Here is a 72,089-nt window from a genome sequence, read left to right on the forward strand (position 1 = left end):
TCAAAGATAATTGAGGCTTTGAACGCTTTGAGACCTCCTTTGTAGTCTCTCTCTCTCTCTCTCTCTCTCTCTCTCTCTCTCTCTCTCTCTCTCTCTCAAGTGCAAAATACATCGTAAATAATCCCTCATAAATCTCTGAAAATCTTCATTATTCTAAGCGGGATAAATTCACCTTCAAAAAGACATGAGTCTTTATCCATCGTTTGTTTCCATTTAACATCGTTCAATATAGAAGCTATTTATTATATAATATAGGCGAATTAAAATGGAAAAAAAACGGTTAATTTAGAATCACCTCGTTGCTCGAGTGACGGTTAATCAGGCGCTGTCTCGTCTCTTTAGACATCGTTCATTTCCTTTTGGAATCGATCAGAAGACGAGTAAATAAAGCCATTCTCAGCTTCAATTAAGCTTTTGTGTATTGAAATAAGTCGATGAATTATGGAATGCTTCAACTCTTGTCTCCACATTGGTCGTTGGTGTTTCAGTTGGATCGTTCAAGAAACAACGTCTCTTGAGGCCGAGTTGGACGATACATTTAGACACAACGAAGAGTCCTTTGGAGTCCTCAAAATCCTTTGGGGATTAAGTCAAAGGATTTAATGGTGGCCACCGAGAGTAGAAGGACGTTTCATTAAAGGATTTTAATACCCCTGACGTGCACCAGGTGGTCAATTAGGATGGGGTCAGTTAGGGGTCAAGTCTTGGTATCAGTTTGTCCTAGGCATTTAGAGAGTGAGGTCACGCTGGTGGAAAAACTCATTTTTCTGGTGGAAAAAACTCATTTTTCTGGTGAAAAAACTCATTTTTCTGGCGGAAAAAACTCATTTTTCTGGTGGAAAAACTCATTTTTCTGGTGGAAAAACTCATTTTTCTGGTGGAAAAACTCATTTTTCTGGTGGAAAAACTCATTTTTCTGGTGGAAAAAACTCATTTTTCTGGTGAAAAAACTCATTTTTCTGGTGGAAAAAACTCATTTTTCTGGTGGAAAAAACTCATTTTTCTGGTGGAAAAACTCATTTTTCTGGTGGAAAAACTAATTTTTCTGGTGGAAAAACTCATTTTTTGGGTGGAAAAACTCATTTTTCTGGTGGAAAAACTCATTTTTCTGGTGGAAAAACTCATTTTTCTAGTGGAAAAACTCATTTTTCTGGTGGAAAAACTCATTTTTCTGGTGGAAAAACTCATTTTTCTGGTGGAAAAAACTCATTTTTCTAGTGGAAAAAACTCATTTTTCTGGTGGAAAAACTCATTTTTCTGGTGGAAAAACTCATTTTTCCTCTTTTATAAAAACATATAGATAAAAGAAGTGAATTTCAAGTGAGCATTTGAGAATGTGCTGATGAAATTTGTGGAAAAATTGGAAAAAAGAATTAAAGGATAATATTAAAACGATAAACATTATCGGTGTGAGGAAGTATTTAACCGGAAATGCTTTCCCGCTTCTAAACAATACGCCGATTCTGTCGTGTTTTCCCCAAATGTTTTTCCCAAAATGTTTTCCCAAATGTTGGGGAAATTATGACAAAGGGACCTGAAGGACAGATCTTCAAATTTCCTTTAAACGAAGGAAGAAGACAAATCTGGAATTCAGGAGATATAGAGAGAGAAGATTTTCAACCCACCGAAAATAATCGGGTATGTTATCTCTCTCTCTCTCTCTCTCTCTCTCTCTCTCTCTCTCTCTCTCTCTCTCTCTCTCTCTCTCTCTCTCTCTCTCTCTCTCTCTCTCTCTCTCTCTCTGGCTTCAGTTTACACCAGGGGAAATATCCAACACAATTTCTCTCGTCCAAATTATTATATATATTTTTTGTATATATATAAAATCTTCTTTTTCTTTCGACTGAGTTTATCCATTAGACTATTGATTACAGTTGTCCCTTTAATCACAAGTGTTGACCAGAAATAAAAAGGGAAAACATTAATTGCTATTAATGAAGTAAATTATAAATTGATTGTGAAGGAGTTTCAAATACCTGCCCCAGGTGACATTAGGAAGTTTTGTCAACGTGTTTGTGTGTGTTTGTGTGTTTGTGTGTTTGTTTAGGTGTGTGTGGGGGGGGGGGGGGGAGGGGGGTGTGTCACAAACATTCACACTTGTACGAAACACAAAAAAAAGGGAAATGATAATTTGTACAGAATTCAAAAAGAAAGAAAATGTTTTACTTCAAATAGTTCAGAAATCCAAAGGACTGATCATCACAGAAGAATAAAAGTTCTGGGAACTCATTGGATGAAGACGTCTCATACAGACACTCATAAAAGATTATACTATATATATACACCTTTGTTGTTTTCAGTGTTGTGTATATATATATATATTCTATATATATATATGTTTTATATGTATGTTATGTTATATATACATATATGATATATATATATATATATATATATATATATATATATATATATATATATATATGTATGTTATAAATATGTTATATGTATGTATATATGTATGTATATGTAGGCTATATGTATGTATATATATATATATATATATATATATATATATATATATATATATATAAATATATATATATATATATATATATATATATATATATATATATATATATATATATATATATATATATATATATATATATATACATACATATATACATACATATAACATATTTATAACATATATATATATATATATATATATATATATATATATATATATATATATATATATATATAATATATATATATATATATATATATTTCAGCTGAATAGGCAGGGGTCCGAATCTCTGCCCGGCCATAAGCTATTACCATGAAATGAATTCCAGGGGATATATATTCTCAGGATAAAATTTGGCATTAAATGGCATATTGGTTGATATTTACATATATATATATATATATATATATATATATATATATATATATATATATATATATATATATATATTTACATATATATATATACATATATATATATATATAAATATATATATATATATATATATATATATATATATATATATATGTGTGTGTGTGTGTTTGTTTGTATATTATATATGTGTGTGTACACACACACACACACACACACACACACACATATATATATATATATATATATATATATATATATATATATATATATATATATATATATATATATATATATAGGCCTATACAACACTGAAAACAACAACAGTAGAAACATCACCAAAAACACTGAAAACAACAACAGTCGAAACACCAAAAACACTGAAATCAACAACAGCAGCAACAAAATAAAATAGAATAACATTTGAAGCCACAATAACATCATCAAGAACAACTAAGCTACCCCAAAAACTTTAGTAGCAACACACACACACACACACACACACAGAGAGAGAGAGAGAGAGAGAGAGAGAGATAGGAGTAAATGGTTAATAAAATTGGAGAGATTAGGACAAAGTTATATAGAAGGAAAGAGAAATTAATATAGAATTCTATATTTCATATTATATTTAATGCTCTCTCTCTCTCTCTCCTCTCTCTCTCTCTCTCTCTCTCTCTCTCTCTCTCTCTCTCTCTCTCTCTCTCATTATTATTGAGAGAGAGAGAGAGAGAGAGAGAGAGAGAGAGAGAGAGAGAGAGAGAGAGAGAGGTTGGGGGTGTCGGGTAGGTGGGAGGGGTGGGGTTTTGGGTTAGGGGGGGGGGGGTGTTAGGGGTTGAGTCCCTTTTATACTAATAAAAAAAAGACTGAAATACCAATAGATGGCGCTGATGTCACACTTGATAGTCCTTGGCTCACTCCTCCTTTAGATTCCTTGTCCAGTGACGTCATCATCCAAAACATATTGTCTGAGTGAACGTTCTTAAACTACTTCCTCAGACGTTTCAAAAGTTTTATTTATATTAAGTGTGCGATTATTTTAATCGGTTTAGTGAAGTGAATTTATCAATGAGACTTCATTCATTCATTGGTGAGTAGTTTTGGGATATATTTGACTTGGTAAAATGTGTTTAAACAATATAATGAATGTATATGTGATGTGGGCTTTCTTAGGATAGCCTTCGAAGTTACTGAAAATGATTTTAGACTATAGAATAATTACACTTATAACCTCTTAATTTAATTGGTTTTGTTCCTCTGTCTTTCAGTTTAACTTTGTATTCTGACCTTCGTGAGTTTTGAAATAAGAAAAAGGTTTTATTAATGTTAGCCCACCTGTCCTTAAGGGCAAACACATGATGCTCTTGGTTAGGTTAGGTTAGGGAGAAAAGTTTTTTTTTTTCCATGTTTAGTGTTGTTAGGACAGTGGCTGAAGAAGTAGTTTCAGTAGTTTCAGTAATTATGTCCTTTAAAAAGGATTCCTTGAAAATTTATCCCTTTTTTTATTGTTTTGGTAATCTGGTAAACGCTTTCAAGTTTTGTTTGGAATATTTGGAGCGTTTGTAGGGTGATGGCCAGATCCGTTTTCATTCATAGAAAATGGGAATATTATAAAGTGGGGTGGACTGTGGCCGTCATTCTAAAATAGAGTTTGTAGAAAACTGGAATAATCTGAACTGTGGCCGTCGTTCTAAAAACTGTTTTGGCGGGAGAAGCTAACTTAAAAAACCCACCTAACCTATGCTAAAAGCTGTATCCTTACCCAGGGGGCCTTCGCCTACTACGGGAGCGAGAAGATTCGTGGCCGGAGTAAGAACTCGAGCCACAAATTTTCAGGTAATTTAGGGTTTTCGGCAAAAAACATAAAAGTGTGCGTTTAAGCACATATTTAAGATCCGGAGACCATTTCCAAACGTTTTTATTCTATACAAGAAAACAGTCGGAGCGATAATAAGCAAATTAGGACGCTTGGCCGTAGCGCTACAAACTACCCGAATATTTAATTGTAGGGCAAATGACTAAATAATAATAATATTAATAATAATAGTACTTTAATAGTAACAATACTGTAATAGTAATAATAATGATAATGATAATCATAATACTAAATAATAAAAGTAATACAGTACTAATTATAATAGGATAATCATAATCATAATAATTATCATAATGATCATTATAATACTAAATAAAAAAATACTTATGATAATAATAGTGATAATAATCATAAATTATAATAAATAACAATGAAAATAATAAAAATAAAGGTTAATTAATAATTTGCAATTAATAATGATAAATAATTAGTAATTACAAATAATTTAATAACTACAGTCAATTTTTTTTAGTGAGGCATATTTGCACCGACTCGCGGCGGTGCCCTTTTAGCTCTGAAACTTATCCTGATCGCTGATTGGTTAGAATTATCTTGTCCAACCAATCAGCGATCAGGAAACTTTTCAGAGCTAAAAGGGCACCGCTGCGAGTCGGTACAAATATGCCTCACTAAAAAAAATTCACCATAGTAAATAATAATAATTAACAATTAATAATTATAATTGGTAGTTAATGATAATTATAATGATAATTAGTAACGTTAATTAGTAATCAATGTAATAATTAATAACGATAATTAGTAAATAATAATAATAATAAATTAGTAATTAATATTAATTATTATTATTTAATTGATAAAGATAATAAATTATAATAAATAATAATGAAAATATTAATAAAAATAGTTAATAACAATAATTAGTAATTGATAATAATTAGTTTTTAGAAATCATTTAATAATAACTAGAAATTATTAATAATTAGTAGTTAATAGTAATATCAATTAGTAATTGATGATAATAATTAATGAAGATTAGTAAATAATGATAATAATAATTAGTAATTGATAATAATAATAATAATAATTGGTAATTAATAATAAGTAAACAATAGATAATAATAATTAATAGTAATTAGAAATTAATAATAATTAGTAATTAATAATAATAATAATAATAATAATAATAATAATTGGTAATTAATAATAATAATTATTATTAATGATTAGTAATTAATAATAATTTAATAACAATTGGTAATTGAAAAATAATTAATAATTAGTAATCAATAGTAATGATAAGTAATCAATAATAATAATTAGTAATTGATAATAATAATTGATAATGAGAATTAATCATTAATAGGCTACTGTAATTAATATCAATAATAGTCTTTCTACGTAACGATAGCCTAGGTTGATATATTGGACTAAATAGGGTAAATAGTCTCTAAACCTAATCTTTCTTGGCTCTGCTGGGAAAAAGGGAGGTACAGTAGGTGCAGCACAATAGTCTCTCTGGCTTTTGTCATGATGATGCGACTTAGTTTCTAAATGTTATTTCCTTATTAAGGAAGTCTGATGCCTAAACCTCATTGTTCGTACATAAACACAAATCCTCGTCCTTTGATGTGAGCATAGTTTTTTAGTTAGGTTTGAACTCGGCTGTTGGAATTTATAGAGATATGTTGGTAGTTACTGACCGATGATGGGGAAGCAACAGAGTAGCCATTTTGTTTTCAGCCACCAGAGAGTACAGACTTATTCCTGGCATTTTCATTTAGCTCTTATGATTTTTTGTTTTCATTTATATGATGGTTTTGTCGAGATCAATGTATGTAAAACGTTTTTTTTTTTTTTTTTGAAAATGCAGGATACGCAGATTCTCTCTCAATTATGATAGCTGTGTGATAGTTATTCGCTCAATCTGCTAATAATCTGCTTCTGTCCTATTGGACGGCTTTACTTTGGCGATCTCTTTCCTCGCTATGGTGATGACTGTCACTTTAACTGAGGAAAATTAATTTTCCTTAGGCACTGTGTTGGAGGAAGGAATTCCTATATCAATTTTCCTGTGCCAGGACGGCACTTTGAACGGGAAATTCAAATTTGTCCTTTTTCCTTGTGACTTCTTAACTGCTGAATGATAGAAAGGGTATTGCATCACTTACGGTTTCTCTCCCTGTACCATAATCTCGAGTTGGTTTTTGTGGATGGTACTCCACTCACTGCCCTTCCTTTCCTCTTCCTGAGTCTGCTAATACTTCAAGCATTAGAATAGAGAGATGTGGTTAATCCTAAGAGTACAGTTTATTTGTTCCTGGTCCTTTGATTGGAGAGATTGATTCAGCCTGAGCTGGAGTCAGTCATTGAAGTTGGATAGCCGTAAAGCCTTCGCTTTTGATTTTGCTGCTATTGTGTACACAAGAACAGACAGCGCTTGTCAAATGTATTGATTTTTTTTTCTCTTTTCATGGAATGGAAGCAAGAAGTTAAACCAGCTGTAGATCCACACTCCCTCTGTGCTTCTTGTAGGAGGCATGACTGTTTGCAGGCATCCCCATGTGCTGAATGTAGGTCAATGGCCGCCTGTGCAGTGGCAGGCGTACCGTATTTTCTGAAAGGGAAGATGTGAGCGAAGCGTTTGACGGGGTCGGACTGGGCAACGCCTGAGAAGACTCCTGGGAATTCTATAGCTGCTGTTCTCTCCTTGAGGGGAGCGACCTCTGCTGCGGCCCGTTTTCTTCCACCCCTGGATCAATCCCATAGGAATATGTTATAGGAGCTTTGAGTCCTCAGAGTTATGTCAGTGAGCTTTTTCTGGTTTCACTGGTGCGTGGGGAATCCATAGTGTTTGCCGCACTCCTTCTTGAAAGCTCTTTGCCCTTGATGACGAGTTTAACCTAAGGAAATCTTTGGCCTCCACAAGTCTTTCAGGTTAGCCCTCCTTGATTTTGTTGAGGGAGTTGGTAGCTAAGGCTACTGCTCCCCTGGTACCCCCCTGGGCAATTGCAAGTGTGTCAAATATCCCCCAACAATGCCAGTGGTGAAGGGCATGGTGGTTCCCCTACTTTAAGCCTAAGAAGGTGGGTAAGTTGAGTAAGGTAGCTCCCTTTCAAGCAGGTAAACTGCCAGCGTCTAGAGCCATGGTCCCCGTAAGTTGCTGAAAAAGGGAAAAAGACCTGTCCCTAGAGTAGGGAGATGCCTGTCTCCCCACTTGGAGCATCCAACGCCAACGAATGCCCTGGCCTTCTGGGCAGAAGTGGAAGGTATGTTGAAGAAATAGCTTAAAGTCCTTGAAGAGGAGTTTCCAGGCTTTTACGCATAGGCTTTTCCTGGTGGAGAAGGGGACTGGACCTCTCTCCCTTGAACAAGTTTGTTCCCCAAACAAAATTCAGGAAGGAAACAGTACAGTCTGTGTTGTCCTTCTCCAGAAAGGTAGACATTATGCTTTCAGTAGACATGAAGAACTCATACTTTCTAGTGCCTGTCCATCAGCCCTCCTGAAAATATCTCCACTTCTACCTCTATGTTACGGTGTACCAGTTCAAGATTTTGTGCTTCGGACTGTGTATGGGTCCCCAGCTGTTCATTTGGGTGTCCTCTTTGGTAGTCGCTTGGGACCATTTGCGATAGATATGCTTGCTGAGGTATCTCGATGATTGGTTGATCCTGGACTTCTTGGAGAGGTAGTTGCTTTAGGATCATGATCAGATCCTCGCATTTTGCCACGATATGGAGATTGATTAAAACTGGAAGAAGTAGAATCTTATACCCAAGTAGAAAATGGAGTGCGGGGGCATGCTGATAGATACGGCAGCAGTGAGTCTTTTTAACGGTTCAGGGAGGTTTTGCAACCATTCCTGTCCAAGACAGAAGTACCAGCTCGGCGCTGGGAATGTCTTCTTGTTCACCTATCCTTGTTGGAGAAGCTCATTCCTAATGGTGTCTGAAGGATCATTGGTTAGACAACAGTGATTCGCTGTTCCATCCTGTTCCATTGGGGCAGGAGGTTCATCCTGAACCTCCTGCCCCACTGCTGGCTCGACCAGAAGAACCTAAACGGAATTCCCACTTGACTCTCTACCTCCGGACATGTAACTCTACCTGGCTGCGTTAAAGGAGGAGTTTGGAGCACACCTAGATATCCTGATCATCTCAGGGGTGTGGACTGAAGAAGAAATGCATCTGCACACCAACGTCCTTGAGATACAAGCAGTGTTCATGGGGTTGCAAGCATTCCAAGAAGGTTTGAGGAACACCACCACCATAGTGGCCTTCGTCAACAAGCAATGGGAGATGGACTCCTGCCTTCTTTATGGGCAAGAGGAATATACTAGAAGACACACTCAGCCATCAGAGACAGGTTGTAGAAACAGCATGGTCTCCACATCCTCTGGTAGCAGAAATCTTGCCTTGTGGCATTCTCTGGGGTCGGCCTGTTTGCTCATGTACCAACCGTGTCACACAATCGTACATAGTAACGACATTTCATTATGTGTATATATTATGCTTGTATCTTCGCTCTTTCCTCGCACTGAAAAGAACCTGAATAAACATGCCTGTTTTTCTCACCGTTAATGGTGTCGGTTTTGAACAGGAAATTGACTAATGCGCGCTGAAACCAAGCAAACGCCTGTCTGCTGGCGAATGATGAAAGTTTCAATGGGGGAGCCGCAGCATTAACTTTTGTAGAGTCTGCCATAGTACCAACGACGGAGGGGCGAGGGGGGGTGGAAGGCGAGAGGAGCGAGTCGACTTCCGGGGTCACCAATGTGACGGGCCGAGAGAAGGTTGCGACTCAAAGACAGGATGAAAGCAACTGAGTGAGTTTATTACAGAACATACTCTTTTATATACAAAAGCTACATGCAACAGGAAATTTCCTGTTCAGAACCGACACCGTTAATGGTGAGAAAAACAGGCATGTTTATTCAGGTTCTTTTTAGTGCGAGGAAAGAGCGAAGATACAAGCATAATATATACACAAAATGAAATATCGTTACCATGTACGATCGTGTGACACACGGTTGGTATACTCCCTATCTGAAGAGAAAGCTCCCCCTGTTTTGTTCCCCGTTCTTGACCCATGGGTGAACTTTTTAGATGCCCTCCATTACCAATGGGATCACTTGGACATTTACTCATTTCACCTGATCCTGCCAGTAATCAACAGTGTGTTGTTTGCACCAGGACTCTGGGTTACCCTGGTGTCTTCAAGATGGCCTCATACTGAGTGGTATCCCGCTCTGCTTTCTTTTTTGGTCGAGGTCCTGAGAGGACTACCCCTGTGACTTTCACTTCTCTGTCAGCCACACTTGCAGAGGTACTACCAAGTCGTGGAGTCCTTGGCTCTTCAAGGGTGGAGACTATCCAGCTTCTCCTCCGAGCAAAAGGATTTATGTGAAGCATTTCACAGGAGATGACTGGTTATCTCCAGATGTCCATCTTCTGTGATAGATGTTGTAGAAGTCATTAGTTTCTTAAGTGGATACAAACCCAGTCCTTTATTTGGGTTATTTGTGGGCGAATCCAGTTACGGCCAGTTGAAGAATTATTGATGGTCTGGCAACAGCCTGGCTTGGCTGCCTCACACCCGCTTGTATCATATAGGTTGGTATGATTTTGTTCCACGCTGATCACACTCGCTCATCTTCTGGCAGCTGATGCGACAGGACGTCAAGTTACTGGGCTCCAATATTTCTTGCTTGTTTAATCTATTTCTCGTTTCTGTTAAAAAATGAGGGTGAAACGAGCGAGTGTTGTGTGTACGTGTCTCTGTACCGAGGGACAACCTAGTGTAACTTTCATGAGCCACCTTGAAGTAGATCGTCATCTTTTATGCCCTACCACTCATGGATATAGTTGCTCAATGGAGTCCCCTTGTGTTGCGTATAGGGATTGGTCACCCTCCCACTGGAAGTAGTTCCATGGCCTACGGAAAAAAAAAGGCTTAATGTTATTGCTGTCCTTCAGTTGCTTCAGCTTCGAAGCAGAGTAAGAAGTTTAGATGCCTTTAAAGTCCAGATCTTCCCCTGCCCGGTCCTTCATTATCGGGTCTTACCCAAGATACAGCAACATAGGATGGTGAACCCGTTTTTTTATCGGGAGGCTGAGTATTCTACTCTCTTTTATGATCCTTTGCTTGCCATCTATAGCAAAGATATATATTCTCATTCGCCATGATCACTTACAAGCATTCTTAGTTTGTATGAGTAGCTCTTAATTCCCTACATAGATCCTTCGTGCTATTTTTCAGAATACATCCCAGAAATCTCTTCTCTGCATGCAATGCACACTCGGTTTGAATTTTAAATAATAAACTTATCCGCTGGTTATGTAAGAATGGCTACGTCCCTGACGCCTCTGTAGGAAATTCAAAATCCTGCGCGCCTATCGCAGATATGCCAGGTGTACACTAGTGCCCTCACGGTACAACAGGTAGAAGTATACCCAACCTCTTAAGATTTTCCCTGCTGCTATGGCGGTCGGTTCTATTGGAAATTGTCTCTCGCTTTTTACTCTTGGACGTTATTTGGTGATGTATTAACGTTTTTTGAGTTTAGGCTTTCTCTTTTTTGTTTTATTTGAACTGTGATCACATATTTATAACTTAAAAGGTAAGATTAAATGGATTTTGAGCGAAGCAAAAAATCTATTTTTGGGTGAGATAGCCATGACGTCCTGATGGAAGGTTCCTTCAGTAGCTTCCTAAGGGTATATTTGACTACAGTAGATATTCCCAGAGAATTAAACTAAAGGTTTCACAGATTTCTAACTTCTGGCGCGAGTACCCATAAGGTTTCCCTTTAGGATATCGTATAATAACGGGACGTATGCATTGACACGCCACATGGCTATCTGCACCCCACATAGCGTTTACGCTCTGAGGGGGTAGAGTGGCAATTATGGGAGGAGCCGTTCTAAAACTCTCCTCCTACGCTACTGTTATGGTACCTAGCGATGTAAACAAACGGCCGCCATATTGGCCGACGTCAGATCCGCCCGCGCCAACTCCATTCCACTCGGCGTATCCGCCAACCTCCAAGATACAATAAGGAAGGGAGGGGCTTGATAGGTCAGAATAGAGAGTTTGGGGGGGGGGGTACATCAGGACGTCATGGCTATCTCACCCAAAAATAGATTTTTCCCTTCGCTTAAAATCCGTTTTTTGGGCTCAAGCCATGACGTGCTGATGGAAGTGTACCAGAGAATTAGTGTATTGTGGGTGTTTTCCCCAAATAAGTGCCTTTGACTTCCAAACAACATTCCTTTGGTTTGATGACCATATAGACCGTGACATCTCTGTTGCATGTCACTTCCAGTGGCATAAACTATGACATGGCTTCCTACCCCCCTGGCAGGGAAGTCCTAATTGGACGTAGGAAGATCTTGAAGTCACCTGTGGGAGAGGACTCTGCCTTGGACGAGGGACTTGTCGGTCTCATAGACATGTCCTGAGAGATAAGTACTTTTTGTTGGAACAAAAATATCACATTTCTTAGGTGAGAATCTCCACCAGGAGCAGTATAATGAGATGAATTATAATGCTGATAAAATTAAAACACTGAAAAGTTGTATATTTGGATATAGTAGGGCGAAATGAGATGCATTCGATAGCGAAATATCAATTTATTTGGGAGAATTTCGCAATAAAAATAAAAATAAGATGACAACTTATTTAACATAAAAATTATTTGGATACAGACATAGGCTGGAGATTGTCGAAGACGAAGATGTGAGATCTGAAAAGAAAATCTTGCCACAGCACACGTAAGTTCCGGTGGAACTGGAAAGTCTTTGACATCTGAAACACACTTCATGTCCGATAAACATGTGGCACACGTGTACCAGTCTATATCACTTCACCATAAGGAGGAACAGTCTCTAGTGACACTGAGTGGCACTTAAAACACTATGTATCCCTAATAACTCACTGTCCTTCGCAGCGTTAAGCAGCAGGTTTTAGTACATTACCTGCGGCTACAACAAACCTTTTGAGTTCTTGCACCTACTTCGCATTGTGTTTGAAGAACACTTTAGAAGATTTCCAGCCTGTGAAGGACCGGAGGCTCTCGAAATCCATGCTCTGGAAAAAATTAGGGAAAGAGGCAACTTTTCTAGGATCATGACCAGCGGGTGTACTGTCAGGATCTGCTCTGGGAATAAAATAGGTGATCTTCGCCCGTAATTGTTTGAGTAACAAATCACTTCCCGACGTTTCGCCTTTAAAGAGTTGTCCTCCGCCAAAGTCTGAAGTTCTACAAAGATAGACCTTAAGGCTCTCTTCAGGGCATAGAGAGACATCTTCCTTCAGGGGGCAGATTCTCCAAGGGCCCCACCTCTTTGTTGGGAGCTCATTCTTTGCCAGAAACGTTGGGTTAGGGAAGAGGGTAAGTTCCCCTGTGTCGGCGAACTGTATCTGGCCCTCCTCTCTAGAAAGGGCCACTATTTCACTGACCCGCGCTCCCGAAGCGAGAGCGAAAAGGAAAATCACTTTTTGGGTCAGGTCTTTCAGAGGGCAAGATTCATTGCCCAGGCTAGAGGCGAATTGAAGCACCTTGTCGAGAGACCAGGAGATAGGCCTCGGTGTGGGTGCGGGACGGAGTCTAGCACATGCTTTCGGAATTTTGTTAAAGATTTCGTTGGACAGATCAGCCTGGAAGGAATAGAGTAATGGTCTTGTCAAGGCCAATTTACAAGTGGAAATTGTATTGGCTGCTAGGCCTTGTCCATGAAGGTGAATGAAGAAGGACATACAAAAATCCATAGAGATTTCCGAAGGATTCTTCGCCTTGACAAAGGACACCCACTTCTTACAGGAAGACTGTATTGCCTTCTGGTAGACTTTGTTTTATATTCCTCTAGGAAGTCTAAGCATTTCTTCGATATTCCAAATCTTTTCTTAACAGCTAGTGAGAGAAAATCATGCGATGAAGGTCTCGGGTTTTCCTTGATGAAGCGAAGACAGTCGACTTCTGGACCTGCTGGGAGAGAACTGGGACCGGCAGGGGGATTAGCTTGGGCTTCAGTTCCAGGATGAGAGGGAACCAATTGCTCTTCGGCCATTTGGGAGCCACTAGGGCTGCCGTTCCCTTGAAGGTTCTCAGTTTGGTGAGGACTTTCAGCAGAAGGTTGGTTGGAGGGAACAGGTAAATCTTGGTCCACCTGTTCCAGTCCAGGGACATGGCGTCCACCGCTTCCGCTTTGGGGTCCTCATATGGGGTCACATAAAAAGGAAGTTGTTTGTTGTCGCTCGTCGTGAAGAGGTCGATTTGCAGTTCCGGGACTTGATGGGAGATGAAGGAGAATGATCCTGCGTGTAGGGACCATTCCGACTCTATTGGGCTGGTCCGTGATAGAGCGTCCGCCGTCACGTTGCGGAATCCTTGTAAGTGAACTGCCGAGAGGTGCCATTTCTTCCTGTCCGCAAGGCGGAAGATGGGTAATAGCACCCGGTTGAGATGGGGCGATCGTGAGCCCTGACGGTTGAGACATCTGACCACCATGGCGCTGTCCAGGGTGAGGCGGATGTGGATCGAGGGACGAGGGGACAGTTTCTTCAAGGTGAGAAGCACCGTCATGGCCTCCAAGATGTTGATGTGGAACTTCTTGAACAGGGGAGACCATGTTCATTGAACCTGACGTTGGTGGGAGTGACCCCCCCACTCTTCCAGTGAGGCATCTGTGTGGATGGTGATTGACGGAGGCGGTGGTTGGAGAGGAACGGATCTTCTTAGGTTCTTTGTCTCTGACCAGGGTTTTAGGAGTGAACGAAGCCTGGTTGGTAGGGGTCTCTCGAGATCTCTTCGAGCGATGGATGCGTTTCGTCTCCAGACTCCCGATGCATCCTTTAACTGTGCTTTTAGCACTGGGTCTGTCACTGAGGCGAACTGTAGGGAGCCGAGTACTCGTTCTTGTTGTCTTCTTGAGATCCATTTGGATTTTAGAAGTCTCTTGACAGAACCCGCTATTTCCTTCCTTTTCTTCAGAGGGAGGGAGAGGCGGTGTGACTGAAGATCTCAGTGGATTTCCAACCACTGAAACTTGTGAGCTGGAGACAGTTGAGACTTTTTGGTGTTGATTTTGAAACCCAGATGTTCCAGAAACTGGGTCACCTTTTTGCAGGCACGCAAGCATTCTTCTGGCGATGTCGCCCAGATCAGCCAATCGTCCAGGTAGGCCATCACCTGGATGTCTTGAAGACGTAGCTGTTGGACGACCGTGTCTGCGAACTTTGTGAAGATTCTTGGGGCCACGTTGAGGCCGAAGGGCATGGCCCTGAAGGCGTATTGTCGTCTTTGAAGCCTGAATCCTAGGTAGGAGGAAACTTGATGATTCATTGGAACGTGCTAGTAGGCATCCGCTAGGTCTATGGAGACCGTGTAAGCCTTGTGAGGCAATAGGGCCCTTATCTGTTGGAGGGTCAGCATCTTGAACTTGTTGTTCACAATGAACTTGTTGAGAGGGGATAAGTCCAGAATGACTCTTGAGTTTGTCCGAGTCCTTCTTGGGAATCCAAAATAGCCTTCCCTGGAACCTGATGGACTTTACTCTCTTTATCACCTTCTTGTTCAAGAGTTCTTGGACATATTCTTCCAGAATGGGGATTGAACGTTGGAAGAAATGATGAGAGACTGGTGGAGGTGATATCCAGCTCCAGCCCAGTCCTTTCTTGACGATGCTGTGGGCCCAAGGATCGAAGGTCCAGCGATCCTGAAAGTGGCGGAGTCTTCCTCCCAGCGGAAGCACTTTATTGCTTCTGGTTTCCAGAGGGCTTACCACCTTGACCACCTGCTCCTCTTCCTCCTCTCCCTCCTCTCCCTCTGGAAGGACGTCGAGAGGAGTCTCTGCCGGAGCCTCTTCCCTTGGGACGAAAGGTAGTGCTCTGCCTTTCGTAGGCTGGGGTGAACACTGGTGATTGGGACACCGTCGGCTGAGGGACCAAATGGAAGGTCTGTTGTGGTTGGGCCACTAATTGAGGAGTAGCGGGAGCCGAAAATTGGCGTTTAGCTTGACGCTGTTGGGGGCATGGCTTGTTGGATTTCTTCTTAGGCTGGGGGCCCTCATCCTGAGAAGACTTCCTTTTGCGCGACAAGCCCCACCTTTTGCGCGACAAGCCCCACTTATTGAGAAGGTTCCTATTCTCAGTGGAGGCTCTGTCCACAATCTCCTTCACCAGCTCCACAGGAAAGAGATACTTGCCCCAGATGTTCGAGGAGATCAGTTTCCGGGGTTCGTGTCTGATTTTTGCGCCCGCAAACACAAACTCTCTACATGCCCTCCGAGCCTTGATGAAACTATACAGGTCCTTCAGCAAGGTGGCGAGGTGGGCTTTTGCGAGACCATGTAGACTGTAGGGACCCGAGTATCGAAGGACATTGTCTCGAGGACCACCTGAAGAGACAGAGAGGCAGCCAGTCTCTCTTTTGTGTCCAATTCCCGACGGAGGAGGTAATCCGTGAGTTTGGGCAGGTCTTCGTTGAACTGACGTCCGGCGACGTCAGGTTCCAGCTTCCCTACCGAGAAAGTTAGCAGGATATCCTTCCAGCTCTTGTCGTCCGGGGGTAGGGCGATGGAGGAAGGCCTACATTCCTCCAATGTAGGGCAAGGTTTGTTCTCCTCCACTGCCTTTAACACAGCTGCCAAGGCTTTTTCAGCAAAAGGGAAGACCCTGGTGGGGGAAGCAAGAAATGACAGGTGTTTTTTGCTTAGGGCTGGGACCTTGGAATTGGTGTAGCCCCTGCTCTTGAGGCTGGTGGCCAACAGAGCCTGAGCCTTGGAGTGCTCCAGCACGATTACCTCCTTCGGTTCGGTCTCCTCCTTGGAGGATGGCTCAGACTTCAGACGGACGAAGCAGTCCGGGTAGGCCTCAAAGCTAGGGAAGAATTCCACCTCTTCAAGGGGAATGGCACCTAACTTGGCATTAATCACAATGCGTCCGGTAGTGATTGGCATAAACTTTGCATGCCACCAAGGGTTCGTCACTGAGCATTCGGGGAGATCCTTGACGGAGATCTCCTTGGGCGCCTTTTTCATGCCCAGTATCTGTTTCTTGAGGTTTTCTTCCACCTGGAGGAGTCTTTCGTCCAGGAATACCATCAAGGCCTGGAGGGTATCCTGGCAACCCGCTGGGGCGGGTACTGGGGTGGACGACGTAGAGGGGGTCTGCTCCAGGATCGTAACGGAAGCCGCAGAGGGTGTACGGGCGATCTCGCCCTCAGAATCCGAGGGCTCCAGAAGGTCCTCTTCTTCCTCCTGACCTCCTTCCATGAGGGTCCTCTCGGTATCGTCGGAGACCTCCGACATCATCTCTACCTCGTCAAGGTGGCATTTATCAAGGGCGGCCGAGACATCCGGTTCAGCCGGTAGTTGAACTAATGGGATCTCGTCCTTGGAGATGACGGCATCCGCAGATGCTTTGGGGAAGAGCATGGCTCTCATCCTCTCGCTTGGGAGATAGGGCCCCGTGGCGTTCTTTTGAAACCCACGCACCCACTTGCGGAGGGTCTCTCGGGCCTTGTCCCTAACCTTCGTAGACGGACTGTTGTTGAACGCCTCGTCCAGCAGTTTCTTGCACATGGTGCAGACCTGCGGGTCCCAATAGCGAAGGTCCCCTTTCAAGGCTGAACAGCCGGCGTGGGGTCGGCATGCCTGGTGACCATAAAAGTCCGGGCGACGAACGCTGCAGAAGGCACTCTCACATTTCACAAACTCCTCCTGTAAAAGAAAGAGGCTCTGCGTACATGAAGTCAATACACAACTGACTTAATCTAATCTTAGATTAGAACTAAGTTTAATTATTTATAATATAAGATTCCATGTATAAGGTTAGGATAGATAAGCTAGAAAGGAAGGTATGGAAGACACATACTCGTGCATCCCGCCCAGTCCATTGCCGTGACCTCTCATCCTAACTAATTCCCGAGGGCTGAGTATATCCCGGGAGAAAGGAGAACATCCGTGGAGGATGAGCTAAGCTTAGTCTCCCTACAGAGAACCAGGGACGATGGGAGGGGAAAAACAGAGTTCATTCAGTTAATGAGAAGGAGGGGTATGCGAACCCCCCATCGAAAGGATAGGCCCCGGCAAAGGACCGCACATGGATGCACAGAATATGCTGGAAAATTAATTGCTGTACAACTATACATAATAGTTTTTTAGTTAAGGGTATCTCAATACCATAAGAGTACTGGCTATTATCCACAGCTGCACAATAATCCCTGCCGGCACCGGGCCGGCACGGGTAAGGAGTGACTGTCCACTATAATGTACCTGAGTGTTACCGGCAGCCCGGCAGCATGGCGGGGGCCCGACCGGTGCCGGCGGATCTCCATCAGAAAGGAACCCTTCTAAGCCAGCAGTCTAAGTGGCAAGGAGAGAGGGTGACGTTATAGGGTGATGGCAGATCACCGGCGTGCCGGCGGCTCTGACACCCGGCAGGCAACCGGCAGCGGTATAGAATACTGACGAGACAATGGTACTGGTAGTGGGTGGGCGCTGGCGAGCCGGCGGCCTTCCCTCCACCCCCGGCGGCAAGTCGGCATTCATATACCCACTGTCCACATTCAATGAGACAGGTAGGAAGTCGGGGTTACTGCCGGCAGGCGCCGGGAGAGGGGGCGGCAGTGGAACGGCACTGACAGAGAGAGAGAAAGATAGGAGATGGAAGGGGGAAGAAAGGGATAACTCGGTACCCAAATCCTTCCACCTCCGGAAGGAGTGTTCAAATGAAAGGAGGGGATGAGGTCTTTCTTCCGGCGGCAAGGAGTCCGCTGGCGGCACGTTGCCGGCGGTGGCTAGGTTACCTGGGGCGGCCCAAGGGACGGCCGAGGAACACTCAAGAGGGGGAGGTCCTCCTCCGGCAGACCGACCAGCAATGGCAACCCCATAGATTGACTATAGTGGGAAGCGCAGCAGAACGGACAGGCCGAAGAGGGGACCGGGCCGGGCCTACATGTCGCCGGCACACAGCGGGGATGTAGGCCGGCGGAAACAGGGGTGTAAGGGCAAGCCAACACAAAGGGATAGAAGAGGGGGGGGGGGGTTGTTGAGAGAGTCCAGAGGAAGGGGGAGTGCAGAAGGGGCCGAAGTCCCCTATTGCGTACCCCAAGGAGGGGGATTCTGATTAGGGCTAGCCTGTCTAGGCTGGAAGAGTACATTCCCCAGCCTAGGGTTGGATAGCCCTGAGTAGGTACAGCATTGGTGTCCTGTCCTGAACTATAATGAAGCAGAATCCCCAATGTCTGCCTAACCTAGGCTAGGAGAACCTGTCTCCCAGGCCAGGAAAGGCAGGGTAAGGGCAAGTCGTTAGTCCACAGGGAGGAGGGGTCGTAACCCAGCCAAGTGTGGACTAGGGGCAGGGCTAAGCCCTCCACCTTCGTTCTCCAAGGGACCAGAAGAGGAGTACATTCCCCTAAAGGAGGGATGGAGGCTGAAACTCTGAGGGTCTGTCCCCAACTCATCTATGGCACATCTGTGGTCTCCCCATAAACAGGGGGACATACAGGAGCTAGAGTCAGTTCAGATGAGTTTCACAAGATCAATTAAAGGAATGAGGGAGCTCAACTATTGGCAGCGCCTGCAAAAGCTGGGACTCCACTCTCAACAGAGAAGAAGAGAGAGGTATAGAATATTATACACCTGGAAAATCTTGGAGAGGCAGGTGCCTGACCCTACCCCTGACCTACTGAGGGCACGTGAAAGTGAACGTTCTGGGCGCTCATGTGCAAGACAAAGCCTCTCCTCCAGGACACCAGAGAGGATAAAAACCCTCCTTGCCTCCAGCCTCACCCACAACGGCCCCAGACTGTTCAATACACTGCCGAGAAATGTCAGAGACACCACAGGCTGCTCGGTCGCCAAATTCAAGAAAGCACTTGACACCTTCCTGCAGACTCTGCCAGATGAGCCTCCTTTGCCAGGCTACACAGCGTGCTGCAGGGCAGCCACAAACTCTGTGCCAGACCAGATCACCCTCACGAAGAAGGACTCACGGACTGGCGTCAGCGGTGGACCACCACAGCTGTGAGGAAGACCCTCTAAATTCGACCAAGTATACCAAGTAAGTAAGTAAGTATACAGAGGTGAGATGGCTATCAAAGGGAAATTGCTTTCAGCGTTGCATTGCACTTTGGGATTCTATCGTTTCCTCTCTTGCTAATACACAACTTGGAGAACAGCTGCTTGCAGATTAATGTGATGTGTTTTTCTCATCAGATATATTTGAAAAATTGAATTCTCTTGATAAACAGCACCAAGGAAAAGATTCCTATCTAATAGAAGTGCTATTGTTGCTTTTCTGAGGAAACTACAGTTGTATAAAAATAGTATCAAGCATCTTGCATTTGAACAGTTTCCTTGTTTGGTCTCTGTTAGCAGCGATACGCAAGATGAAGATCTTGCGTTATATGGTGAATATATGGAAAATATGCATAAAGATATGCAAATTCGGTTTAGTGACCTACTCATGATGGTTATTCGGACTTGGGTTTCAATTCCTTTCGAAGTTAATGTTGCTGATATAGACATATCTTTGAGAGAGCCTCTTGTCGAATGACAAAGGGATGAAATTATGCGTGCAAAATTCAAAGATGGAAAGTACAATGTATGGAAGACATAATGATGTTGCTACAAAGTACCCTTTGCTCTGGGATAGAGCACAGATCTATGTTATCGCTCTTTTCCAACATCTTATCTTGTTGAATCGGGATTTAGTCGTGTTTCTCAACTTTTCTCAAAAGCTCGCAATAGACTTGACATTGTGAAAAGAGGTGATCTTCGACTATCATTAACATCGGTGGAACCAGACGTGAAGAAACTCGCAGAGCAGCATCAACCTCAGAGATCTCATTGAATAAATATGCCTCTCTCTCTTTATTATCATACATTTCATTTTAACCGTTTATAGAAAATTACAACCAGTGTACATAAATGCTACAGTGAATTCAAATGCCTGATCTCTATTTTCCAACGGCTTGACCATGGAAGAAACATTATAATATTGTAATACAAGATACTGGTAAAGAATTATTATTATTATTATTATTGTAGAATACTTTATTTGCATTAAATTAGCATTGTCTTATGACCAATTGTTATGAAGGGGTCCACCAGGAAAAAAAAGAACAAGGGAAAAGGGGTCCATGGATAAAAAAAAAGGTTGAAAACCACTGATCTAATTGAATGTTGTTACTCTTTTGTTTCGGCGCAATGTGCAAAACCTTCCGCCCTTTACTGTAATTGATTTCGGCGAAGGTGAAACGACCCGATAAGCTTTTTTTTATGGTAGGGTATAATTACCCATTGGTAGTTAGCTGGGGTGGAGTGGGGGTAGGCTAGCCCCCCCCAACCCCCTCGCTTCCACCAGTACTATAGTCAATTTCTTTTAGCGATGCAGATTTGCACCGAGTCGCAGCGGTGCCCTTTTAGCTCGGAAAAGTTTCCTGATCGCTGATTGGTTGGACGAGATAATTCTAACCAATCAGCGATCAGGAAACATTTCCGAGATAAAAAGGGCACCGCTGCGAGTCGGTGCAAATCTGCCTCGATAAAAGAAATGGACTATAGCGACTAACCATTTCTTGATTGGGCTCGGTATAGACGTCGTCTTTTCGCTTCTCTCAAACCTTTTAAATCATTTTAAGTTTAAAAGCAACTGGCCCAAAGCTTATTAAAGGTCGCTCATGAATGGCAGAGGCAAGGGACTGTGACATTGCCCTATCAAGCAGGACAATGCCCTAGAGACTGACTATATATTATATAATCAGTGCCCCCAAGCCTCTTCTCCACCCAAGCTAGGACCAAGGAGGGCCAGGCAGGGGCTGCTGATGACTCAGCAGATAGACCTATAGGCTCCCCCCAAACCCTCCAACCTTAGCTCGCAAGGATGGTAAGGTTGCAGACACTAATGGCACTAGCGAGTCTGAGTGGGACTCGAACCGAGATGTTACCGATTGGGCCACAGCAACCCTAAACATTATAAATAAATAGAATCCTATTTGATCCTAACTGATCTCTTAAGAAATCCTTTTTTTCAGTATTTATTTTATTCCTTAAAAATAATAAATAATTGTTATTTTGATTGATTAAGAAATTAATAAAAATCTGTTTAATTTACCTTTTAACAATTATTCATATAGTTTATATTTCAGAGGAATGATTAATTAACTTATATATATATTTTGTGAACTATAGGTGAAGGCTTCAGGTTGTAGACAGTGCTGGAGAAGATTGCTCTAGGGTCATACCTTTCAAAATGGTGTATTTATTAATCATGGTTCATCTGTGGTGTTTCCACATCTCATCACATTGATAAGTCTACGTTGAAGACAATCACTCTATGTATAGCTATTAATTTCCACATTGATCCAATATTTAGGTTTGACTAAACACAGGATCTTTCTTCTTAAAAGCCCATAAGAGGTTTCCTTCTCGGTATCTCTTATCTCTACAGGTAGACATTATAGAACAGTAGTGCTCCTTGTTGTTGTTGGTGTATTAAAGCCAACACTTCTTGTTGGCACGGGCCTTTTTATTGTTAGGCCCGTAGGTATTCAAACACAAAAAATAGGTACAAAAATTAAGATTGCCCAGCCTTACTGCTGGACACGGGCTTTTGTGTAGCAGCCCGTAGTATTTATTGCCCTAAGTAGGCAATAGTGTCACAGCAGTACCAGTCTCTCATGTCTGGATTTGCAGCCGCTCAGCTCCTTGAGCGTAGCTGCAAGTGCGACCGCTCAGCCCCTTGAGCATAGTCGCCAGGTTGGCAAAGATAGGTCTTGCAACTGCTCAGCCCCTTGAGCGTGGTTGCCAGTGTGGTCGCTCAGCACCAAGAGCACGACCTTGCGGACCAAAAAGCAGGACCATTTGGAGCCGAAATGAAAGGTTTCAGTAGTAGGTAAAAGTGTTGATAGCAGTAAGTCCCAGTAAGTAGGAGAGACTGGGAGAGGAGGGAAGAATTCGAGTAGTAGGAAAAAGTGGCAGTTTTAAGCATAGATGCCTATCTCTGCACCGGGGAGGGTGAAACTAAGGGACTGAGGAGGGAATGAATTACAGAGGAGGGAGTCTTAGCAAGGGAGCAGACTTTGACTAGTAGTTGCAGTACTAGGGGGATCAAGGTATCCACTGGCAGGGCCTCTGCCAGGGATAAGATGGCAGATATTGCTGGGGGTTGGGGAGGAGATTGCACAGCGCTGGAGGTTGGCTCTTCAGCTGGGCTAACAACAGCGCTGGGTTCTTGGTCCGTGGCTGCAGTAGGGGCTCCTGGAGGAGGAGTCTCGGATTGTCGTCTGGGAGGCCTGGTTCGCTGAATCCGCTGGGGTTTCGGTGCCTGCCTTGGTGCAGCCTCAGGTTTGTTAGGTGTCTGCCTTGGTGCAGCCTCAGGTTTGGTCGGTGGGGCTGCCTGTGGGGTTGGTAGCCTCTTCAAGAATTCAGGACAATTCTTGTTCCATGCATGGTGAGGTCCCGCACAATTGGGACATTTTGCCTGGGTTTTTGTCCCATTCCGATGTGCGTCAATGCAGTCCTGTGTGGGATGGCGGTGGCTGCAGACTCCGCACATTGTAGGGTTTCTGCACTCTTCTTTGTGGTGCCCATAGCGCTGGCAGTTGTAACAGCGCAGTGGTTCTCGCTTTGGACTTCTGATGGGAAACTTTCCCCAGAGGCCCAAATCCAGTGCTTTAGGGACTTGCCCAATAAAGGTGACTGTTACTTCCTTGGTGGGAAGTTTGCGGTGGTCCAGCTTCCTCTCGGCTTTTGCAACATTGCTGCAGTCGGTGACGAATGACAGTGGCATGTCTACAGGAAACCGATAGATCACTGCCTGTCTGAGTCTCTTCTCGGGGTCCAGGAGGGTCAGGGAGGTTTCCTGTTGGAGGATGTTGACACTGGCAAGGTCCTTCGGGGATATGATTAAATCCCCTTTTAGGTTGGCCCTGGCTGTGATCTTGATGCCAGGGTTGGCGGTGGCAATAGCAGCAACTGCTGCATATGACGGTGAGCCTTCTACAGCTGCCATCTTGAATTTGACAAGCTGTTTGGGTTGGCTGACAGGTGGTTGTGGTCCCTCAGCAGCGACCAAGTTTAGGTCCAAGCTTGGGTCATTTTCAGTGATTGCCTGAGCCTCCATTAGGAGCTGTGAGAGGCATGGAGTGCAGTTGCAATCCTCAGGGTGCAGTTCTGCTAGTTGCGGTGGTTGGTGGTCAGTCAGGTCTAGAGCCATGGTTGAAACGTTGGTCTCAGGTTCCGGAGTTGCGGTGAGTGGAGCGTCCTCTGCTTCCATCTTTTCAGGTGTCTTCTGGACAGCTGGTGCTGGAGATGGAGTGGGTGGCTCCGGGATAGGTGGGTCTTCGGAGTCCATAGCTGGTTTGGCATGAGTGGGGGAGCTGTGGCCTACAGTGTTGCTCCAGATAGCATACACACATGACTGGCAGTCACAGTCCCATTCAAAGGGGAGAGAGTTACTGCAACTGGGTGCAGAGACTGTCTCTTTATACCGTGCTTGCACCCGGTATTTCCTCTGAAAAATGTCTGGATAAGGAGGCTGTGGAGGGTAGGATGGTATATCCATATATCCTGGCCTGTGCTTCCTTTGTAGGAAGTGGTAGATGCTCTCAAGTATCAGGGTATAGCACTGAAAACAACTGCATGTTTTCCTGTGGGAGAGCACCGTTGGGTCCCTTATTTTGAACCCTATGTGGTCTGCTAGCTGTTGCCTGTAGTTCTGGTACCTCTGGCAGCGATTGCACTTGCACTGCTGAGCCCCATTCTTGCAGGGATTAATCCAAGTGGGGTACAAACTCCTTCTGTAGGTGCGGAGACTGTCATGCCCATCATCAGCCATACTGGATGGAATTGAGCTAGTCACTGAGGTCAACAACAGTTATTTAATTAGCAAAAAAGCCAAAGTAAATAACTGGATTCTTTCTTATATGCGGCCTCTTCAACCAAAGTTGAGAGGTCCTAGTGACTGTGTGGATATAAGTCCACCCATCCAGGTGTTGCCAAGTCCGGTGCTGCTGAACTTAGAAGGCTGGAGAGCTCTTGTCGGCGCGAGAGCTGGGCCGAGACTGAGTAGTGCTCCAGTCATACCTTTAAAATATAGGACCCAGTTCGTCTTACATTTTGTACCATGCTAGATTTCCATGGTATGTCTGATCACGTTGACTGATCAGTCTCCGTTGAAGACAAAAATTCTATGTAAACAGATTCTTAAGACGTATATGTTATCATCTAATATATATATATATATATATATATATATATATATATATATATATATATATATATATATATATATATATATATATATATATATATATATATATATATCAGGATTCAGTGTACCATTATGTACCCTAATTCTGATATTTTTGTACCATAATTTCAAGTCAAATACCATAATCTGTGATAAGAAGGCGAAAAGAAATGCCCAACTTCCCATTGCTAAAAACGTGAAATTATGAGCAGATCTTGTAATAATCTCATCTATAATGTTTGCAACATAATTAGAATATACTTCGTGATAATTGGAAAATTATTTTACTCATAAAAAAAATGAGTAGAAGGTAGTAATTAATATTTTTAAGAAATCAAATCTTCAAAATCTTTTTACAACTGCGTAAAGAGTAAATCAAATATTGACTGCCTTATGTTCATGAGTGACAGCAGTGCAAACTTAATAATAATACCAATTCCCTAATATCGCAAGAGGGTCTGCCCCTCTCTTTTATTCCTCTCCTGTACTTCTCTTTCTCCCTATTTCCTCCTTCTTTCCCATCCCGAGTACCTGCCTTTGAGCTATAAACTGGATTGTATCCAGGGGTACTCTTCCTTTCCCCATATTCCCCACTTCCCTATTCTTAATATTGCTTCCTTGCAGTGCAAATACATGGAATGAATTATTTAGATTTTAGAACAAAGACCAAGTGTTGTCTTTGATGTTATTCAGAGGTAGACTCTACAGTCTACACCGTCCTTCCCTCTACTATATCCTCCCACGGTATTTGTAAGGTACAAATATAATCATTTTGAGTCGCAGTGGAAAGGTTGAAAGCCCACAGGAGGCGTCCATCTCTCTATCTCTTCAGGTAGACATTGTAGAACAATAGTGTTCCAAAGTCATACCATTCAAAATTCTTAAACATTAATACAGACTTATAGGTGTCGGTTGTATTCCCATGGAACGTATTATCACGTTGACTGATAAGTCTCCGTTGAAAACAAAAATTCTATGTAAAAAATCTTCAAAAAAATCCAATTTGAAAATAATTATTGAGTGATTTCTCTTTCCTATTATTTTCATCATTGATTCAATAATAAGGTTTGGCTAAACACAGGCTCTTTCTTCTTAAAAGCCCACAAGAGCTTTCCTTCTCTGTCTTTCTTCAGGTAGACATCATAGAACAAGAATGCTCAAGTCATATCTTAAAGAATTTGTATTACTATTTTAAATATTGCATTTTTTGTTGTTGTTGTTGTTGTAGATTATAGCCAGCAGTTCTCGTTGGCATGGCCCTTTACTCCCTAGGGTCCCTGCGGAAAAATTTCTAGTATTAGGTTCAGATTAGAAAATACAGAGCATGATGTGAATAGGGCCTTACAATGAGGGCATGAGATGGTATGATGTGAATTTTGAGGTCTTTACCTTGGTGGAGGTAATCTTGAAAGCAAGTGTGTGTGTGTGTGTCTATGCTTTCGACAATTGCCTTTACCAGTGTGGCCGCGGCTTGCCCGGTGTGACGGTCTGAACGATCCCCCGGTCTCAGAATTCTCCTTGACATTGTGAAATGGTTCTTTTCCGCCATTAGCTCACTTCGCTCGTATGAAGATAGAACATCAAGCTCGTATGTACTGGCAAGCGGTAATGTTGAGCTGCGCACGCTAACATTACAGGAAAATAAAACATCAACCTCGTATGCACTGGCAAACGGTAATGTTTGCGCATGCGCAGATTATCAAGGAGAATTCTGAGACCGGGGGATCGTTCAGACCGTCACACCGGCCTGTGGTGTTTCTCTGCACTCTAGTAGATAGTGCAAGAGGGCATGTTGTCGTGTGACATCACATTGATCACACGGTCTCTGATTTCCTAGTTTGCCTTGTATCCCAGTCTAAGCCTGTGTATACATACAGCCTGTTGCCTTGGGGCTATATCTGTCTCTGGGTGGAGGTTCTAGCTCCGTGGCCCATTTGTACCATGTGGCAGAGGGAGAGCCATTCTCTATCCACTTGTGTAGTTCCTTGATTAGATTGTCCTTGAGCTGTGTCTTTATTTTGTTTTTGATTTGTTGCAGTACAGGCTGTATGCGCACCTGTACACTTTGGATGTGTCTGGTGCTTTCGGCTAGTTCATCAGCCTTCTCATTCCCTAGTATCCTGATATGACTGGGGATCCAGTTTAGAGTTACCAGTCTATCTCTTTCACTGTTGCAGGGCTTGTATTGAGGATCGTGAATCAGTATGTATGACTACTGGTCCTTCCTCATTTTCAATAGAGTATTCTAGTGCTTGTTGTATTGCAACTAACTCTGTCTGTGGGGTGGAGACATTGTTGGATGTCATCCAGGATTCTGTGAATTTGCAGGAGTAAACTGTAGCTCCTGCTGCTTGGGTTCCAGGATCTTCTGTACCATCTGTATAGTAGATCTGTGCCCCCATTGTGTCTGCAGAGTGTATTGCTGCCTGTGCTGCATTTCTTAGTTCCTCTATTATGCAGTCTTCTTCTGCCCTTGAGAGCTTGGTGTAGCTGAATCTTGCTACTTGCTTCTTCCGTGGTGGAATGTGTTGTGCACATCTGCGCTGTGTCTGGGCTTAGCTGCGGGAGTACTTCGGTTAGACTCAGTCTCTTTATGTTGTCACTATGGTCTTTGCCATATGGTCTTGGGATTTGAACCTCAGGGTGTTTTAACAGTTCCTCTCTTACTCTCTTTTTTGGTAAAGTGAGCCCTCGTTTATCGCGGTAGATAGGTTCCAGACCCGACCGCGATAGGTGAAAATCCGCGAAGTAGTGACACCATATTTACGTATTTATTTAACATGTATATTCAGACTTTTAAAACCTTCCCTTGTACGTAGTACTGTTAACAAACTACCCTTTAATGTACAGAACACTTAATGCATGTACTACAGTACCCTAAACTAAAACAGGCACAAATATTAAACACGCCAAAAAGCATGATAAAAAATGGCAACCAATGTTTTGTTTACGTTTATCTCTGATCATAATGAAGAAAAAAACGCATTTAGTGTACACATCTGTGTATAGGTTAGTTTTTGCATCGATTATATTGATTATACACTATGTTGATTTTGTTATTACCAATGTTTTACTTAATTTTTCTTTGGACTTCCAAATGAAATTTTTTCTTTATGACGCCGCCGTTTCAGGCGGCGTCATAAAGTACGCTCCATCTTCGATCATAATAAACAAACGAAGGCATTTAACGCGCATGATGAAAGTGATAAATAATGATATTACAGTAAAAGCTTTTAGAAAATATGTTATTACAAATAGTATTTACCCTATCTATATAAAATCATACAGTACATACTGTAGCAAAGCGGGGAAAACAATTTACGAGAGAGAGAGAGAGAGAGAGAGAGAGAGAGAGAGAGAGAGAGAGAGAGAGAGAGAGAGAGAGAGAGTTGTTTTACGTACGTAAATGTAAATTTTAAACAAAAAAATATGATAGGTAATAACATGTATATTCAGACTTTTAAAACCTTCCCTTTAACTTAATGCATACTAAACTAAAACAGGCACAAATATTAAAATGTTAGAATATTAAAGTAAAACATGTATAAAAAAAATAAAGATCGTTACTGTACTCACCACGAAAGAAGTTGAAGAAAAACTTGAATGATGATGGCGATGAATTTGCTGCACAGTAGAAATGATGATGATGAAGCTGATGATGTCTTCTACTGTGCAGCCAATGATAGTATTTTACGTCTCTTCAGACGGAGGTGTCTTTTCCTGGGACACCTCTTCAACTTCTTCCTGGGACACTTCCTCAATTTCTTCCGAAGGTGTAGTAGCAGGAGGAACTGGCTCTTTTTTGCGAGGCTGGAAGAACATTGTGATCGGAAGTTGCTGCCGCTGCTTCTTTTTTCGCTCAAAGAGCATCCTGTAGGGAGTCATGTCGTCATCGATCTTGTTGCAGAATTGCATAGACCGAACCATATCCTCGTCCCACTCTTGCGACATTTCTTTCAACTCCTTCGCATGGTTGAAGAACTTGGCAAGCCGTTCTAATGTTAAGCCCGTTTCTTCGACATTTTCTTGGGTCTCTTCCTGCGTTTCACTGTCTTCTTCACTGGCCGATTTCGTCAGGTCTTCTAGGTCTGCGTCAGTTAGCGGCTGGGAATGGCAGTCCAACAACTCGTCGACGTCTTCAGTCGTCATGTCGCCAAACCCGTCACCTCCAATTATCGCAGCCAACTGCACAGATTTGCGTACTGCAGAGTGTTGGATTTCAGCAGGTGTAAATCCCTCGTCGTCGTAAACAATCTCGGGCCACAACTTCTTCCAGCTCGCATTCACAGTTGCAGGTTTCATCTCTTGCAGTGCCTTCTGAATATTCTTCAGGCACGTGGCTATGGTGTACTTCCGCCAGTACGCCTTCAAATTAAAATCTTCATCTTCATCTTCTTGGGCAGCATCTACACGCACCGAGGTCTGCCAAGGTATTTTTCGTGTTGAGGGCCTTGAACGCCCTGATAACCCCCTGGTCCATCGGTTGAATTAATAACGTGGTGTTGGGTGGCAGGAACTCAACCTGAATGCCCTCATGCGACAGGTCAGTTGTGTGTCCACCAGCGTTATCCATAAGGAGAAGGATCTTGAATGGCAAGCCCTTCTCTAAGAGATATTTACTGACTTGCGGGATAAAACACTGGTAGAACCAGTTGGAGGTCAGCATCTTCGTAATCCATGCTTTTTGATTATGCATCCAGTACACGGGAAGGAGATTCTTATTTTTATTTTTCAAAGCGCGAGGATTTTTCGACTTGTAAATAAGCCCCGGCTTTAGCAAAAATCCAGCAGCATTGCCACACATCACGAGGGTAACGCGATCTTAGAATGCTTTAAAGCCAGAGGTTTTGGCTTCTTCTTTGAACAGGAAAGTTCGCGACGGCATTCTCTTCCAAAACAAGCCGGTCTAATCCATATTAAACACTTGTTCCGGCTTGTATCCACCTTCAGCGATAATGTTCTTGAATGTCTCGTTCGCGTAAGTTTCAGCAGCGGTAGTGTCAGCGGAAGCAGCCTCGCCATGCAGGGAAACGCTTTTCAGGCCGAAGCGTTTCTGAAACTTCGCGAACCATCCTTTGCTGGCGGAAAAACGTTGTTTCTGAGGCTGGGAATCAGTGGATGTCCCTGGTTGAGGTTCATCTACATCATCATCATCTTCAGCATGGTCGCCATCGTCGTCTTGAGGTTCCTTTGCCGCAAAATTCTCATACAAGCTCAAAGCCTTTGTTCGGATGGTGTTCGTATCCAAGGCTATGATCTTCTTCCGGCAGTCGGCAATCCAGACTGCTAAAGCACCTTCCATGCGTACTATCGTTTTATTACTCGTGGTAATGACTCGCTTCGCTGATCGGCTAAAGGTGATGGCAGCCGTCTTTCTAATGTTTGCTTCGTACTTCCTGATGTAGCGAACGGTGGATTCGTTCACTCCAAAATGGCGGGCTGCGGCCGCGTAACTTCTGCCTTCTTTTAACATATCGAGAAGCGTCACCTTCTCAGCAATTGTCATCATCTTTCGGTGGCGTTTAGGCTCACTACCAGCCTTAGTAGAAGCAGAACGCTTGGGAGCCATTCTACAGTAGGGGTTAAACAGAAAGTTCAACAAAAAGTTCAACTTAAAACAGTCACGCACAGCACAGATTAAAGTTCACAATAACGTAGCAGCATCTACACGGCGAGAGAGCGGCAAACGAAGTGGCCGCGAAAAGATGCTGGAGGTTGGAGAAGCGGTCAAAACACCAATCACAGGCTAGATTACAAAACTTGGGTTCTTATTCGTCATCTATCAGCGCTTGAACTAATCACAATCCGTCTTATATGCTACGTAGTAGTTACCAATTCAAAGTACAAGGTACCCTACGTATACAGTACAGCTTTACGTACGCTATTTCACGCTTGTTTTGTTGTAGGATATGTACGCTTATTCGAGATGTGATTTTTGCAACAAAAAATATTATTGGATGCAGTACTACGTACGTATACATACAAAAGATTCATGGAAAAGATGCACATCCATTACATTTGTAGTACAGTAGTAGCCATCAGCAGCCTTACACCATTCTAATATGGTATGACTGCATCTGATTTGCGTTTCATGTTCGATTTAATTTTACTACGTACTGTATACTGAATTATCGTATGATCATATTCTCTTTTCGTGTTTTATTTCTTTCTGTACTGAATTATATGTCATATGTAATGCAATGAACAATCAGTAAGAGCAGATATTACTAATTACAGTATTAATGGAATTACAGGTAACGAAATATCGTATTTGGGGTCTTCAGATATCACGGTATTTTCGAAATTTCCGGAAAATCCGCGATATGTACATATATATGGGTTATGAAAAAAATCCGCGATGGTCGAACCGCGAAGTAGCGAGGGTTCACTTAATAAACCGATGAAAAAATATGGTATTATTGAGCTGCGCAATCTATCATTAGGAATGTTAGCGTAAAATGCTACTGTTCCGCGCTATGTTGGAATCTGCGCCGATTCCGAATCGGGTTGCGCGATGTTAGAATTCTTACTTTGTGCGGCAAAGTTGGAATGCAGTGTTGGGTTCCCGCGGGTGTTGACGCCTATATAAAGCACAAGCAGACGACATTAACGTCAAGTGCTTGTCAGTCGGTGTGCTGTCACGACCTGCCAAGCGCTAACAAGTGTTCAATTGCCAGTTAACTACTTATTATTATCTAGTCTAAGAATAACTAATAACTGAGTAATTGTTAGAATTCTTACCTAACCTAACCTACTCCAATCAGCAAGTCAAATGCAACTGCAGAGACTGCGAGTTTGCATTAGAAAAAGGATGCAGCTACATTGAAAAGCACGGATCCTTTGACCTTTCAAACATCAAGTGTAAACCTCGTCCAATTGCCCGAACCACCTCTTCAAAGGGCAACACCTCGATGACCACTGCTGCATCTCCTGCTGTAACCAGAACTCCTATACAGGCCTAATCCCCTGTGCCTGTAGGAGCACCAGCGACTAAGAAGAAGAAAGCTAAAGACCCACCTGCTGATTCCAAACCTTCCTTTGCTGCCACACCACTGACCAGTGCTCCTGCACAAAGCGCTGATACATCAGCCATGGACACCAACCCTTCTGCTGCCACTCCCGAACTATCGTTGAATGACGTGTACCTCACCATGAAGCAAATGGCTGAGACCCTGATAAAAAGACTTCGGCAGGATGATCCAGCGATGGTTCTACTCCTTGATAAAACGCCTTCTGCTCCAACTCCAGCTGTTGAACCAGACCCAGAGCCACGACCCACCGTAATCAATCCAAAGCAGCTACCTTAGGTGGTATCCTTCATTTAGGTCGTATCTCTTTTCTTTGTTTTACTTAGGAAATATGGTTTTTCATATTCAATTTCTTGTGTTCCAAACATCTAAAGTTGAGAAATGCAGTCTCGGACAAATGTCAACATCAGGAGTAATCAAATTACACCAGAAACACCACTTATTATCTTGTTAAGGTTATTGTACTGATAAAGTTAAGGATGTCTGGTTCCAGTTTAACGTTAGCCTCCATTTCTTCCATCGGGTAGAGAGATGTCTAAAAAGCCTTCGATTTAAGGGTGCCGGTTTAGTATGTGGCCTACCTTTCAAATACGGCCTATGCAATTCTATCTGTTTTAGTATGTGGCCTAACCTTACCTTACATAACCTAACCTTACCTAACTTAACTTAACCTAACCTAACAAGCCAGGTAGACCGCCTACTAAACCAGAATAAAAAAAAGGTAGGCTACATACTAAACCGGCACCGATTTGAGTCCGCATAGAAAAGGGTTTGCTATTCTTTCCGTAAAGGTTTAAGTTCTATTAATAGCACTTTTTGGGGGGCGGGGTTTGAGGATACTCTAAGTGTTCCATATTCTGCATAAAAATCACAAGTAAACGAATTCCTAATTTCAGCGCCAAGTTACAACAGCAATACCCATCCGTCCGTACCTCAGTATTTGACAGTAGGCTGTTCCTTTTACCTCCTTGCAAGCTCTCATCGATAGCGAGTCTTATTAATTCCATAATTCTGGTAGATTCTGGTATTCAAAGAAAGTTTATATTTTTCGTATGTATTGTGTAATTTATCACAAAAAGATTTTAAGATATGTGAAAAGTTGCAAGATTATTCAGCGTTCATCCGAAAACAAGCTCCTGCCGTTGACTTTGGCCGGTGTTATTAAATACTTTATAATCTCTTTTCATTAACATTATTTAATTACGAAACATCTGAGGGAGAAATTTAGGTTAGTAAATAAATTTTGATTAATGTCTTTGTGGTACAAACTATACAAATAAATTGTCTTTGCAGTATGAACAGTACAATTTGATGAGACGAGCAGTTTAAATATTTTATAGGTGAGGTGACTACTGTCATGAACCATTGCAGGGAAGATCATTAAGATATATTAATATGATGATGTAGATAATAAGGAGCAGGAATGAACCTGTACTCCTCAAAATGTAACAGAACCTGGAACGAGTATTCCAAAGCAAAAACCTATTGAGAAGACCTAATTACTATGATATATTTAAATACATGAGCAAGAAAGAGGAATGCTATATATTCTGTATTTTTTATTGAATTTAATTTTAAATGCATATAATAGGTAGTATATTTCATATATTTTTATTTCAAATTAACATACTTAATTAAAAGGTTGGTGTGCAATCAGGGAAAATCTTTGCACCCAAAAAAAATGTTGATAAAGAGCCGAGAATTAGAAGCATCTCTCTCTCTCTCTCTCTCTCTCTCTCTCTCTCTCTCTCTCTCTCTCTCTCTCTCTCTCTCTCTCTCAGACATAATGCTTAAGCCTAGAAGCCAAGCAGGAGCATGGGCCTATGCAACTTTATCCCTATCCTTAAGGTTCAAAGGTTTACTTATGAATGGCAGAGGCAAGAGACCGTAAGATTACCTTAGCTGAAGGACAATGCCCTTGAGACTGACCATATATGCATAACCCCCTCTCCACCCATAGTAGCACAAGGCTGGACAATCTAGCAAGCAAGCATAGAAGAGTTTTACAAGCAAGAGTCCGTGCCAGGCATAAGGCAAGGCAATCTCTGCTCAGTTCCCAGACTGAGAGGATCTCTCTCTGCCAGTGCTAGTACCTGGTTACCCGGCCCAGGGGACAACCAGTTACCCCTACCAGCTTACCAGGCACATAGGATACCAGTCTCCCACCTGTGCCTGCTGGCACATTGGACTTGCTTGCTTGCTTGTTAGATTGCTCAGCCTTGTCCTGGACACAGGCTCTTGCGTTGCCCTGTACCAAGGCACATTGGGCACCAAGTTACCCCCCCCCCAGCTTACCCGGCACAGGGGCACCAGTCTCCTGTCTGTGCCTGCCATATCTGTCTTCTATTTAGGAGTCTGGGCATGGACTCACTTATACAATGAGAACAGACACTGCAAGAAGTATTCAGAGAACCGCAGATATCAATTCTATAGGGATTATGAATAGCACAGAGTCAACATATTCACTCTATTTGTTGTAGAAATCAAGAGCAAAACTGTCCAGGATGAATTTTTCTCCAATCACCAAGTCAAATGCAACTGCAGAGCCTGCAAGTTTGCACCAGAAAAAGTACGCAGCCACTTAGTAAAGCATGGATCCTTTGACCTTTCAAACATCAAGTGTAAACCTCGTCCAACTGCCTTAACCACCTTTTCAAAGGGCAACACTTCGAAGACCACCGCTGCATCTCCTGCTGTAACCAGAACTTATATACAGGCCTGAACTTATATACAGGCCTAAACCCCTGTGCCTCTAGGAGCACCAGTGACTAAGAAGAAGAAAGCTAAAGACCCACCTGCTGGTTCCACACCTTCCCTTGCTGCCACACCACTGACCAGTGCTCCTGCACAAAGCACTAATACATTGTAAGGACATCGCTTCCTCCGTTGTCCAGCATTCTCATAGAATTCTCCATTTCATTTAATTTCTCCTTTCACCACACTGTGGTTCCCTGTATATATTTATTCCGCTCCCTCAGAGCTACAGTTTTATGTATTTATCATTTCGCTACCTATTTCTATTGACTTGTATTTCAAGCATTTGTACGTGTGAAAAAACACATACTGTGGCGGTTATTTCAAGCCAGATTGGCGCCTGCGCGCATGCTACTTTTCCGTCCGCACCTTGTATTATATTCTCGCACATGTTTGAATAAACAGTCAGTTGTTGTTGGCGATAGCTCGTCTCACTGTCCTTACAACTGGTGACCCCGGAGTTGAGGTAGCATTAGCGGTTTTGGCTTTGCCATTAACGGACTTATTACGGCCGTGCTACCTTCTTTTACTCTTTTACCTTAGGCGTGAGCTTCGGCCTTTGGTGCCCCCACACCTCGGTGCATTTGTAAGGCAGTAGGATGAGCTTAACCGACATATCAACTTCCCACCTCTTTGCCGACTCGTCAACTGACCACAAAGGCGGATTCAACCCGCCCATCACGCGCAACGGCCTCTCCTCCACGCCCAAAGTCAAACTGCCGCTGTTTTCTCAACACATCACCGCTTCCTGGTTCCTGAGAGCGGACGTACTCTTCCGAGTCGCTAGGCTCAGCGACTCCTGTGCCAAGGCCGACATCATTCTCGCCTTCATCCCAGAGGAGGTATTCGACAAGATTTCCCCATGGCTCGACGCCCGGGCTGGCCAAGTTTCCTACGACGACCTGAGAACGAAACTCATCGGTATCTACTCACTCTCCGTTTCAGCAAGGGCACAGAAAGTCCTGGACCTGGCCGGCAAACCCATGGGTGACACCTCTTCTGTCGAGGCGTGGGACGAGTTGACCGTCCTGCTAATGCTTCCCGAGACCGACAGCAACGGCCGAAGGCGCGAGATTAGCCTATCTCGAGAGATTTTCCTTCGACGCCTGCCGCAGGACGCAAGGGCCCAATTGACGGAGGCCGACACACTCCCGATGAACGAACTCCTGTCAGAAGCTCCACGAGGCCTCCAAAGCATCTCGCCTCAGGGCATAATCAGTATCGTCTTAGTTCTCCTCCTTCAGCTGCTCTTCCATAGACTCTTCAGCAACGCCTCCTGACGACGACGACGAGATCAACGCTCTGGCAAGGAGGAAACCACCTCAACCGACACGTCTGAACCCTAGGCCTAATCCAGCATGGTACTTCTACCATCAGCTGTTTGGCAGCGACGCCAAGAAATGTAGGGCACCATGCAATTTCCCTAGATGATGACGCCAGAAGAAACCACCTACCACCATCGCAGCTGCAGGAAACCAAAGCAAGAATGGTTTCTATATCCTCGACACCGCCTCCAACCATAGACTCATGGTCGACACCGGCGCTATGCAGTCAATGTTGCCGCCGTCACAAGCCAACCTAGACCGTGGTCCCAGCAAAGACGCCCCCTCGCTCGTCGCCGCCAACGGGTCTCCCATACGGTGTTATGGGAGTAGGATCCTTAGGATATCTATCCTGGGCCATTCGTATTCCTGGCCCTTTGCCATCACTGACGTCAGTCGCCCCCTCCCCGGTGCAGATTTCCTCACTCACCACGGACTACTTGTCGACATTGCCGGGAAACGCCTCATCGACACAGGAACCTGCCTGTCCCGCGCCCTGAGAGCCGGGCCTGCTACAATGTCCATATCCGCTGTAATGACGCAGCCCTACGCCGACCTACTGCAAGAATTTCCTGACGTTTTCAAGCCTGAGCTCCGACAATCGCCGGGATCCCCCTCCAAGCACGGGATCTACCACCACATTACGACGACGGGACCTCCTACACACGCCAAATTCCACCGCCTCCCGCCCCAGAAGCTGAGGGACGCCAAACGCGCCTTTGAGGACATGGAACGCATGGGTATCTGTAAGAAAGCATCGAGCCCCTGGGCATCTCCCCTACACATGGTAAAGAAGCCTGACAGGACCTGTAGACCTTGTGGCGACTACAGGCGCCTCAACTTCATCACAATGCCCGACCACTACCCTCTGCCCAACATGCAAGACCTGACGAATGCGTTGCATGGAGCGAAATACTTCACCAAGATGGACCTTCTCAAGTCTTACTTCCAGGTCCCCAAATTTCCAGAGGACATTCCGAAAACTGCCATTGTGACACCGTTCGGATCCTACACCTTCGCATACTCAACCTTTGGTCTACGCAATGTGGAGGCGACCTTCCAACGCCTAATGGATAGCATCCTGGGCGACTTACATTCTGCGTCTGCTACGTCGATAACATCCTGATATTCTCAAGGACCAAGGAGGAACACCGGAGGCACGTCCGCGCCGTCCTCAAATGCCTGCAGGAGAATGGCCTAGTTGTACGTTTCGACAAATGCACATTCGGCGCTGAAGGAGTGGACTTTCTCGGTCATCGCGTGTCCTCGAGTGGGGTAAAACCCATGACAACCAAGGTGGCCGCCATCAGAAAGTTCCCGACACCTACGACCATCAGCCAACTTCACGAGTTCCTGGGGATGGTCAATTACTACAGGCGCTTCATCCCCAACATCGCACAGACCCTGACACCCCTCGATGACGTCCTGAAGGGAAAGGCGAAGAAACTTGAGTAGGGCTCCCCACAACAACACGCATTCACCCGGACAAAGGACGCCCTCGCAAACGCCACCACCCTGGCTTATTTCGACGACAACACCCCTCTGTGACTGACGACCGACGCCAGCAACGTCGCCTGTGGGGCTGTGCTGGAACAGCTCGTCGATGGTTCTCCTCGACCATTGGCATTCTTCAGCAGAAAACTGAAACCCGCCGAAACAAGATACAGCACCTTCGATAGGGAGCTCCTCCCCGTCTACCTCGCCGTCCGCCACTTCAGGCACATCCTGGAGCGCACACCCTTCACCATCGCGACAGATCATCAACCCTTCGTACACGCCTTCACAAAATCGACAGACGCATGGTCCTCATGACAACAACGTCATCTCGCAGCAATCGCCGAATTCGGGTGCACCATGAGCTACGTTCCCAGAAAGAAAAACCCAGTCGCAGACGCCCTTTCAAGGATTGAAATCGACGCAATCCACCTGGGAATTGACTACGCCAACCTCGCATCCGAGCAGCGCACCGACCTAGAGGCACAGGATTACCTGACGGGGCCATCTGCGCTCAAGATAACTGCAATTCCCCTCGGGCCAGCAAGAGTAACTATCCTCTGCGACACCAGCACCGGCCGCCCACGTCCCTGGATTCCGGCTTCCTGCAGAAGAAAAATATTCGACATCATCCATGGACTTAAACACCCCTCGGTACGCACCACTGCTCGCCTCCTGTCTGAAAAGTTCATCTGGCCAGGGATCAAAAAAGACGCCCGGGAATGGGCGAAGACATGCATCAATTGCCAGACAAGCAAGATAAGCCGTCACACCGAATCGGGGATAGGTGATTTTCCCCAACCGAAGAGACGTTTTGGTCACATCCACATCGATGTCGAGGGACCTTTGCCTCCTTCGGGATCTGCTCGCTACCTGCTGACAATCGCCGATCGCTCCACGAGGTGGTTGGAAGCATCACCGATGACCGAAGCTACGACCCAATCATGCGCCGAAGCCCTTTTGTCTAGCTGGGTGAGCAGATTTGGCGTTCCTGACGACATCACGACAGACAGAGGCCCTGCTTTCGTGTCGGAGATATGGCTTGCTCTGGCAAACCTGATGGGAACGACACTCCACAGTACCACGGCATACAACCCTGCAGCAAACGGCATGGTCAAACGAACTCATCGCACCCTCAAGGCGTCCCTGATGGCGAGCTGCACCGATGGGAACTGGAAATCACGACTTCCTTGGGTACTTCTCGGCCTTCGCACCGCCCCTCACGCAGATGGCGAGCCATCGCCCGCTGAAAAGGTTTACGGAGAGGCGCTCGCAGTTCCCGGGGAATTCTTTCCCACATCAACCGATCACACGTAGCTGGATCATCTTAGGGACATCGCCAGAAAGTTCAGGCCATGTCTTAAAACTTACCAGGACAGAACTAAGCATTTCAAGCCGAGGAACCTGGACGATTGCGGGTATGTTTTCGTCTGTGTCGACGCTCATTGACAGCCGCTAACTAGACCCTATCGAGGCCCCTACCGAGTAATCAAGAAAACGATGAAAGCCTTCCTTCTCGATGTGCATGGCCAAGAGGACTGGGTCTCAATATACCGCGTGAAACCGGTGTTTCTCGAAGGAAGCGACACTGCCTCCGCAGGACCTGGCAGATCCAGAGTGCCACCTCAAAACAAGGCACCCAATGAGAAGAAAAGCAACAAATGACGACGAGAGGTAGCGATCCATACGCCGACCGCCGACGCGCCCCTCCGTTTAAGAACAAGAGGAACCCTCCGACGCCCGAAACGATACAAAGACTAGTCTCATCAGCCCTTTACGCCGCCTGATGTCTTGGGGGGCGAAGTACTTGTAAGGACATCGCTCCCTCCATCGTCCAGCATTCTCATCGAATTCTCCATTTCATTTAAATTCTCTTTTTGCCACACTGTGGTTCACTGTATATATTTATTCCGCTCCCTCAGAGCTACAATTTTTTGTATTTTTCATTTCGCTACTTATTTCTATTGACTTGTTTGTTCCGTAACCGAAATACAAACCACGCTATTTACATGGAGTATTACTTTCGGTGTAGCTGAAATGGCGAGCCATTAGATTTTTAATGAGGGTTAACTACCCTCTCGCTAGCTAGCGAGGGTGTAGGGGAGAGGTAGCTAGCTACCCCTCCCCCCTCACACACCGGCGAACTGATTCACTTCGCTTTTGGCTCGGACGGTGGGCAGACGTCTCTGTCCCGTCCTCGCATGGCAGCCATTAATGTTTTGTCTTTACTTAATTACTTACTTTCCTTATACAGTACTTAATATATATGTAAACATTCTTATGTTTATGTATATGTTTGAGTATAGAAATACAGTAAGTCTCCTTTTCTGTGTTTGTGCTGTGTGTGTGTAGTGTACAACAACTTCTCCGTATGGTTCCAGGCCCCCACGGTGACATTTCATGGGTCGCGATCCCTCCCTTGGTCCTTCGGGCCTCTCTTCGGCGGGCGCCGTGGGGAATCGTCATCGCTGGACTTTGTTTATTATTCTGTTTTCCCCGCTGTTCCTCCTTCCCTACGGGGAACTTGGACTATCAGCGTTTGATCCCGAGGTCGTTCACCCTTTTATTACTACTACGTATTACGGTAGCTTCCTTCCCGTTACGGGTTGAGTTGCTTCTCCGTTTATTTGGTCTCAATTATTTTAATGAAATCTAATTGTATTTGTTAACTTTTCAGCCTGTGTAGAACGCTTCCCTTCGGGGTTCATTCGTTCTTCTATTAGTGAACATTCTTAGATAAATTAAACAGTACATAATTATAATTGTTATAATTGTTATAATTCTGTTTTTATTACAGTTCTCCGCCTTCCCCCCTTCCCATGAGAGTCAGTGGGGAAGGAGGGCCCATTCCTGGTGCGTAATTCTTATGTTCTTTTCCCTGGGCCGATTCCTGCACGATCTCCGTGATCAGCCAAGGATATCGCGTCCCGTGCGCTGAGCCCCTATGCCATGGTGAGCCCCTATGCCATGGGATCGGCAAAGGGGCTAGCCCTTTTGGCAGAATTCGAGACCATACTCTAGAAGATGCTCTCCATAAGGTCGTCGACGGCTCCCCCCGGCTTCTTCAGTCGACTTTTTCTTGGAAAGAAGGCATCTGAAGGCTGGAGACCCGTCATCAGCTCTGAACAAGTTTGTCGAACAAACTTCGTTCAGCGTGGAACAGCAGAGTCGTTCAGACTTGCAGTGAGACCACAAGTCTTCAGGTGCACACTGGAACTGAAGGACAGGTACTTCCAGATCCCAATCCATCCGTCTTTCAGGAAGTACTTGAAATTCAGCCTAGACAACAAGGGCTACCATTTCATGGTGCTGTGTTTTGATCTCTCCACAGCACCACAGGTGTTCACCAGAATTGATCTCTCCACAGCACCGCAGGTGTTCACCGGAATGTTCACCCTGATATCTTCATGGCCACACAGGATCGGCATCCGTCCCCTTCGCTATCTGGATGAGTGGCTAACCCCGGCAGTCTCGGAATCGACCCTTCTTCGACACCGAGGCAAGCCTCTGGGACTTTGCCAAGATCTAGGGATCATGGTAAATCTCGAGAAGTCTTCTCTGCTTCCATCCCAACAACTGGGATATTTAGGAATGATGTTAGATGCCAATGTCCACAAGCCTTCCCATCAGTCGACAGGATAGCAAGGCTGAGGAGAGGCGCAGAACCTTTCCTCAGACGAGGAGAGCTTCCAACCCAATCTTGGTTACGTCTCCTAGGTCACCTTTTCCTCCCTGACCCGTCTAGTTCCAAACGGCCGCCTCAGGATGAGATCCCTGCAACGGCGGCTCAAGTCCCGGTGGAACCAAGGCAACGATTCTCCGGACACTCTGGTCCTTTGGGACCTGCGGAACGAATGGACCCGCAGTGGTGGTTGTCTTACGGGAACCTTTAAAGGGAGTGGATTTTCGCGTCCTTCCCCCGCATTTGATGCTGTTCTCGGACACGTCAAAAGAGGGGGGAGGGGGGGGGGCACGTACTGAACCAAAGGATCTCAGGCCTATGGTCAGAATCAGTAAGGTACCTCCACTTCAATCTGCTAGGAATGAAGGCCGTATATCTAGCCCTTCAACGGTTCCAACAACCCTGGCGGATCACACTGTGAGCGACAACACCACGGTAGTGGCTTATTTCAACAAGCAGAGAGGTACCTTTCATAACAGCTTTCCCATCTTGCTGTAGAGATACTGAGATGAACAGTTTACACTCAATACCACTATCGGCTCGCTTCATTCCGGGCAAAGGAATGTGCTCTCCGCAGTCTGAGCAGAGCCTTGCAGATAGAGAGTGCCGAGTGGTCTTGGGGACCCCTAGTAGCCAACAAAGTTCTGACTTTGTGGTCCTGTTTCGCGACACCCTTGAACTCAAGCTGCCACTGTACTACTTCCCTAAGGCACTCTGGCAAGATGCCTTCCTACAACAGTGGGACAACATCGACGTCTGCGCCTTCCCACCATTCTGTCTGGTGAGAAGAGTGGTCAACAAGACCAGATTATCGGTCAACCTGTCGATGACTGATAGCTCCGCTACGGCATCATGCAGAGTGGTTCCCGGACCTTCTGCATCCCCCTGACGGGACTCCCGAGAGAGCTTCCCCCACGACACGAGCTACTCGAGCAACCACACTGCAACATCTGCCACAAAGCCGTAGCATCGCTTCGGCTTCATGCCTGGAGACTATCCAGCATTCCCTCACAGAAGAGGAGTTCCCCAACAAGTTGCGGAGCGGATGTCTCGACACCGCAGGGGTCTACCGGGCCAAGTGGAGAGTCTTCTGTGGTTGGTGTCGTGGGAGAGGTATCTCTCCCCTTGATGCCTATTCCAGCAATAGCGGAATTATTGTATACCTGCGGGAGGGAATGGGCCTTTCGCTCTCGGCGGTGACAACCTATCGCTCAGCCTTAGCCTGGCCTGCAGGCTGTAGGAATAGACATTCCCTCCTCGCTGGTTCTTTCTTCACTCATACGTAGCTACGAACTTACCTGCCCCCAGTCGGAAGTGAGACCTCCTCCATGGAACATGGTTCGAGCTATTAGAGCTCTCAAGAGACTTCCTTGCGAACCATTACGCCAGTCTTCTGATCGTCACCTTGGAAGACGGTGCTCCTGCTCGCTCTGGCCTCGGCCAAGCGTGCCAGCGAACTTCATGGTCTCTCGTACGTCGTCGCCCATTCAAGAGGAGAGGGGGAGGTAACGTTCAGTTTTGTCCCCGAGCTGGTCACTAGTCTCAAAATCTTGGAGCCCGGACCCTCGGTTCGACTCCTTCAGGATTTCGATCTCCGTTCTATAACAGATGACCCAGACCTTCTCCTACTATGCCCAGTAAGGAGTCAGAGGTGTTATCTTAAGAACAGCTGGAATTTGTCCTCACGTGCAAGCCCTGTTTGGAAGCACAGGAAGGACGGAGAGGAGGGTCACCAAGAATACCTTTTCAGCCTGGATTCGTAGGGTCGTCCATCATGCCCTGATTCCTGACCCTCCTCCGTCACGTCGCCTTAGGGCACGGGACGCCAGAGGCATCGCAACGTCCCTGGCCTTCAAGAGTAACTACTCTGTGACGCAGGTGCTACAAGCTGGAGTCTGGAAGCGTCGAACGACCTTCACAGCCCACTACCTGCAGGACATGACCCACAGGAGCTTCGATACGTTTTCTATTGGCCTTGTGGTGGCTACACAACAGCTGGTATAAACCTCAGGCTCCTTAATGGACACGTAGCAGAAGATTGAGGGCATTGTTACCTGGTTTTAGTCTGCATGAATGAAAGAAGTTTGTCTGGCCCTTACTTCTTTCTTCATCCTCTCCTCTCTTGGGGAAAGCAGCATCCTGGGTTCTCTGCATAGCTGACCTCAAACCTCTGCAGGTAAACCATGCTTCCTTGTGTTCCTAGTATTAAGGTAATACTGCCACGTCCCCCATACCCTGACGAGGTGGTATTGGGAACGTCCTAGCCTAGAATTCCATCTAAGGGATTTCAGGTCAACTCCCTAGGACAAGTCACACTTCATCCCTCCACACACAAGCTTATGTAGGCCGCTCGTTCCTTGCGGAGCAAGGAACTTGCGAGGTGCAGGGACTCTTTTTCTCAAAGTGCTGCTCACTCGGATTCTGAGTCCCTTGGCAAAGCCAAAGCCAGTAAGGCTGGGACTTTCCATCCTTCCTAAGGGGTAAGTCACCCCATGTAAATACTGTAGCGTGGTTTGTATTTCGGTTACGGAACAAATGACAAATTCGGAGATAATTTGTATTTTTCCTAACCATACAAACCTTAGCTATTTACACATATTTGCCCGCCAGCCCTGTCCCCCAAGGCAAGTCCTACCTCTAAGCGAGGTGAACCAGTTAACCGGTGTGTGAGGGGGAAGGGGTAGCTAGCTACCTCTCCCCTACCCCCTCGCTAGCTAGCGAGAGGGTAGTTAACCCTCGTTAAAAATCTAATGGCTCGCCATTTCAGCTACGCCGATAGTAATACCCCATGTAAATAGCTAAGGTTTGTATGATTAGGAAAAATACAAATTATCTCCGAATTTGTCATATTTCAAGCATTTGTATGTGTGAAAAAACACACATTGTGGCGGTTAGTTCAAGCCAGATTGGCGCCTGCGCGCATGCTACTTTTCCGTCCGCACCTTGTATTATATTCTCGCACATGTTTGAATAAACAGTCAGTTGTTGTTGGTGATAGCTTGTCTAACTCTCCTTACAACATCAGCCATGGACACCAACCCTTCTGCTGCCACTCCCGAACCATCACTGAATGACGTGTACCTCACCGTGAAACAAATGGCTGAGACCCTGATAGAAAGACTTCGGCAGGAAGATCCAGTGATGGTTCTACTCCTTGATAAAACCTCTTCCACTCCAACTCCAGCTGTTGAACCAGACCCAGAGCCACGACCCACCGTAATCGATCCAAAGTAGCTACCTTAGGTGGTATCCTTCATTTAGGTCGTATCTCTTTTCTTTGTTTTACTTTGGAAATACTGTATGGTTTTTCATATTTAATTTCTTGTGTTCCAAACATCTTAAGTTGAGAAATGCAGTCTCGGACAAATGTCAACATCAGGAGCAATCAAATTACACCAGGAACATCACTTATTTTCTTGTTGAGGTTATTGTACTGATAAAGTTAAGGGTGTCTGGTTCCAGTTTAACGTTAGCCTCCATTTTTGCCATCAGGTTGAGAGATGTCTAAAAAGCCTTCGATTTAAGGGTGCCGGTTTAGTATGTGGCCCACCTTTTAAATACGGCCTACGCAATTCTGTTTTAGTATGTGGCCTAACATAACCATATCTAACCTAACCTAACCTAACAAGCCAGGTTGACTGCATACTAAACCAGAATAAAAAAAAGGTTTGCCACATATTAAACCGGCACCGATTATAGTCCGCATAGAAATGGGTTTGCTATTCATTCCGTAATGGTTTAGGTTCTATTAATAGCACTTTTTTGGGGGATACTCTAAGTGTTCCATATTCTGCATAAAAATCACAAGTAAACGAAATAATAATTTCACTGCCGAGTTACAACAGCAATACCCATCCGTCCCCACCTCAGTATTTGACAGTAGGCTGTTCCTTTTACCTCCTTGCAAGCTCTCATCGATAGCGAGTCTTATTAATTCCATAATTTTAGTAGATTCTGGTATTCAAAGAAAGTTTATAATATGTTTTTCATATGCATTGTGTAATTTATCACAAAAAGATTTTAAGATATGTGAAAAGTTGCAAGATTATTCAGCGTTCATCCGAAAACAAGCTCCTGCCGTTGACATTGAACGGTGTTATTAAATACTTTATAATCTCTTTTCATTAACATTATTTATTGACAAAACATCTGAGGGAGAAATTTAGGTTAGTAACTAAGTTTTGGTTAAAGTAATGTCTTTGTGGTACAAACTATACAAATAAATTGTCTTTGAAGTATGAACAGTACAATTTGATGAGACGAGCAGTTCAAATATTTTATAGGTGAGGTGACTACTGTCATGAACCATTGCAGGGAAGATCATTAAGATATATTAATATGATGATGTAGATAATAAGAGCAGGAATGAACCTGTACTCCTCAAAAAGTAAAAGAACCTGGAACGAGTATTCCAAAGCAAAAACCTATTGAGAAGACCTAATTACTATGATATATTTAACCCTGGATAGGTACGCTCCTCGGACACCCCTTTAAGGGTATACTCGGATGCGCGCGACCCCGACGCCAAAAAAAATTCTTGAAAAATCAGTTTTTGCAGTAACCTCCTTTTTTCTTTTGCTACAAAAAACTTCAATGAATGCTTAAAACAACTGTAAAGATAAATACTACTCATCTGCAGAAAAACTATTTATTATAAATATTTTAAAAAATTAAGTAGAAAAAAAAAGACCTTACTTAAAAATTCATAAAAAAAAGTTTATACATATATACACAAATCCTTTTAGGAATTGATTCTTGAATGTTTAGGACACATCTTGATGTATTTTGGATGAAGTCAGACCCATGGAGGTGAAGATCTGAAATAAGAAAAAAAGGGTGACTTTTTTTGGCCCAAAAAATTTGTCCAAATTTCATGAATTTTTTTGGGTACCCAAATGAAATAGGAAGTGGCTAATTTTTTTAGGGAATAAACATATGTTATCCTAAAATAGAAATATGTAAAAAAATCTTCATTATTTTGTAATTTACATTTATATCAGGGGCCATATCTAAAGGTAATTTTTTGAGTACTTAGAAATTTCGTAAAAAAAATACATATATTTAATATATAATATGATTTTTCAATATTAATCTTACCCGGTGATCATGTAGCTGCAACTCTGTTGCCCGACAGAAAAAACCTACGGGCGGGATACGCCAGCGATCGCTATACAGGTGGGGGTGTACAACAACAGCGCCATCTGTCGAGTAGGTACTCAGGTACTTCTTGTCAACAAGAACCAATTTTCTCTCTGTCGTGCCACCGGCAAGACCTACTTGATACGCTGTTGTTTCTGAAGTTGATTTTTACACTATTTGGTGATGTATTCTCTCTAGTTATTAGCTTTCGCTGTACAGGAGTTATCATCAATACCTTATCAAGCTTTATTGATTAGATTTTGGATTATTTGTTGATGACTTTGATAGATTTTGGATTTCCCCCTTTGACTAATTCAAGATGTCTGACCCTACTCAAGTCCCCAAGTACAGGCAGTGTAGCGCTAGGGACTGTTCTAGGCGTCTTCCGAAGGCCTCTATCGATCCTCACACCGTTTGTTCCAATTGTAGGGGTAAAGCCTGTCAATTGGAAGATCGATGTGAGGAATGCGCTGGGCTTTCGGAATTCGATTTTCATGAATTCCTTAAGAATGCACGTAGGCTAGAGAAGGATAGGATCAGGAGGAGTTCTTCTCGCTCTTTTGATTTTTCCTCTCCCCATGCCCCTCAACCTATTCCTTCCCCTGTAGTGGTTACACCCGACCCTTCTACTAGCTCGCAGCAACCCTCGATGGCGGACATGTTGCGTGCCATTCAGGCTCTTGGTGACCGAGTTGAGTCATTAGCGAATGACCGCAATCAACTCTTAGCCGACGTCAAAGAGTTGAAGGAGAAAAGTGCAGTGGGAAGTGTAGTGAGTGCAAGTGCTGTGCAAAGTGTCAGTGTTACGCATGAGGGTGCATCTGTTCGTGCCAGTCGTCCTCCCAGTCCGGGACCTCTTGCAAGCTCCCAAGCCCAGGGGAGAAGCAATGTCGAAGGACCAAAGGGTTCGACAGGCCTTGATCAGCGTATAGATGTACCCTCAGTGGTTGCGGACGTATCTTGCAGAGATCGTCCCACCCACAAACAGACGAGTGAGCCCATTCATTCCTCGTCTGCGGAAGTAGTTTCTCGTCAGAAACGCTGGACCAAGGTCTCACGACCTCTCAAGCGCAAGGTCCCTTCCGAGCGAGTCCAACGGCCCAGGTGTAGCCACTGGGTCAGTTCGGACTCGCCGCAGTCTTCCGAAGACTGCACACCTCCCAAGAGAGGTAGAGTGGTTCTGCAGCAGGCAATAACTCCGTCTGTTGCTCCACCAACCGCTGTAGACCCTAAGTGGTCTTTGCTGCAGTCTATGCAGACTCAGCTGGCTTCCTTCATGCAGGAGTATCGTGCTGAGAAGTTTGAAGCTGCACCCGTTAACCCACAACCTGCCACGGTTGTGCGCTCAGCTGACACTGCGGCTGCCTGCTCCCACACTCCGGCTGTGAGAGCTCCACCACCGATGCGCAGTCGACCCTGCCAGACGCATGTTGACGTTAGCCGACATGCGGAACCCTCCGTTGACATGCGTGAGCCACCGCATCAGCAGTGGGAAGGTGCTGTCAAGCTGCCGTGTTTTGACGCAATGCGGCAGTCTCCGCAACCCACGGCAGTCCCCACCACGCACCTCTACTCCGCTTTTGTTGTTGCCAGCTCTCAGACTGACCAGCAGTGGCTTGATGTTGGATCCAGTGCAGCTACGCATGCACCCGTGCTGCCGGATTCAGCCGTTCAGCTTTCTTCTCCTCCTTTGCCGCTTCCTCCTCAGCATTCGGATGAAGGAATCTCTGATGACGACGAAGCTGCTCATTTGGACGATCAACACTCCGACATAGATGAACCCAAGACTACGCCTCCCTCCTTAGACTTTAGGAAAGTCCTTGCTCTGTTTAGGGAGTTGTATCCGGACCAGTTTGTGTCTGCAGCCCCACGCTCACCTCCCTCTGAGTTCGCTTTAGGCATGCAGTCAGCAGCTCCTGCCTTTACGAAGCTCGTACTCGCGCGCTTATCCAAGAGAGCTTTAAGGGTACTGGGAGAGTGGTTGCAGGCCAAGAAGCAACTAGGGAAGACGTCCTTCATCTTTCCCCCTACCAAGCTTGCTTCCAAATCTAGCGTCTGGTATGCCACGGGAGAAGATCTCGGCTTGGGAGTTCCTGCCTCTGCCCAGGGCGACTTCTCAAGTCTGGTAGACTCTCCCCGCAGACTGGCTATGAGACGCTCCAAGATTTGCTGGACCTTTTCGGACATGGACCATCTTTTGAAGGGAGTTTTTCGTGCTTTTGAGATCTTCAACTTCCTGGACTGGTGTTTGGGAGCGTTAAGCAGAAAGACCTCCCCTTCGGATAAGGACTCTGCCATGCTCATCATGTCATGCATGGACAAAGCCATTCGGGATGGGTCTGGCGAGCTTGCGGCTTCTTTCGTGTCTGGAGTTCTTAAGAAGCGAGATCACCTTTGCTCCTTCTTGTCGGCGGGGATCACACCATGTCAGAAGTCAGAGTTGATGTTTGCTCCGCTATCCAAGTGTCTCTTTCCTGAAGAGCTGATCAAGGGGATTGCCGCCTCGTTGATCCAGAAAGACACCCATGACCTGGTGGCGTCATCCGCACGTAAAGTCACAGCTTTACCTTCCGTGCCTAGACCTAGGATGGACACACCAGCGTCTAGGTTCATTCCGCCCTTTCGTGGCAGAACCTCCAGCAGAGGAGGTACCCGTGCCGATAATCAACGTGGCAAAAAGAAGGGGGGTTCCAAGTCCTCAAAAGGCAGAGTCTGACTGCCATCTTCTCCAGACAGCAGTGGGAGCCAGGCTCAAGAACTACTGGCAGGCCTGGGAGAACAGGGGTGCAGACGCACAGTCTGTGAAGTTGCTCAGAGAGGGGTACAGGATTCCATTCTTGCGGAAGCCCCCTCTAGCAACTACTCCCATCGACCTCTCTCCCAGGTACAGAGAGGAGGACAAGAGGCTAGCTTTACAGCAAGAGGTGTCTCTCTTGCTACAAAAGGGAGCGGTAGTCATAGTCCGGGACCATCAATCCCCGGGCTTCTACAACCGTCTCTTCTTAGTAGCGAAGAAGACAGGAGGGTGGAGACCGGTGCTGGACGTCAGTGCTCTAAATGTCTTTGTCACCAAGCAGACGTTCACCATGGAGACGACGAAGTCGGTGCTAGCATCGGTCAGGAAGGAAGACTGGATGGTCTCGTTAGACCTAAAGGACGCGTACTTTCACGTCCCCGTCCACCCAGACTCCCAACCTTTCCTAAGGTTCGTCTTTGGGAAGGTGGTTTACCAGTTCCAAGCCCTGTGCTTTGGCCTAAGCACGGCACCTCTAGTGTTTACCAAGCTGATGAGGAATATTGCCAAATTCCTGCATTTGGCAGACATCAGAGCCTCCCTCTATTTGGACGACTGGCTTTTAAGAGCTCCGTCAAGTCGTCGCTGTCTGGAGAATCTCAAATGGACTATGGATCTGACCAAGGAATTGGGTCTCCTGGTCAATATAGAAAAGTCCCAACTCGTCCCATCCCAAACTATAGTCTATCTAGGTATGGAGATTCAGAGTCGAGCTTTTCGGGCTTTTCCGTCGGCCCACAGAATCAGTCAAGCCCAAGAATGCATCCAGAGCATGCTGAAAAGGAACCGATGTTCAGTCAGACAGTGGATGAGTCTAATAGGGACGCTTTCATCGCTGGACCAGTTCATCGCGTTAGGGAGACTCCACCTCCGACCCCTTCAGTATCACCTAGCTGCTCACTGGAGAAAGGACATGACGCTAGAAGCGATCTCAGTTCCTATATCCGAAGAGATGAAGTCTGCACTGACTTGGTGGAAGAACAGCATTCTGCTCAAGGAAGGTCTACCACTGGCTGTTCAGACCCCCGACCACCTTCTCTTCTCGGACGCATCGGACACGGGCTGGGGTGCGACACTGGACGGTCGGGAATGCTCGGGCACGTGGAATCCGGATCAAAGAGCACTACACATCAACTGCAAGGAGCTACTGGCAGTTCATCTGGCCTTGAGAAGCTTCAAGTCCCTCCTTCTAGGCAAGGTGGTGGAGGTGAACTCCGACAACACTACACCCTTGGCGTACATCTCCAAGCAAGGAGGGACTCATTCGATGACGTTGTTCGACATCGCAAGGGACCTCCTCACCTGGTCAAGAGATCGAAAGATATCGCTTGTAACGAGGTTCATTCAAGGCGACATGAATGTCATGGCAGACCGCCTCAGCCGGAAGGGTCAGATCATCCCTACAGAATGGACCCTTCACAAGAATGTTTGCAGCAGACTATGGGCCCTGTGGGGTCAGCCCACCATAGATCTGTTCGCTACCTCGATGACCATGTTACTGTCATTAGAACACCTAGTTATATCTGAGTCTTGAAACAATACTAAAATACATTCCACCAAGGTGGACGAGGTACTTCTCACTCTACTGGGTAGATGTAAACAATCACAACAACTGCAGCCTCAGATTCAAGCACATGAAATGTGACTTACTTGTCATGGATTTCTTCATGTATATCTAATGGATTAAGTCCCCAAAATTGTGGTAAGATACGTTAATTTGCTTATAGTATGTATTTTTGTACCTTTTTGATATTATGTTTTATATGTTTTTATTTGTACCTTTGATATAGCCAATGGCATCCTACCAGTTTTGTAGGCATTAGCCTAAAAGTGTTTTCTTTTGTTTTCAGTTATACTCAATTAATGGCTCATGGTTTATATAATAAACTACATAAAGGACCATGGAATGTTATTATACCCAAATTTGAGAATCAACACTGAACGGGGCTAAAATCAATTAATAAATACAGAGCCACGTACTGTTCACAAGAACAAGATAACACAATTGGGTTAAGGATTGATGAACCCAAGAATAGGAGCCGAACCTAACCAAGGAAATGTGGAAAATCTACGAATCAAGACAAAATGGAGCTTAATGAACAAGAGAAACATGAAGATCAACATTTAGGCCAAGATGAAGAGCAAGACTTGCATTCATTGAAACCTAGGCCTAGGCCTATATCACCTAGTATGGGTAAACGAGTGAGATTGCAATCAGAAAAAGGTAAGATGTATAATTTTGATCTTCTGGTTGATGAATTCAAAAAACAAAAGAGATTGTTAGGCAAGATAAATAAGGAAGCAGATTTGGCACTTTCTAAAAATGATTGTAATGTAGGCCTACTACAGGATGTTGCAAATAGGCTTCAAATAGAATTAAAGAATATTGACTTAACTCTCTCCAAAGTGAAAGAATCAGAAATACCAGAGGGTGATATTGTACGGAGTTTAGAGTATAATTACCAGGAAATATGCTTTGAAAGTCACACTAGGTTAACAATATTAAAAGAAAAAATGAAACATGAACAAGAAGATAAAATGTCAAATGTCTCTCTAAAGTCAAAGTCTTCATCTAGTAGGTCACGTCATACAAGTGTAAGTAAATCTTCACGTGTTTCTAGTACTAAGAGAATAGAACTAAGCACAAAACTGGCTAGGTTAGGCACAGAAAGAAAGTACCATGACATAATGGAGAAGGCTAGGGCAGATTTAAAGAAATTAGAAATTGACAAAGAAATTGAAGCCACTAATGCTGAGATATGTGCAGTTAATAAAATTTTAGAGGAAGAAAATGAAACTGATCCACAGTCATGCTTGAGTTTTCCATTAGGTGAAAATAACCAACCCAACGAAGGTCTCTTGCACAGATATCTTGAGGATAGTAGAGTTGTAAATTATTCATTGTCAGGTTCCAGTGTACAAAAGTCCCTTTCCTTTGCTGGAGGTTTAGAGAGTATAGACAACGATTTAGACAAAAGGAAGGCAGAAATAAAGGCAATGACTGATCTAAATCCAAATGCTCAGGTGTTTAGATTTCCAACGGATTTCATACAACCAGGGAAACCAAGGCTAGACCATAATTATAATTACCAGCCCATAGGACACTCACAGCCACCAAGTAAACTTAGGCTAGGCCAAGAAACAAACCTGAACTCAGATTTCAAAATACCAAATGAGCCTAGGCTAGGTTGTAGTACTATAGATGAGGCATCCCATGAGGTAGTAGGTGAACCTAGGCTAATAGTAGATCCCAAAAATGCCGTCACTTGCAATACACAACCTGATGTTAATAGACCAAGGCTACAAGCTCATGATCCCCTGACAGATTTTCATGAACAACCTAACATTATCAATAATGATAACGTACAGTCCAGTCAAGTTTATCAATGGGATATTTTAAAAGGTTTTGCTGATCTTCAAAATCAAAACTTAGAGAAACTAGCTAACTTGTTTGCTGCAAGGCAATGTAAAGACAATTTACCCGCTAAAGAACCAGAGGTATTTTCTGGAGATTTGCTGAAGTACCCTCAATGGAAAGCATCATTTATTACATTAATTGAATATAAAACAGATGATGCTGCTGAAAGATTGTACTACTTAGGTAAATATACGGATGGTCAAGCTAAAACTGCCATTGATAATCTTATTTCTTTTGGGACCCAAGAGGCTTACGACAAAGCTTGGAAGATACTTCATGATAGATTTGGAAATAAATTTATTGTTGCTGATGCCTTTAGAAGCAAGCTTGAAGGTTGGCCTAAGATTACAATTAATGATGGTCCAGGTTTGAGGAAATTTTCTGATTTCTTAGAACACTGTAAAACAGCCATGGGAATCATAAAGTACTTAGCAATTCTTAACGATCCTAAAGAAAACAAACTTATGTTACAGAAGTTGCCTGTCCAAATTGCAGAGAGATGGAATTGTATAGTAACTAAAAGAATCACAATTGATGAAGAGGAATATCCATCTTTTGAAGAGTTTACAAGGTTCATAAGTGATGAAGCCAATAAGGCATGTAATCCAACATCATCTTACAGTGCACTTAATAGGAGAGATACAGTATTTACACCTAAAGAAAAACAACCACAAAGTAAGGTTGCAAAGCGTACATCATTTGCTACTAAATTTAATGAAGTTAATAATGTTACAAATGCTGCATCTGATGAAAATAAATCTAAAAATGAAAAACAAACCGAGAGTAAAATGAATGTAGGATTTACATGCTATTACTGTAGACAAAACCATGATATGGAAAAATGCCCAGAGTTCTTAAAACTTGATCTTGCTCAAAGAAACCAATATTTGACAGATAAAAAGATGTGTAGGGGTTGTTTCAAGATTGGTCATTATTCAAGGTATTGTAAAAGACCAAGGAAATGTATTAAATGCAAGAGATGGCACCCAACAATTCTCCACGATGAAAACTTGAATAAAAAACCAAGTTCTGGTGATACCCAACAAGAACAGGCTGTAGCTGTAGCTAATAGAATTAATGTTAACAGATATTTTTCAGCTGATGTTCACTCAATGATTGTACCTGTTTGGTTAAGCCATAGGAATACAAATAATAAGGTCATGGTATATGCAGTATTGGATGATCAGTCAGATGCTTGTTTTATCAAAGAAAGTGTCCTAAGATATATGAATGTCAATGGCCAAAATTCTGTCATCAAGATAGCGACTATGCTGGGTGAAGAGGCTATAAAAAGTACTAAAGTATTTGGTTTATCAGTGAAGGGCATAAATGAAAATAGTACTGTAAATTTACCATGTGTCTACTCTAGAAAAACTATTCCTGCAAGAAGAGCACAAATCCCTAAAAAATGTTCAGCTTTAAGATGGCCTCATCTTAAGAAAATTGCTGGAAGGCTAGTAGAGTATAATCCTGACATTGAGATAGGTCTATTGATAGGTATAAACTGTATAAAAGCTGTCAAACCTTTAGAAATCATTCCTGGGTCTGGAAATGAGCCCTATGGTCAGAGAACAGCTCTTGGATGGGGAATTATTGGTAATGTAAATGTCAATGAGAATAATTTAGAAAGGGATGTTGTTGTTAATAGAACTGTAGTTGAAGAAATTGAAATAAATTCCATGATATCAAATAACATTTTTACAGTACCAACCAAAGTAAAAGAAGTGTATGAGCCTCATCATGTCAGAGAGATGTTTGAATCTGATTTCATAAGTAATGTTAGTGACGATGAGGTAGCTTTGTCAGTAGAAGAAAGACAGTTTATTGAAATTGTTAGTAATGGTATTAAGATTATTGATGGTAAACAGTTTAAAGTTCCATTGCCACTCAAAGGAGGTGGTATTCAGTTTCCAGATAATAAGTTAGTAGTCCAGAAAAGACTATCCAACTTAAAACAAAAGCTTCAGAAGAATGTAAGCATGAAAAATGATTACATAAATTTCATGAAGAATATGATTGATAAGGGTTATGCTGAAAGGGTTCCTTTGAATGAAACATGCCTAACTAATGGAAAGGTTTGGTTTGTGCCACATCATGGGGTTTACCATCCCAGAAAGACTGACAAAATCAGAGTAGTATTCGATTGCTCTTTTATGTATAAAAATATAAGTTTGAATGATTGTTTACTTCAGGGACCAGATTTGTCAAATAGTCTAGCTGGTATTTTGTGTAGATTTAGAAATCATTCTGTTGCATTTACTTGTGATGTAGAAGCAATGTATCACCAAGTTTTAGTAAATGAAGAACACAGGAATCTTTTACGATTTCTGTGGTTTGATAACCATGATTTAGATGGCGACATTGTTCAATATAGGATGACTGTTCATCTATTTGGTGCTAGAAGCTCTCCATCTGTTGCAAACTATGCTTTGAAAGCTGCTGCTGATAGATTTAAGGATAAAACTACTGAAAAGGCAGCAGAGTTCATTAAAGAAGACTTTTATGTGGATGATGGCTTAAAGTCTGTAGCCACAGTGGAGGAAGCCATAAACTTAGCCAAAGACAGTCAGATGATATGTAAAAGGGGTGGTTTCCATTTGCACAAATTTGTTGCCAATAATGCTGAAGTTTTAAAGGCTATGTGTCCTGATGAAGTTGCTCAATCAGTTAAGAATCTTGATTTAACGAAAGATAAATTGCCAGTGGAACGAACATTAGGTATGGAATGGTGTACTGAAACAGATACATTTAATTTTAATGTCAAACCCATTCAAAGGCCTAGTACTAGAAGGAATGTTTTATCCATAGTTAGCTCTATTTTTGATCCTCTAGGCATGATATCACCATTCATTCTTACAGGTAAGAAAGTTTTGCAAACCCTATGTAAACAAGACCTTGGCTGGGATGATCCTATTCCTGAAACTGTTATTACTGAATGGGAAAACTGGTTAAGTCAATTACCCAAATTGAAAGATATTAAAGTTGAGAGATGTTATAAACCAGCCAACATGAATGTCATAGACTATGAATTGCATCATTTTTCTGATGCTAGTGAGAAGGGTTATGGTCAATGCTCATACTTAAGAATGACAGATGCAAATGGACAAGTACATACTAGGTTAGTTATGGCTAAATCAAGAGTGTCTCCCTTGAAAACTTTTACAATACCTAGGTTAGAACTCACTGCTGCATTAGCATCAGTGAAAGTGAGTTATTTCTTAAAAAAGGAGTTGAAGGTCAATATTAGTAAAGAAGTATTTTGGGTAGATAGTACAATTGTTCTTGGATACATAGCTAATCAATGTAAACAGTTTAAGGTTTTTGTTGCAAACAGAGTTGCGCAAATCAGAAATCACACCTTGCCTGAACAATGGAGATATGTTTCCTCAAGTGATAATCCTGCTGATTTATGTTCAAGAGGCATGTCTGTTCATGATCTGACTAGTAACTATATGTGGTGGCATGGACCTGAATTCTTAAAACATGATAATACTGATAATGAAACTTTATGTTCATTTGAAGTTACAGATGAAGATCCAGAATTAAAGAAAGTGTCACTGGCAATTAACACTGATGATAATAATTATGCTACCATACTTACCAGACTTAATTACTTCTCAGATTGGACACGTGCCAGAAGGTCATTAGCTTTATGTAATAGGTTTATTGATAAATTGAAACAGAAGTCATTATATACTGAGTATGTTCATGTGTCTGTAGAAGAGCTAATCAAGGCAGAAATTACCATTATAAAATTAGTCCAAAGAGAAGCTTTTCAATATGAATATCAGTTGTTAAGTATAAGCAATAACAAATTTGATAAATGTTTAAGGAAATCTAGCAATTTGTACAAGCTTGATCCATTTATTGGTAGTGATGGCTTAATAAGAGTGGGTGGTAGATTAAACAGAAGTAATTTTGATGTCCATGTAAAATATCCTGTGATTTTGCCAAAGAATAGTCATATTACTGAATTGATAATCTGTCACTATCATAATAAAGTACACCATCAAGGTAGAAATTTAACTTTAAATGAAATTAGATCTAGTGGTTACTGGATTATAAGTGGATCATCCTTAGTAGCAAAACATATATCAAAATGTGTAACTTGTAGAAAAATTAGACATGATACTCTTACACAGAAGATGGCTGATTTACCAAAGGATAGGGTAGAAATGTCTTCTCCATTCACTTACAGTGCAGTTGATTATTTTGGTCCATTTATGATTAAGGAAGGTAGAAAAGAGCTCAAAAGGTATGGTGTATTATTTACATGTATGTCAACTAGGGCAATACACATTGAAACTGCCCATTCTCTCAGTACAGACTCTTTCTTAAATGCTTATAGGAGATTTGTTTGTAGAAGAGGCCATTGCGCACAATTGCGTTCAGATCAAGGTAGCAACTTTATTGGTGCAAGACAAGAGTTTGCAAAGTGCCTCCGAGAAATGAAGGTTGAAAATATTAAAAATGAATTATTAAAGGACCAATGTGATTTTATAACATTTAAAATGAACCCACCTCATGCAAGTCATATGGGTGGTGTTTGGGAGAGACAAATAAGATCTGTTAGAAATATTTTGAATGTATTGCTATCTAACAATAGTAAAATTTTAGACGATGAATCTTTGAGAACATTCATGACTGAGGCAGAAAATATTGTAAACGGGCGACCATTATCCACAGATAACTTGAATGATCCTTTAAATGTAGAACCTTTGACACCTAATCATTTTCTGACATTGAAGTCTAAGGTAGTCTTACCTCCTCCAGGTAATTTTGTAAAAGAGGACATGTTTTCAAAGAAAAAATGGAGGCGTGTACAATGTCTTCTTAATCAGTTGTGGAAAAGGTGGCAAAGAGAATACTTACAATCGTTACAAATACGCCAAAAGTGGTTAAAGCCTCAAAGGAATGTAGAAATTGATGATATAGTTTTAATCAAAGACTATAATCTACCTCGCAACAAGTGGATGTTAGGCCGGGTATTAGAAACAAACGCAGATGAAGCTGGCCATGTTAGAAAAATTAAATTGTTAGTAGCAGATGCTTTTCTTGATGAAAATGGTAAACGCCACAAGACAGCTACAATTCTAGAAAGGCCTATTCATTCAGTTGTAATGTTATTAGAAAATACAACAGGGAAGTCCCCATCAGGGAGCATTTAAGTCATTATGTACTGTATATTTTTATTTAGTATGGAATGGACTAACCTGTATATTAAGATTTTATTGTTTGTAAAGAATCTCATATTCATTCCCCAATAGTATAGTTATTGTTTAAATTGTTATCACAATTTAGGGGAGCCATTGTTACTGTCATTAGAACACCTAGTTATATCTGAGTCTTGAAACAATACTAAAATACATTCCACCAAGGTGGACGAGGTACTTCTCACTCTACTGGGTAGATGTAAACAATCACAACAACTGCAGCCTCAGATTCAAGCACATGAAATGTGACTTACTTGTCATGGATTTCTTCATGTATATCTAATGGATTAAGTCCCCAAAATTGTGGTAAGATACGTTAATTTGCTTATAGTATGTATTTTTGTACCTTTTTGATATTATGTTTTATATGTTTTTATTTGTACCTTTGATATAGCCAATGGCATCCTACCAGTTTTGTAGGCATTAGCCTAAAAGTGTTTTCTTTTGTTTTCAGTTATACTCAATTAATGGCTCATGGTTTATATAATAAACTACATAAAGGACCATGGAATGTTATTATACCCAAATTTGAGAATCAACACTGAACGGGGCTAAAATCAATTAATAAATACAGAGCCACGTACTGTTCACAAGAACAGACCAAGAGGCTCCCAAATTATTGCTCACCGATTCCGGACCCAGCAGCAGTTCACGTAGATGCCTTTCTTCTGGATTGGTCCCATCTAGACCTGTATGCGTTCCCCCCGTTCAAGATTGTCAACAAGGTACTGCAGAAGTTCGCCTCTCACGAAGGGACACGGTTGACGTTGGTTGCTCCCCTCTGGCCCGCGAGAGAATGGTTCACCGAGGTACTGCAATGGATGGCTAGTAGACGTTCCCAGGACTCTTCCTCTAAGAGTGGACCTTCTGCGTCAGCCGCACGTAAAGAAGGTACACCCAAGCCTCCACGCTCTTCGTCTGACTGCCTTCAGACTATCGAAAGACTCTCAAGAGCTAGAGGCTTTTCGAAGGAGGCAGCCAGAGCGATAGCCAGAGCATGGAGGACATCCACTCTCAAGGTCTACCAGTCAAAATGGGAAGTCTTCCGAAGCTGGTGCAAGGTGAATTCAGTATCCTCAACCAGTACCTCTGTAACGCAGATAGCTGACTTCCTTTTACACCTAAGGAATGTAAGATCCCTATCAGCTCCTACGATCAAAGGTTACAGAAGCATGTTGGCAGCAGTCTTCCGCCACAGAGGCTTAGATCTTTCCACCAACAAAGATCTACAGGACCTCCTTAAGTCTTTTGAGACCTCAAAGGAGCGTCGGTTAGCCACACCAGGTTGGAACTTAGACGTGGTTTTAAGGTTCCTGATGTCAGCAATGTTCGAACCGCTTCAATCAGCCTCTTTTAAAGATCTCACTTTGAAGACACTTTTCCTCGTTTGCTTAGCAACAGCTAAAAGAGTCAGTGAGATACACGCCTTCAGCAGGAACATAGGTTTTACATCTGAAACGGCTACATGTTCCTTACAGCTTGGTTTTTTAGCTAAAAACGAGCTCCCTTCTCGTCCTTGGCCCAAATCGTTCGAGATTCCAAGCCTGTCCAGTTTGGTTGGAAACGAACAAGAGAGAGTACTATGCCCAGTAAGAGCTCTTAAGTACTATTTAAGACGTACAAAGCCATTACGAGGACAATCAGAAGCTTTATGGTGTTCTATTAAGAAACCTGCTTTACCGATGTCGAAGAACGCAGTCTCTTATTACATCAGACTTTTGATTAGAGAAGCCCATTCTCATCTGAATGAGGAAGACCACGCTTTGCTGAAGGTAAGGACACATGAAGTTAGAGCTGTCGCTACTTCAGTGGCCTTCAAACAAAACAGATCTCTGCAGAGTGTAATGGATGCAACCTATTGGAGAAGCAAGTCAGTGTTCGCATCATTTTACCTTAAAGATGTCCAGTCTCTTTACGAGAACTGCTACACCCTGGGACCATTCGTAGCAGCGAGTGCAGTAGTAGGTGAGGGCTCAACCACTACATTCCCATAATCCCATAACCTTTTTTAATCTTTCTCTTGAAATGCTTTTTATTGTTGTTTTTGGGTTGTACGGAAGGCTAAGAAGCCTTTCGCATCCTGGTTGATTTGGCGGGTGGTCAAATTCTTTCTTGAGAAGCGCCGAGATTAGAGGTTGTGATGAGGTCCTTTAGTATGGGTTGCAGCCCTTCATACTTCAGCACCTAGGAGTCGCTCAGCATCCTAAGAGGATCGCTAGGCTCAGTAAGGAAGACGTACTTAAAAAGGCAGAGTAATTGTTCAAGTCGACTTCCTTACCAGGTACTTATTTATTTTATGTTTGTTATTTTGAATAACTGCTAAAATGAAATACGGGATACTTAGCTTCTTTGTTAACATGTATGCTGGTCTCCACCCACCCCCCTGGGTGTGAATCAGCTACATGATCACCGGGTAAGATTAATATTGAAAAATTTATTTTCCTTAGTAAAATAAATTTTTGAATATACTTACCCGGTGATCATGAATTAAAGGACCCACCCTTCCTCCCCATAGAGACCCAGTGGACTGAGGAGAAAATTGGTTCTTGTTGACAAGAAGTACCTGAGTACCTACTCGACAGATGGCGCTGTTGTTGTACACCCCCACCTGTATAGCGATCGCTGGCGTATCCCGCCCGTAGGTTTTTTCTGTCGGGCAACAGAGTTGCAGCTACATGATCACCGGTTAAGTATATTCAAAAATTTATTTTACTAAGGAAAATAACATATTTATGCAGGTAAAAATATACCAAAATATCACAAATTCTATAGGGAACAAGAATATATATAGATAGGGAAACTTACGCTTCGGATATGTCCACAAAATGGCCGCCAACCACACTGACTCAGACTCCCTAATCTGCCACTTGAAATGTAGGAAGGGTATGTCAATTTCAAGGTGTTATTTACTAATCTAATTCTTGGATATGCATAAAAATTGTATGGTGGGTTGCTGGATAATTGTCGATTATTTTACGACTATAAAATTAAAATTCTGACCCAAAAAAAATTTTTTGAAGGGAAATAAAATCGAAAAAAAAAAATGTAAAACAATATAATATTTTAGCTAAAAAAAATTGATGATCTTCAATCAAAAAAGAAGTAAACAAAATTTTCCGACAAATAAACATCTAGATGAATCATTACTCTGTGATAGTTCCTTAGTACGTAGTAATTTTGAAAGAAATGGGAAAAAACGAAAAAGTGGCAATCACAGGAAAATCGAACACATACCTACTGTATATATACGCCATATCTGGCTAAAAAAAAAAATAGGCATGGGTAGCCAGATCATCTAGAAACACTTTCCAACACTATAAAAATATAAGTTTTGCGACACTACTTGCCAATTCCTTACGGTAACATGACTAAGCAAAAGAATGCAAAACAAATAGAAAAGGGGCACTCGCGGAAAAATGCCCAACATTCTAATATACGGCATCTCAGATAAAAAAAAAGACATGCACGTGTTAGCCCAACCATCAAGGCACACTTTCTAACACATAAACATGAAAAAAAAATCAATGATATACGGCAATTCCTTACTACGTAGTAAATTTTTACAAATATTGAAAAAAAACAGAAATTGGCAACCGCAGTTAAATACCCAATATACCAATAACTACGTCGTATCTGACAAAAACAAAATCACGCATGGGTAGCCAGATCATCTAGACACACTTTCCAACACTAAAAAAGCAAAAGTTTTACGACACTATTTCGCAATATCTTACGGAAAAATGACTTGGCAAAAAAATGAAAAAAAATGAAAAAGGGGTACTCGCGGTAAAATGCCCGACATTCTAATATACGGCATCTCAGATAAAAAAAAAGACATGCACGTGTTAGCCCAACCATCAAGGCACACTTTCTAACACATAAACATGAAAAAAAAATGAATAATATACGGCAATTCCTTACTATGTAGTAATTTTTACAAATATTGAAAAAAAACAGAAATTGGTAACCGCAGTTAAATACCCAATATACCAATAACTACGTCGTATCTGACAAAAACAAAGTCATGCATGGGTAGCCAGATCATCTAGACACACTTTCCAACACTAAACAAGCAAAAGTTTTCGACACTATTTGGCAATATCTTACGGAAAAATGACTTGGCAAAAAAATGAAAACAAATGAAAAAGGGGCACTCGCGGGAAAATGGTCCTCGTGGTGATGAACGACATTTTAACTAAAAAAAAAATCATGCACATGGTAGCCAAACAATCCACCAAGACTTTCCACAACTGATAACCTATACAAGTTGCACCATTCTACGACAATTTCATAATACGTAATAACTTTGATAATTATGCAAACTACCTTAGAAGGGTAAACTCGGTCGCGCTCGACCCCGACGCGTCTCAGAAATCGGGGAAGGAGTACAGCTACAGCAATGCACATCTGGACACTACTAGAGCGTGTAGTAGTTTTGCGACACTACTTGCCAATTCCTTACGGTAACATGACTAAGCAAAAGAATGCAAAACAAATAGAAAAGGGGCACTCGCGGAAAAATGCCCAACATTCTAATATACGGCATCTCAGATAAAAAAAAAGACATGCACGTGTTAGCCCAACCATCAAGGCACACTTTCTAACACATAAACATGAAAAAAAAATCAATGATATACGGCAATTCCTTACTACGTAGTAAATTTTTACAAATATTGAAAAAAAACAGAAATTGGCAACCGCAGTTAAATACCCAATATACCAATAACTACGTCGTATCTGACAAAAACAAAATCACGCATGGGTAGCCAGATCATCTAGACACACTTTCCAACACTAAAAAAGCAAAAGTTTTACGACACTATTTCGCAATATCTTACGGAAAAATGACTTGGCAAAAAAATGAAAAAAAATGAAAAAGGGTCGATCACCCACAAATTCAGTCACGGGGGTGAGTCACGTGAGAAAAACCTGTTTTTTTTTGACGCTCGGGGTCGCGAACGACCCACCGTACCTATCCAGGGTTAATGTAGGGAATTGTTAAAATATAACTCTCTCTCTCTCTCTCTCTCTCTCTCTCTCTCTCTCTCTCTCTCTCTCTCTCTCTCTCTCTCTCTCTCTCTCTCTCTCGTAATATGTGTATTATTAAAGTGTTTTGACAATCGGGAGATTTTTATTAATTATTCGTTTTCATCCACATTAATATTGTCTTTTTTTACTGAACATTTTACCAAAGTTAAAAAAATTCTGGGTTTTGATTCTTAGTCAACTTTTTCTGTGTCAAAATGATAGTTTGTGTCAATGTAGTTCTGATGTAAGTTTTTGTATTTGTATCGAGTTAAACATCTTCGTTTTCTACTAGTATTTAGGTGGATTCCCTGTATAAACTGTATTTCTTGTATAGTTAGCTATGTCAAATATAATAATAATTAGGTTAGTTTAGATACAAGACGACTAACTGCTATTTTTTAGGTAATTTTGTATGATATAGGAAATTAGTAAGTTATATTAACACGAACTTGCTAATACATTTATTATTATTATTACCTAGTAAAGTCTGGATGATTGGTAGTTTAACTTCAGAGATTCCAAGCTGAGGTACTGCCTGAAGATGGCTCAAACTCTATATATATCTGGTCTCTCTAGTTCTCATGGGCCTTGTATTCTACCTCTGGCTAACCCAGTATTCTCAATAGATTAATAAGGTAGAGACTACTAGACAAAATTGCCCAGCAGACAGACCTTCCAAAAAGTGCATCTTAATTTCGCAGGGAGGCAATGTCTACATGGAATATCACATCACGTTTACTGGTGAGTTTTCATCACAGACAAAACTTCTATGTAAATAGTCTTCAAAATATTGTAATTTTGAAATAATTGATGGGTTACTTATTTTTATTATCATTTTCGAAATTTGATTCAATTTAAGGTTTGGCAAAACACAGGCTCTTTCTTTTTAAAAATCCACAATACTTACCATCTCTGCAACCCCATTCGGTTATGACCATGTCCGGTTCATTTGTTTGAAACGCCATTTCACTAGTAGACATGTATATACTAAATTTGATTTTCCTTACATGAATTAATATATATAAATAGATAGAAAAGAATTTGTTCTTCAAAAGGGAGCCTCTGCCGTTTATGGGGACAGCCATTTGACCGGCCGAAAATCGAGGTTAAAAAGTCCGAAATCGGCTCTTTTTTACGGGAATGATTTGTTAAATAATGTAGATTGACGGGACAGTATTAAATTGTAAAACCGAATGTTTCTTGAAATCGAGTAAAAAAAAGTCCGAAATCGGCTCTTTTTACGGGAATGATTACATGACGTGTCCTTAAAAACTACAAACTTAACGAAGGGGTAAATATGTAGATTGACGGGACAGTATTAAATTGTAAAACCGAAGGTTTCTTAGACTGGGATGACACGGGCTCTATCTATCGGGAAAGTTGGAAACTAAGTAGGAAAATCTGCTCTTTTTCGCGGGAATGATCACGGAATGAAATATTAAATTCACTGGTTTTGTAAATGCTTGTCCCAACAATCTACATACTAGGAACCCTCTGGTCATGGATGTCGGAAATGTGCGAGAAAAATGGACAACTAACCCAAAATTCCCCTCCTAACCTGACCTACAAGCCATGTCCTTACCTTCATCGTGAACTAAACGGGGGGGCTAACGCCCCCCTGCGACCCCCCAAACACTGTTGCTAACATACAAACCCCACAAACCAAACCTAACCAATCCTAGTAGTTCCCAGGTCACTACCCCTACCCGGGGGCAAGCCCCCGGACCCCCTTCGTAAGTCTCTCTCCTACAGAAAAGAAGTTCCATGTCCTTACCTTCATCGTGAACTAAACGGGGGGGCTGACGCCCCCCTGCGACCCCCCAAACACTGTTGCTAACATACAAACCCCACAAACCAAACCTAACCAATCCTAGTAGTTCCCAGGTCACTACCCCTACCCGGGGGCAAGCCCCCGGACCCCCTTCGTAAGTCTCTCTCCTACAGAAAAGAAGCTTTGGGCAGCACTCAAAATTATATCTTATCCACATGATCATATTATAGGTTACTCAGGCTTACCTTAAATTTCGTAGTCGCTAAAACCACATCAGGGCCACATCACCTGTTTTACACTTTTTACATGTACCTCTAAAATCCCTTAAGAGGCCTTCTCGAAATAATGAAAGAATTCGGGGGTAATACGAGTGAAATCACGTAGATGTATATATCTGAGGGTCTTAATTGCATCAATCTGATCAATACGGGAGATAAACTCGAAAATATCACTCACAGAGAAACTATACGGAACAGGTCTATCCATCACGGCGGTTAGACTTGGAAAGGGTCGGCTGTAGGTCAATCTCGGGTCATGGGGGGATTAAAAATTTGAAATCACGCGGCCCACGAAAGGGTTAGTTCGGTTGCTTTGTTTGACACTGGCTTTATCTGACGAAATATCTTAACTAGATGCTGGATAACCTAACCTTTGTTTGTATATAAAACAAAATAGTATTCGGCATAATTTTGGGACGATTTCGAAAGAAATAACCATCTTAACAAGAGATTAAAATGAAAATTGTTGAAATTAGCGAAAACATACGTACGAACATCGAAAACTGTTCATGCTTGCGCGACCTGCTGATATGCGAATCGAGCGCCGCCAAACGGGTGTTATTATAATCAGGCAGGAAACAATGACTGCGGGAAATTTTACGACCGAGTAAGTTGGCCGTGGCTTCAGCGTACGACGCATTGTAACGGCCTTTTTCTAACATAACATTTCATGATAAATATCCCAGCAGTATCAAATGTCACTAAACATGACGTGTCCTTAAAAACTACATCCTTAACTAAGGGGTAAATATGTAGATTGACGGGACAGTATTAAATTGTAAAACCGAACGTTTCTTAGACTGGGATGACACGGGCTCTGTCTATCGGGAAAGTTGGAAACTATGCAGGAGCTACCCGTGACTTGCGTACGGACCATGCTGAACTTAGAAAATATTGCCGTGGTAAAGGTAAATTGTGTTATTAGTCAAAACGATAAATTAACATCATATTATGGTATGTTAGAAAATTGTAAAGAACATCAACCCCATAATGAAATACGATTTGGCTAGTAATAAGAAAGATATCCCTGTCCCCATAAACGGCAGACACCCCTTCAAAAGTTTTAATAACTTTTTCACATATAAAATTGAGACTAATTATTCAACATTAAAGTTCCATGCAAGTGCCTAATTATGTCAGTTTTATTATAGTTACGGACGGGATAAGCTTTCGTACTAAAAAAAATGCTTTTTCCAATAGAAAAAATCACTTAATTCACCACACACACACTCACACACACACACACACACACACACATATATATATATATATATATATATATATATATATATATATATATATATATATATATATATATATATATATATATATATATAAGGGGGACCTCTAGTGGAACCCCGGTTTTGGGTAAACAGAGTATAATAGTAAAACAAACCTATTCTTTTCTAAATATTATTTTCTAGGACGTATAATAAAGCCATGAAAAAACTGCACAAATTATCTATATTGTATACTACTGGTATATTTTTCATAAACCCCGCCCTCCTATGTTTTGACCAATAGGATTACTCGTTTTCTTATAAGCCCTCCTCTTTTTCACCAGCGACATTCGAGTATTTGACCTTTCTGATACTATATGTATGTACCTGTTGTTGCAATACCCTTGTGTACAAATTTCATTTTACTCACGACATTCAAGTATACTACTAGACTTGACGCTCAGAATACCACGTGTATATTTCTCATTTTATCAAGTTTAAAGTCGTTTCCTCCTTTATTAAAGCATTTTAATGTATTCCCATTAGAATATTTATATCTTTCATCTTATTAATTGTTAGTCATTTCTGTTTATATTCTGTAATTGCCGTATTACATACAGTTTTCACATAGCAAATACTTGCTCTGAAGGAGTTTACCCTTCAAGTTTACTTTATACAGATGCCGTACTGTTACGCTGACCATTAACAGATCACGTACCTGTACGTATGGAAACTTATATAGGTAGGTTATACTTCCCCCTTCCTTTGTTATCACTTGAAGCGCTTCGCTACAGTCCTTTCCAAACCCTTTTAATGTGTGTCACCAAGTGTAGCTGAAAAGTTTCTAATAGCACAATGGCATACCACAATTATTACAGCGCCTAAGTGTCGTTCTTGGTTATCTTACAGGGAATAGAAGCACCTTTGACAGCCCGATCAGAAAGTCATTTAATTGTTTTTATTGAATTTTAGTGTCTGTGATTTTTAGATTTACAAAAATATGTTGAATAATTGCAAAGAAATAAGAACCAATTAGGGGGGGCGTGCATAGCTCAGCATGTACCGCTTCCCGGTACATACTTAGCTTGGTGTTTTTATTTTTCCATGAGCGAAGCAAGTACACGGTAAAGCAAGAACTACTGTATTAGATTTTTTAAAAAAGAATACAGGTATAGAGAACCATGACTTACGAATGTCAACTTTGTGTGACACCGGGAGCTTTGTAGAGCATACCCCTCGCTTGTACATTGGTTATATGCCAAATACAAATTGAAATCGTTCCCTATTTATGTACAAACGATCCGAGGGGGAAGTCGTTGTTAAAAGACATTATTGTAAGTGATGCGACGAGCTGAGTTATGGTAAACAAAACGTGGCCATAACAAAAGTGAAAGGACTTTAATCTAATGCAACTGGAAACTGTCAAGAACAGTGTTGCTGTGTATTGAAGTTAAGTCTGTTACTAGATCTACCTGATTTTGTCCCCCTACACGAGGATATGAACAAACCCGCAAACCTGTGGAGAACGTGAATCCAGCTAAAAGGACTCAAAAGGTCAGTAGTACCCAAATGCTTTACAGTGATTAAAGTGATTCACTGTCAGTAATTCCCAAGTAGGCAACCCCCCCTTAAGTCCACAGTGATTTTCAGGTCACTACCGAACCTAATACACCCACCTAACCTAACCCAGTGGCCCTGTACCCCTACCTAGGCCTACCGGAAGCCCCTGGATACGATGAAATAAATGCTGAGATGATACTGGCCGAAAAGGAAGTGATTCCTAGATTACTTACAAGATGATTTTGTAGAATGTGGCATGAAGAGGTAAATCCTGATGAATGGGAGCTAGGAGGGTTTGCTATTAATTCCGTAAAGGTTTAAGTTCTATTAATAGCACTTGGGGGGGGGGGGATGTTCCAAATTCTGCATAAAAATCACAAGTAAACAAAATCCTAATTTCACCGCCTAGTTACAACAGCAATACCCATCCGTCCCCACCTCAGTATTTGACAGTAGGCTGTTCCTTTTACCTTCTTGCAAGCTCTCGTCGATAGCGAGTCTTATTAATTCCATAATTTTAGTAGATTCTGGTATTCAAAGAAAGTTTATAATATTTTTTTTGTATGTATTGTGTAATTTATCACTATAAGATTTTAAGATATGTGAAAAGTTGCAAGATTATGGAGCGTTCATCCGAAAACAAGCTCCTGCCGTTGACTTCGGCCGGTGTTATTAAATACTTTATAATCTCTTTTCATTAACATTATTTATTAACAAAACATCTGAGGGAGAAACTTAGGTTAGTAACTAAGTTTTGATTAAAGTAATGTCTTTGTGGTATAAACAATACAAATAAATTGTCTTTGCAATACATACAGTATAATTTGATCAGACGAGTGGTTTAAAAACTTAGTTTGTAGGTGAGGTGACTACTCTCGTGAAGTATTGCACGGAAGTTCATCAAGATATATTAATAGGATGATGTAGATAATTAGGAGCAGGAATTAACCTGTACTCCTCAAAAAGTGGCACTAAAAATTAATCTTTACCAAAATAAAAACCCATTGAGAAGACCTAATTACTTTGATATATTTAAATACTAGAGAAAGAAACAAGAATGCAATATATTTCGTATTTCTTATTGAATTTATTTTTTAATGCATATAATAGGTAGTATATTTTATATATTTTTTTTTCATATAATACGGTTGTTTTTACTTAAAAGGTTGATGTGCAATCAGGGAGAATCTTCGCACCAAGAAAATGTTGTGCAGGACAAAGAACTGAGAATTAGAACCATCTCTCTCTCTCTCTCTCTCTCTCTCTCTCTCTCTCTCTCTCTCTCTCTCTCTCTCTCTCTCTGACATAAGACTTAAGACCAGAGGCCAAGCAAGAGCATGGGCCTATGCAACTTTATCCCTGTCCTTAAGGTTCAAAGGTTACTCATGAATGGCAGAGTTAAGAGACCGTAAGAATACCTTTGCTGAAGGACAATGCCCTTGAGACTTACCATATATGCATAACCCCCTCTCCACCCATAGTAGCACAAGGCTGGACAATCTAACAAGCAAGCATAGAAGAGTTTTACAAGCAAGAGGCCGTGCCTTGCATAAGGCAAGGCAATCTCAGCTCAGTTCCTAGACAGAGGATTTCCCTGCCAGTGCTAGTACCTGCTTACCCGGCACAGGGGACAACAAGTTACCACTCCCCGCTTACCCGGCATAGGGGACACAAGTCTCCCGTCTGTGCCTGCCGGCACATTGGACTTGCTTGCTTGTTTATTAGATTGGCATAGTGGTAGGATATCTTGAAATGATTGCCTTTCTTCTATTTAAGGCAGGGTCTAGCAGGGTAAGGTCCGGTTCTTCTTGAAGGTTTTTGGCGGTATCCAAGTCCTTGGGAGTGATAATTAAATCACCCTTTCGGTTTGGTCTAGCTGAGAGTTTAATGCCAGGTTTTGCAGCCATGGCAGTAACTGCTGCATAGGATGTGGAGTTGCTGGAGAGCCTGAACTTGGGGAGAGGTGTCTTGAGTTCTTGCGGGGAAGGTGGGGAGCTGGCAACAATGACAGTGGCCTCCTGTAGAAGGTCTTGAAGGCAGGTAACACAGTTGCAGTCCAAGGTGTGTGCCCCCTGAGGCTCAACCTCCATGGCAGTGGAGGTCGCAGGTGCTGGGGAATGAGTGCGGGCTGCAACAGGTGCTGTCTGTGAAGGTGGAGAAGGGACAGACAATGGCGAGGCCAGGTTCTCAGTCCTTGGTGTCCTTAGAGGCGATGATGAGGGTTCAATGGAAGCTGTTGAAGATTGAACAGGGCTCTTCTTCCGTTTGGGAGGGGGAGTAGTCTCCTCCAAAGCAGCTGGGTCGGGTTGATAGTAGTTACGGATGCAAGAAGATGTGAACTCGCAAGAATTGCAATTACATCTAATGTTGTGACTGTAAACTTCGATGTCTTCAACCTTAAAGGGAGAGGGACTCCAGGGTGTTTATTCCGGCCTTTGTTCCAAGTGTGGTGTTAGTGACATGTGTTATGTTCAAGATGGAAAATCAACGAACAATGGCAAGCCCAAATCTTCTGGCGCTGTTATAATAGCTCAAGCCAAAGGAATATTGCTAAAAATGAAGTTTTTTAAATATCCTAATTATCTTGATGTTTTTGTCATCCTACCTTGCTTTGCATATGATGAACCACAGAACACGCACCAGTCCATCTCATTCACCGACCGCTCCCCGAAAGAAAAAAAAGAAAATAAAATGACAATGCGGGTCGTAAAGCTCGATTCTTCGGTTTTTGTAGCTGGTGCATTGGTGGCAGTTGCAGTCCTCTTGGTAAAGGCACTTGCAATGCCGTACATGTCCATAGAGGGACCATGCCCAACTGCCAAGAAAGGCAACGGACATGGCGAAACTTTACGGGGTTTGCTGTGAAATTTTCGCCCCCCGGGAGGCTATCCAAGTGAAGAACTTGTGCGATGTGTGATATGGTCCAGCGAGAGTTGTCGTCGGCACCAAGTCTAAAACGAAACTCCTGACATGCTAGATTTCCATGGAATGTCTGATCACGTTGACTGATCAGTCTCCGTTGAAGACAAAGATTCTATGTAAACAGATCCTTAAGACGTATATGTTATCATCTAATATATATATATATATATATATATATATATATATATATATATATATATATAATATATATATATATATATATATATATATATATATATATATATATATATATATATATATATATATATATATATATATATATATATCTATTAGGATTCAGTGTACCATAATATGTACCCTAATTCTGATATTTTTGTACCATAATTTCAAGTCAAATACCATAATCTGTGATAAGAAGGCGAAAAGAAATGCCCAACTTCCCATTGCTAAAAACGTGAAATTATGAGCAAATCTTGTAATAATCTCATCTATAATGTTTGCAACATAATTAGAATATCCTTCGTGATAATGGGAAAATTATTATACTCATAAAAAAATGAGTAGAAGATAGTAATTAATATTTTTAAGAAATCAAATCTTCTAATTCTTTATACAACTGCGTAAAGAGTAAATCGAATATTGACTGTCCTATGTTCGTGAGTGACAGCAGTGCAAACTTAATAATACCAATTCCCTAATATCGCAAGAGGGTCTGCCCCACTCTTTTATTCTTCTCCTGTACTTCTCTTTCTCCCTATTTCCCCATTCTTTCCCATCCCGAGTACCTGCCTTTGAGCTCTAAACTGGATTGTATCCAGGGGTACTCTTCCTTTCCCCATATTCCCCACTTCCCTATTCTTATTATTGCTTCCTTGCAGTGCAAATACATGGAATGAATGATGTAGAACCAAGACCAAGTGTTGTCTCTGATGTTATTCAGAGGTAGACTCTACAGTCTACACCGTCCTTCCCTCTACTATATCCTCCCACGGTTTTTGTAAGGTACATATATAATCATTTTGAGTCGCAGTGGAAAGGTTGAGAGCCCACAGGAGGCGTCCATCTCTCTATCTCTTCAGGTAGACATTGTAGAACAATAGTGTTCCAAAGTCATACCATTCAAAATTCTTAAACATTAATACAGACTTATAGGTGTCGGTTGTATTCCCATGGAACGTATTATCACTTTGACTGATAAGTCTCCGTTGAAGACAAAAATTCTATGTAAAGAATCTTCAAAGCAATGCAATTTGAAAATAATTATTGAGTGATTTCTCTTTGCTATTATTTTCATCATTGATTCAATAATAAGGTTTGGCTAAACACAGGCTCTTTCTTCTTAAAAGCCCACAAGAGCTTTCCTTCTCTGCCTTTCTTCAGGTAGACATCATAGAACAAGAATGCTCAAGTCATTTCTTAAAGAATTTGTATTACTATTTTAAATATTGCATTTTTTGTTGTTGTTGTTGTTGTTGTAGATTATAGCCAACAGTTCTCGTTGGCACGGCCCTTTACTCCCTAAGGTCCCTGCGGAAAAATTTCTAGAATTAGGTTCAGATTAGAAAATACAGA

At 42.6% G+C, this 72,089-nt stretch overlaps 1 protein-coding gene and 1 pseudogene across 1 annotated transcript; both read left to right on the plus strand.

Annotated features, from left to right (window-relative positions):
* The first annotated feature begins 32,024 nt into the window (after positions 1-32,024).
* LOC137633900 (uncharacterized) lies at positions 32,025-44,447 on the plus strand (annotated as a pseudogene).
* Positions 44,448-50,735: 6,288 nt separating this feature from the next.
* Positions 50,736-58,370, plus strand: LOC137633901 (uncharacterized). The gene is made up of 3 exons (XM_068366141.1): positions 50,736-50,848; positions 50,997-58,083; positions 58,232-58,370. Exon 2 carries the CDS (start codon positions 51,232-51,234, stop codon positions 57,730-57,732), a length of 6,501 nt encoding a protein of 2,166 aa, XP_068222242.1. The 5' UTR covers positions 50,736-50,848; positions 50,997-51,231; the 3' UTR covers positions 57,733-58,083; positions 58,232-58,370.
* The last annotated feature ends 13,719 nt before the right edge of the window (positions 58,371-72,089 follow it).

Source organism: Palaemon carinicauda, chromosome 43, assembly GCF_036898095.1.
Source record: "Palaemon carinicauda isolate YSFRI2023 chromosome 43, ASM3689809v2, whole genome shotgun sequence".
Classification (NCBI taxonomy): Eukaryota; Metazoa; Arthropoda; class Malacostraca; order Decapoda; family Palaemonidae; genus Palaemon; species Palaemon carinicauda.

Bases quoted from the DNA above. Each gene is read 5' to 3' on its own strand.
- LOC137633901 (XM_068366141.1), top strand. From the start codon at position 51,232: ATGGAGCTTAATGAACAAGAGAAACATGAAGATCAACATTTAGGCCAA.